The sequence below is a fragment of the Aplidium turbinatum genome, chromosome 18 (genome assembly GCF_918807975.1).
Source record: "Aplidium turbinatum chromosome 18, kaAplTurb1.1, whole genome shotgun sequence".
NCBI lineage: Eukaryota > Metazoa > Chordata > Ascidiacea > Aplousobranchia > Polyclinidae > Aplidium > Aplidium turbinatum.
In genome coordinates this window covers 19,283,227-19,355,315 of record NC_137489.1, presented here as the reverse complement: position 1 = coordinate 19,355,315, position 72,089 = coordinate 19,283,227, and the positions used below count along the sequence as shown (strand labels likewise).

The 72,089-nt window shown below is 39.1% G+C and overlaps 2 protein-coding genes across 2 annotated transcripts; one reads left to right on the top strand and one right to left on the bottom strand.

Annotated features, from left to right (window-relative positions):
- Positions 1 to 19,308: 19,308 nt before the first annotated feature.
- LOC145787121 (THO complex subunit 5-like) lies at positions 19,309 to 46,332 on the bottom strand. The gene is made up of 15 exons (XM_082598847.1): positions 46,047 to 46,332; positions 44,007 to 44,090; positions 42,090 to 42,187; positions 30,241 to 30,316; positions 29,881 to 29,951; positions 29,515 to 29,596; positions 29,274 to 29,439; positions 25,099 to 25,239; positions 24,899 to 25,024; positions 24,608 to 24,713; positions 24,031 to 24,226; positions 22,612 to 22,752; positions 20,697 to 20,960; positions 20,175 to 20,245; positions 19,309 to 19,630 (listed from the first exon to the last, which is right to left on the bottom strand). The coding sequence occupies exons 1-15, from the start codon at positions 46,227 to 46,229 to the stop codon at positions 19,510 to 19,512; spliced, it is 1,926 nt and encodes a 641-aa protein (XP_082454973.1). The 5' UTR covers positions 46,230 to 46,332; the 3' UTR covers positions 19,309 to 19,509.
- Positions 31,207 to 33,860, top strand: LOC145787122 (uncharacterized). The gene is made up of 3 exons (XM_082598848.1): positions 31,207 to 31,351; positions 32,315 to 32,445; positions 32,838 to 33,860. The coding sequence occupies exons 1-3, from the start codon at positions 31,237 to 31,239 to the stop codon at positions 33,036 to 33,038; spliced, it is 447 nt and encodes a 148-aa protein (XP_082454974.1). The 5' UTR covers positions 31,207 to 31,236; the 3' UTR covers positions 33,039 to 33,860.
- Positions 46,333 to 72,089: the final 25,757 nt, after the last annotated feature.

Genomic DNA, 72,089 nt, shown 5'->3' with positions numbered 1-72,089 from the left:
TAAAAGCTAAGCTGGAATGGTTCTCGCAGCAAAATTGATTGTTGATACTTTAAAAAGCGCAATCGCCAGAAATACAGATACATTAAGGCTTGCAGTTACGGGACGGTAGGCTACGTAAAGAAACCGATAATTTTGCCCAAAACTAGTATTTTTAAATACTTTTTTTCCTGAAGAATGTAGACCTTAATATTCTCTACATCAGGTATATATAGGAAACTGACCCTTCTGCGCATTTTGACACTAATCAATCATTTTATTTTTCGTCATTAACGCGTCAGGGACGAAAAAGATACTAACTGCAAAAATCGATACAGACCTACCAGCACGTTAATGAACGGGAAAAGGTGGCAAAACCGTGAAAGGTTTAAAACGTGCCTGAATGGATAATCATGTAGTAGGCTATATATTAGTAATTAGCACGGCCACAAAACCCCCCCCAAAAAAATAGCAAAAAATAAAACAAAAACAGAGAGAAACACACATGTAGTACGGTAATGAATGACAGCCTAATGAAAAGTGTTGTGAATTGAATTTGCCAGTTCCAATATTGATGAGGATGAGCAGTCATAATAATAATAATAGGATGGAGAAAGAAAACCGGACATAAAAGTGTCGTTAGCGCAAACAAAGTCTACTCCGCCAGTCTGCGGCGTATAGCCTACGCACATCTCTGCCAATATGCAAATATAATACGGTACTGGCATCACCAATGCACAGCTAATTAGGCTACCACAAAGTTTCAATACCAGGAGTACCGATACTGGAACTGGTAGCCTATATAGGCTACACATATTTAACAGTTAGCAAAGTTATCCGGAGTAACAGCCTTCAGTAGCCTATTATGTGCATACACAACAGCTGCACCACCAATAGGCTACTAATATAGGCTAACAGGCCTACTGCTACTGGTATCAAACAAGAAACAACAACAAGGTTCCTTCAACTGTCACTATATAGGTGACTGCTACTGTATGACACTTGAAATTTTTTCTTAAAAATGTTAATAATATACGATCATTGAAAGCAATAAATTCTTAGCAAATTGAGGTGAGATCAACCTGATCGATGAAGTTTTTGCGAATGTGTTCAACTGTTCATCCTATAGTTCAAGTGCTCTTTGGTTAATCTGCTTTTTAAGTAATTTTTTACCAGTCTGTGGCACGAAAAAGACCTTTTTGCAGTAGCATTAGGCTAAACATAGGGATTTTAAGGTAAAACTGTAGGTTATCAGTTTTGATAGATTTATGTAAATGTTTTATTTATTTTAACAGCTTGAGTTCGTTTTCGAGAGAATTAACATCAATATCCTCATCTACTCTGGTTTAAGTACCTTCTTTTAGAGACAAAGTTGCTGCATTCTCTACCCTTGCTGCAGCTAAAATTAGTTCTCTACATCACAAAAAATTGCAGGTTATCTTGGTCAAAACTAGGGACAGTAGAATATCTAGAATATCTACTTCTACCATCCCTAGTCAAAACTTTCGCTACCTTTTCAAAAATATTTGGCTTTCAAAAGTGGGTAGGACAAGGCCACCCAGAAAATAAAGTAGGTGGGCCCAGGCCTGCGTGGTTTCTCCATCCCTGACAGTGGGCATTGTAGTTTTCTTGCACAAAGCTGTAGGCTAGGCTATGAAATTTAGGCTAGCACATCAATGAGTAGCATAAATGATAGCAGGCATATAGCTTATTAATTTTTTTACCGCTATGAAATTTATGTTTAGAACACAACAAATCAATTTGAGATTTAATTTGAGAGGCAACAAGCAAAAAAAATCTTCTGGGCTCATCAGAACCGTATCAGTTTTTAATGCACGATAGGCTAACGCAGTAAACATTCTTCCACATGGTTGGTTGATTTTTGAATCTTGATACTCAGACTGACAAAGCCTTGATAGGTTATTCCTGGTGGTGTTGCATAGCCTACTTGTTGAGGTTTTTGACCCAAGACCGGTTTCCGAAATTGACAAAGTGAAGTTTTCCGATCGTTGAAGTGTTGTTGCCGGAAATTTATCCCATCACTTACGTAGCCTACCGCTGAACGGAGAGCAGTCTTTAGAAAGCGTTGCTCAAGCGCACACCCCTAGTCCAACCAGCACCGCTTGATTTTAAAGCTTTTTCGTTCACGAAGTCAAGTGCTAACCAACTGAGCTATCGGGGCGGACCAGAGATGTACGTAGGCTATACGCCGCTTAGACTTGCGGCGTAGACTTTTTGTTTGCGCTAACGCTTACGGCCACATTTTTTTTTGGATAGTTGTCGCTTGAGGCTACGCCGTAAAGTTTTCGCGGTTTTTTAGCGCATAGCGTCAACGCATACTTTTTAATGTATTTTTTTCGCTACAACATGCCAATACCTTCCAGCGCTGCAGTTGAAAGAATGTTTTTAATGAGCAAAGACATATTGAAACCAAAACGCAGAAAAATGTCAGATGAACACTTTCAGGTGCTTGTGTTTCTTCGTGGAAATTCAAAATAAAACTTGTTTGTTTCGAGTGGTTTATACCATGTGAATGTTTGGCATCTTGCAAACAAAATGAGTTTACGCTAGTGTATGCGCTGACGCTGATAACTTTTTTACAAGTTACGTTGACGCATACGGTGTATGGTTTTTCGAACGTTTGCATTTACGCTGACGGCGTCAATATTTTTTGTATGCGCGTACATCACTGGGGCGGACTGAACGGTGAAAGAACATTTATTGTACCTGCTGACAAAAGAGGATATTTCTTTGCATCTGTCACGATTTGTTTCTATCTCTTACCAGGAAAAAGACTTGGAAAGGTTCAATGACGTAGTTTAATGGGTCAAACCGAAAAGCAGTCAATTAAATGTCGAATGGTTCTACTAGTGAAATGATAATCTAACTTCTTGAAGCACTTTAACGAACGGCTTCTTAAATAACTCCAATTTCGAACACAATTTATATCAGCACCAATTCTCATCTACTTGTATTCGATTACTTCAACTCTCAATCAACAATAATTTCTGCACCAACTACCAATCCACAACTCATAACACAACTCTCATAATCAACTCGTCATAATACAACTCCCATAATCACATAATCAACTCAATAATATGATTACACAAATTACACCACTATTTATAGAAGGTTGTTTCGGTCTAGTAACTTCGAGAAGGTTACGTAATGTCACATTGTTCTGTCAAGTTGCATTAATGTAAACAAGCAGAAGCCCAAAGAAGTTTAAAGAATGTCACGTAGGAGTAGAAGATTCTTACATAATAAATATTTCGCAATCGGACATCTACTGGTAAACATCCCATATGACGTCATGTCAAACGACGCTCAGAAATTATGAAAAACAACAGAACATTCCAGATTTGCATGCTTACAGACGATTCTGGAAATGCGTTACATAATACAGATTTCTCATTCAAAGGTTACTTTAGGTCAATACCCGATAATAACACATCGCTCAAAATTCCATAATGAAAACAGCACATTCTGTCAAGACGCAGAGTAGCCCGACGCGATAGCTCAATTGGTTAGCGCGTCACTTCTGGAACGAAGAAGCTTCAAGATCAACAGCGGCGCTGGTTCGACTCTCGGGGTGTGCGCTTGAGCAACGCACGTTAAGGACTGCTCTCCATTCAGCGGCATCTAATGGATGGAATAATTCACCAGCAACAAGACTTCAACAATCGGAAACTTCACTCTGTCAATCTCGGTGACCGGGCCTGCGTCAGTGATTCAAAGCCTCTACAAGTATGCGAAACTGCCAGGATTAAGCTCTGCAAGAAGCTTTCCTAGTCCGAGGATAAAGATTCAATCAATCAATCAATCAAAACTTCAGAATTTCTCTCAATAACATTTCCGACTATAAGATCAACTAAAGAGTTTTGTAAATGTCACGGTTTCTTTCTATCTCTTACCAGGAAAAAGACTTGGAAAGGTTCAATGACGTAGTTTAATGGGTCAAACCGAAAAGCAGTCAATTAAATGTCGAATAATTCTACTAGCGAAATGATAATCTGACTTCTTGAAGAACTTTAACGAACGGCTTCTCAAATAACTCTAATTTCTGCATCAACTACCAATTCACAACTCATAGCACAACTCTCATAACCAACTCAATAATAATCATCATAATAAACATCATCTCAGAATAATCAGAATACAAACTACACCACTATTTATAGTTGGTTGTTCAGTCCAGTAACATCGAGAAGGTTACGTAACGTCACATTGTTCTGTCAAGTTGCAATAAATGTCAACAAGCAGAAGCTTATAGAAGTCTAAAGAATGTCACGTTCGCAAGAAGATTCTTACATAATAACGATTTCGCAATCGGACATTTACTGATAAACAACCTTATGACGTCATGACAAACGACGCTCAGAACTCATGAAAAACAACAGAACCTTCTAGATTTGCATGCTTACAGATGATTCTAGAAATACGTTACATAATACAAATTTCTCAATCAGAGGTTACTTCAGGTCATAACCGATAATAACACAACGCACCAGAATTCCATAATGAAAATAACACATTCGTTGAAGATACAAAGCAAGCCATCGCGAGGCATTTGCACCTTGATTGTGACATACGCCCCCCCTTAGAATATTGTTGCAAACAATATAACAACACAATCAATACAAAACACACCATAAAACAATTAATTACTCAATAATCAGTTCTCATAAGTCTATCGTTGCATGATCTACCAACGATAGCTTTTCTCAAAACAATAGTCACGTTTTCTACGAAAGTCTCCAACGTCCTCAACATCTTCAGTGCATCGGCGAGCGAGATGACCCATCTTCCTACATCGGAAACATCTCCTCTCCGGACAGTCCTTGGCGAGATGACCTTCTTTATGACAATTATAGCAAGCCTTTTCATCAAAAGGGCAGCTCCTGGCTATGTGTCCAATCTCTCCACATCGGTAGCAATGGTTGTCACGGCAACGTCTGTTTTCTGAATGTCCGCCGTTAGCAACGCACTCCCTGGCGAAGTGTCCGCGTCTACCGCATCTATAGCAAACTCCAAATGGTCGTCGCCTGCCTCTTCTCCTCGGTTCATCGCGCTCGTAATATCCGTTATCGTGAGATCGTTGCTGATTATCTGCAGAACAATCTCGAGCAAAGTGACCATTCTTGCCACAAGAATAACAAGTAACTTCAGAATCTCTCTCAAAAACATTTCCGATTATCAGATCAACTAAAGAGTTTTGTAAACATAACGCTTTCACAGTCCCACTACAATACGGTGTTTCGATATATATCTTCGCTAACGGTCCTTGGATTGAAGTGTTATTTATCGACATCACAGTTCCAGTTTTTCCGTTAACTGACTATCTTTAACCAAATCTCTCCTCACTATTATACCAGTAGAACCAGAATCACGTAAAACTTTTACCTTTTTGTTTCCAACTTTTCCATCCACTACTGGCAGGTAATCTTCAGCTATTATTTTTCCGCAAACATCTTCATCCGGTTTCTCCTCGTCAAGCTTGGGTTCAGGAATCATTAACGCACAACCGCATCGATAAACGTCCGTGTCTTTATCTTTTCCAGACTGATTAGGTAAGGAAAACGACTTATCCTTGCATTCCTTCGCTTCGTGTCCTTGCCTATTGCAACGATTGCACCACTTCCTCGATTCCTGATGATTTCTGTTAGTCTTCTTCCGGCAGTTAACAGACTTATGACCTAAGCCATTACAATTAAAACAACGTACTTCTCTTGGAACAGCACCTCCTTTAGAATTATTTGTTTGCTCCTCGTCATTATCGCATGACAGCGTTTCTTCAGTCGACAACTTCTCATCATGAGCAACTAAATACTGTTCCGCCACACTGGCTATTTCTTCTAGATTCATTGGACTTCTCTCCATTAGATAAACAGACAGATCTTTTGAACATGAATCTGTGAATTGTTCCTTAACTATAAGGTTTGCCAATCCGTCCAATGATTGGTCGGCCCCCGAAAGTTCAAACCATTTTAACAAAAGGTTTCTTAAACGTTCGATAAATTGACCTGGATTTTCGTGTCGTTCAGGCTTTGCCTCACGGAATCTTTGACGGTATCCATGCTCGGTAAAATTGTATCGTTTTAACAGAGCTAACTTCAATCTGTCGTAAATCATGGCTTCTTCTTGCGAAAGTCTTGAATATACATCAAGAGCTTGTCCCGATAATAACATGCTTAGCTGGGTAGCCCACGTCGACTTTTCCAATTTGGCTATTGTAGCATATCTTTCAAATCTTAACAAATAACTATCCAACTCATCTTTTTCTTCAACAAATGATGGCAAATCTGGACGTCTAACTTGCGCCACAATAATATCTCGAGCATTATCATTAGTAGAATTAGATCGCTCACCAATGTCCAGCTTTTGTCTTTCTAATTCAAGTTTTAACTTTTCCAATTCATATTGCGCTCTTCTTTCTTTAGCTTCTGCTTCGCGTTGCGCCCGATTCTCTTCGGCTTCTGCTTCACGCTGCGCCCGCTTCTCTTCTGCTTCAGCTTCACGCTGTGCTCGTTTTTCTTCAGCTTCAAGTTGTGCTCGCTTTTCTTCAGCTTCAAGTTCTGCTTTCCTTATTTCACGAGCAGCTCTTCTATCTTCTCTTTCGTCAGCTTCTCGCTGAGCTTTTTGGTCCATTATCTTGTGATACTCTTCCATCACAAACTGAGACTTTTCATTACCAGTCAGCCCCATTCGTTCAGCCATGCTCCCTAAGTCTTCAATCATCTCATGTTTGACAGTATCCGCCATCTTGACATTAATTTATTATTCTTTCAATAAATCTTCTGTATTCTTCGGTTTTTCGGTTAATTCCTTTTCGGTTATTCCCGGACGAGCCCCCAGAATGTCACGGTTTCTTTCTATCTCTTACCAGGAAAAAGACTTGGAAAGGTTCAATGACGTAGTTTAATGGGTCAAACCGAAAAGCAGTCAATTAAATGTCGAATAATTCTACTAGCGAAATGATAATCTGACTTCTTGAAGAACTTTAACGAACGGCTTCTCAAATAACTCTAATTTCTGCATCAACTACCAATTCACAACTCATAGCACAACTCTCATAACCAACTCAATAATAATCATCATAATAAACATCATCTCAGAATAATCAGAATACAAACTACACCACTATTTATAGTTGGTTGTTCAGTCCAGTAACATCGAGAAGGTTACGTAACGTCACATTGTTCTGTCAAGTTGCAATAAATGTCAACAAGCAGAAGCTTATAGAAGTCTAAAGAATGTCACGTTCGCAAGAAGATTCTTACATAATAACGATTTCGCAATCGGACATTTACTGATAAACAACCTTATGACGTCATGACAAACGACGCTCAGAACTCATGAAAAACAACAGAACCTTCTAGATTTGCATGCTTACAGATGATTCTAGAAATACGTTACATAATACAAATTTCTCAATCAGAGGTTACTTCAGGTCATAACCGATAATAACACAACGCACCAGAATTCCATAATGAAAATAACACATTCGTTGAAGATACAAAGCAAGCCATCGCGAGGCATTTGCACCTTGATTGTGACAGTAAACATAACGCTTTCACAGTCCCACTACAATATGGAGTTTCGATATATATCTTCGCTAACGGTCCTTGGATTGAAGTGTTATTTATCGACATCACAATTCCATTTTTTTCCGTTAACTGACTGTCTTTAACCAAATCTCTCTTCACCATTATACCCGTAGAACCAGAATCACGTAAAACTTTTACCTTTTTGTTTCCAACTTTTCCATCCACTACTGGCAGGTAATCTTCAGCTATTATTTCTTCGTAAGTATCTTTTTTTGTCTTCTTTCCCGTTCTCTTCTCCAACTGATCATCTTCATCCGATCTCTCATTCCCAAGCGTGGGTTCAAGAATCATTAACGCACAACCGCATCGATAAACGATAAACTTATCTTTTCCAGACTGATTGGATAGGGAAAATGACTTGTTCTTGCATTCCTTCGCTTCGTGTCCTTGCCTATTGCAACGATTGCACCACTTCCCCGGTTCCTGATGATTTCTGTTAGTCTTCCTCCGGCAGTTAACAGCCTTATGACCTAAGCCATTACAATTAAAACAACGTACTTCTCTTGGAACGCACCTCCTTTAAAATTATTTGTTTGCTCCTCATCATCATCGAATGACAACATCTCTTCAGTCGACAACTTTTCATCATGAGCAACTAAGTATTGTTCCGCCACACTGGCTATGTCTTCCAGAGTCTTTGGACTTCTCTCCATTAAATAAACAGACAGATCTTTAGAACATGAATCTGTGAATTGTTCCTTAACTATAAGGTTTGCCAATCCGTCCAATGATTGTTCGGCCCCCGAAAGTTCAAACCATTTTAACAAAAGGTTTCTTAAACGTTCAATAAATTGACCTGGGCTTTCGTGTCGTTCAGGCTTTGCCTCACGGAATCTTTGACGGTATCCATGCTCGGTAAAATTGTATCGCTTTAACAGAGCTAACTTCAATCTGTCGTAATTCATGGCTTCTTCTTGCGAAAGTCTTGAATATACATCAAGAGCTTGTCCCGATAATAACATGCTTAGCTGGGTAGCCCACGTCGACTTCTCCAATTTGGCTATTGTAGCATATCTTTCAAATCTTAACAAATAGCTATCCAACTCATCTTTTTCTTCAACAAATGATGGCAAATCTGGACGTCTAACTTGCGCCACAATAACATCTCGAGCATTATCATTAGTAGAATTAGATCGCTCACCAATGTCCAGCTTTTGTCTTTCTAAATCAAGTCTTATCTTTTCCAATTCATATTGCGCTCTTCTTTCTTCAGCTTCTGCTTCGTACTGCCGTTGTGCCCGTTTTTCTTCAGCTTCTGCTTCGCGTTGTGCTCGCTTCTCTTCAGCTTCTGCTTTGCGCTGCGCCCGCTTCTCTTCAGCTTCTGCTTCGCGCTGCGCCCGCTTCTCTTCAGCTTCAAGTTGTGCTCGCTTCTCCTCAGCTTCAAGTTGTGCTCGCTTCTCCTCAGCTTCAAGTTCTGCTTTCTTTATTTCACGAACAGCTCTTCTTTCTTCTCTTTCGTCAGCTTCTCGCTGAGCTTTTTGAGCCATTATCTTGTGATATTCTTCCATCACAAACTAAGACTTCTCATTGTCACTCAGCCCCATTCGTTCAGCCATGCTCCGTAAGTCTTCAATCATCTCATGTTTGACGGTATCCGCCATTTTGACAGCTTGTTGTTAATTTATTATTCTTTCAATAAATCCTTCGGTATTCTTTGGTTTTTTTTTTGGTTAATTCCCGGACGAGCCCCAAGAATGTCACGATTTCTTTCTATCTCTTACCAGGAAAAAGACTTGGAAAGGTTCAATGACGTAGTTTAATGGGTCAAACCGAAAAGCAGTCAATTAAATGTCGAATGGTTCTACTAGTGAAATGATAATCTAACTTGTTGAAGGACTTTAACGAACGGCTTCTTAAATAACTCCAATTTCGAACACAATTTATATCAGCACCAATTCTCATCTACTTGTATTCGATTACTTCAACTCTCAATCAACAATAATTTCTGCACCAATTACCAATCCACAACTCATAACACAACTCTCATAATCAACTCGTCATAATACAACTCCCATAATCACATAATCAACTCAATAATATGATTACACAAATTACACCACTATTTATAGAAGGTTGTTTCGGTCTAGTAACTTCGAGAAGGTTACGTAATGTCACATTGTTCTGTCAAGTTGCATTAATGTAAACAAGCAGAAGCCCAAAGAAGTTTAAAGAATGTCACGTAGGAGTAGAAGATTCTTACATAATAAATATTTCGCAATCGGACATCTACTGGTAAACATCCCATATGACGTCATGTCAAACGACGCTCAGAAATTATGAAAAACAACAGAACATTCCAGATTTGCATGCTTACAGACGATTCTGGAAATGCGTTACATAATACAGATTTCTCATTTAAAGGTTACTTCAGGTCAATACCCGATAATAACACATCGCTCAAAATTCCATAATGAAAACAGCACATTCTGTCAAGACGCAGAGTAGCCCGACGCGATGCCTTGCACATTGATTGTGACAGCATCCGAAGCCCAAATTCTCTCAGTAATAAAGGCAATCTTTAAACATGGACTTCTAAATAGTAGCACCTGGACTGGAAACTAACTGGACAACATGAGGCCAAACAGTTGGTACAACAGTTGGCCAACAGTGGGCCAACAGGGTTAGTTACTTGGCTGTTGGCCAACTGTTGTACCAACTGTTTGGCCTCATGTTGTCCAGTTAGTTTCCAGTCCAGATGCTACTATTTAGAAGTCCATGCTTTAAACCACAATCGCTTGACGTCTTATTTTGAGTTTTTTCTCATTTGGTTCAATTTTTAAATACCTCAACGTGTCAAAATTCTTGTACGCTATTCATTAAATCATTTTTTCCCTCGCTATATTGTTCGTGTTTTGTCGCTTCTACCTTTTTACAGAGCCTTGCTATGTTGTGGCAAGCAGCTTAATATTGTCTCTTGCTTTGATGGTCGGACATAAAACTGAACGACTTAATTAAGCTATTAGGTTTGGTGGCCGTGCCTAATTAATAATTAGGCCTATTATACACATCCATGCATAAATCAGTAACATGGGAAGACACTGCGAAAGATGACCTGACATTGACAATATGGGTGTTACGGACAATTTTTAAATCAAACGTCACATAAAACCGTTCAGGTCTACTGAATCTTGGCGTCTGACGTAATGGACTATTGCTAGAAATTAGCAAAGATTGCATCACTGGTCACACCTGTTGAAACATCACATCATCGTTAAATCTTGAATTACGAGATATGGTGTAAGCCAAAGCCAACAGGTGCGGAAATAGTTTCATAATGCTTATCATTATTACGTCACACAAGATGTTTACGTGCGTTTGGAAGATTGCAATCTATTCATTTTAAAATTGTTGCTTGAAAAGTTGGTCGCATATTTTACTGCTTTGCTTAGTGCTTGCCAGCTGGACGAAATTTCCGTCTTTGTCTCAGTAATTTGCATTGTAGTGACAAGTTTTTAGTGGCGTACGGTGTTGCGTCACAATTTCGACAGCCTTGAGGCTATTTTTACAGAAAAACAAGTCTTGAATAGACGTTTTCAGAAGAGTGTTTCTTTTCGGTCGTTGCATACAGACGAACGGATCCGAGAATCTCTTATGTTACAATTTTCCCACGAAGAGATTATATGGTTTACCGCTGTGTAATGAATGATTGCTTGCCTGTAGTTCACCTTGTTTACTCGCTTACATAATCATGTGTGCCCTAGGTAATTGTACGCTTTCTAGTTCTGTACTCTAGCCTTGCCACTGATTCATCTTGCAGTTGTACCAGCTCAGTGGCCGAGTGGTTTCGCCTTCGGCTCTGGTGCTGGTAGATCTGAGATCGATTCCAGGTCGGGTCAAACCGAAGACTAAACGGTACCGATTGTGTTCTATCCTGCATAGCGTAGTGAGAATGAGTCGGGTAATAATGTGATAACATCGTAAATCTGATATGAATTAAAAATGAGCCCTGTCGCTAAAAGACCTTAGCTGTTGTAGAGCGACAATAAATAAAACCATAACATTATTATTATTATTATTATCTTGCAGTTGTACTGGCAGAACGAGGAAATTAGAATTGTGCAGAACTATGTCTACCGTAGATATATTTAGTTAACCTTATATTTGTTTTGTTTGTTTAGCACGAATTTAAGTTGATTAAAGCCAAGTTATGTTTCTAGTTTGGTTTATATCGTAACAATTTAATCAACTTATTTATCTGGTGATGGAACGTTTGTTGAAACCGAAAGTGCTAGACCTTGACCCGAGTGACGCACTTGCTGCTAAGCACTACAGACATTGGCTGAAAACGTTTAACGCCTTTCTTGAAGCAGTTCAGCGTTCTGTGCCAAGCCGTGAACCCTCTGAAGGCGACCAAAGCTAGCTCTCAGAATTTCTCAACAGTAGATAAAATAGCAATACTGCACTGCTATTTGTCACTTGAAGTGTACGACCTTGTTGAGGACTGTTCTACCTTCGACGCAGCAAAGGAAGTACTCGATAAAGCCTACTTAAAAAAAAAAACGAAACTTTTGCCCGTCACCTTTTACTCACCAGGGAACAGAAGCATGATGAAACTATCACATCGTACGCAAGAGCACTCAAGGCACTTGCCCGAGATTGCCAGTGGCGAACTGTCAGCGCAGGAGATTTCAAAAGGGAATTAACTTGAGATGCATTTATTACTGGAATCTCTTCTTCAGCTATCAAGCAGAAACTACTAGAAGAAAAATCACTCACCCTTGAGAATGCTATAGCTAAGGCTGAATTACTCGAACAAGCGCACAATCAATCCGGATGTCTTTCAATTACTCTTCAATCTTCTGTCGCTGCATCGTCAAGAAATGCCAATATCCCACTAAGGAAATGCTACTTTTGCTCCGGAAAACTGCACCCGGGCGGAAGGATGGAATGTCCTGCTCGTGACGCTTCTTGCCGAGCATGTGGAAAAAAGGGTCATTTCGAAAGAGCCTGTTTAAAATCACAAAAAAGACAAAACAATCGTATCAAAGCACAATCTACATCTGCTTCAATACTGGGAGATCAGCACTTATCGTCTGGATCTGAAGATGGCATTGTCGCTTCAACAGTTTCTTCTTATTTATTGTCGGTTTTAGCCGGTGTGCCATCCTGTTTGTCGTCTTCTTCAGTTTCCGTGGTAATAGCCGGAAAACACATCACTGCTCTTCTAGACTCCGGGGCATCTCATAGCCACATTGACTGGAAGGTTGCGAAATGGCTTGGGCTGGATCCTCCATCAGGACCCACTTCTTCAGTTTCACTAGCTCGCGTAACGCAAAATTTTGAGTGTCTCGGAAAGACTGCTGCTAAAATGACTTTATTTAATCGCGAATATGATTTACAACTGGGAGTTGGACGCGAACTTTGTGCAGACATCATCTTCGGACAAGACTTCATGGCGCTGCATCGACGGGTGATTTTTGAATTCAATGGTAAAAAAGGGGATATCATAATAACATCTTCAAACTGTAGTGTTGCAGCGGCTAAAGTCACAGCACCTCGTCTATTCAAGAATCTGGATCCAGGAGTCCGACCAATCGTGACGAAGTCTAATCGTTTTAATCCAGAAGATCAGCATTTTATTCGCCAGGAAATCAACAAACTCCTTGCTGGTGGGGTTATAGAGCCTTCTACTTCACCTTGGATAGCTCAAGTTTTAATCGCAGATGACGGACGCCATAAAAAGCGGATGGTAGGCTAATAGATTACTCTCGCACCATTAACAAGTTTACACTTCTTGACGCCTTTCCCTTACCAAGAATTGATGACCAAGTGAATGCCATTGCTCACGGAAAGATATTCAGCACATTAGATCTAAAGTCAGCTTATTACCAAGTTCCCCTGTGCATGGAAGATCGAGAATACACTGCATTCGAAGCCGCAGGGAGACTGTTTCAATACTGTAGACTCCCTTTCGGAGTTACAAATGGAGTATCAGCATTTCAAAGAATTATAGACGATATTATCCGCAAGCATAAACTCCGAGGGACATATGCATATTTAGACAACATCACAGTTGCTGGAACAAGTAAAGAAGATCATGATCATAAGCTCAAAGCTCTCTTGGAATCTCTTGGGATCAAATCATAAGCTGATGAAGAAGGTTTAACGTTTAACGATTCAAAATCTCTTATTTGCAAATACGAAATCGACGTACTTGGCTACAGTGTTTCTCATGGAGTAATCAAACCATAGCATCTTTTCACATATAAACTAGGTGGGCAATTGCCCACCTAGTCCCTTTGCTTGCCCCCCTAGTCCTTTCTTTGCCCCCCTAGTTTGAAACTAGGTGGGCAATTTTTAAGACTTAATTTTTGTTTAAGTTAGATCTAATCTAAGTTAAAGAATGAACAGCTAAATGGAAAGCTTCAGCATACATTTAGAACTTATGAGCCTACCTTTGACTTTACGGTAGGCTTCTGATAATATCCTTTAAAATATCCAGACACTTTAAAAGCTTCCACAAAAGAATTTGCCATCGACGTAGATTCGTGGGAAGACTTAGCTGCAGTACGACTAACATGGCGCAGTCTTATTTATAAAGGCACAGAATCAGCTGAGAAACATCGTACGCAATTTGCTTTCAAAAAACGAGAACATCGCAAGGCCAGAGCCTCAAACAACCCTGGCCCTAGCCAACCATCCTTCCAATGTCCATCTTGCAGTAGAAGCTTCACCGCACAGATAGGCCTCATCAGCCATCTCCGCACTCATGTAGCCTACACCGACCAAAGCCCACTCTAAAACAAAGCTTGATCTCAGCCTCATTGGCCATCTTCGGAAACGAAGGGCAAACATCACTTATAATATTCTTAATGTTCCATTCAAGCAGATTAATTAGCAATTTGTGTTGTGAGTACCTCAAATTTTGTGTGAGATTCTAAATGTCTGATTTAAGTTTGTTTCCTGATTTTCATCAAAATAAAATACCAGCTCTTTAAAATCATCTAATTCTGCAAAGATTCAACTGATTATCAGGGCCGGATTTAGCTGATGGAGGGCCCGGGGCACTTTTAAATCGGGGGCCCCCCGTGCAAAAAAATTTTCGCGCCTCCGGCGCGAAAAACCACTTCTACGTCTAAAGTAGCATTAATCCAACACTGCACAGCATTTTGCAGAAACTTCAAAGGCTGAAAAAAATCCGAGCCTGCTCATTATAATATCTTAAGCAGTTGTGTTTTATAGATTATGTATCGTAGTTGTTTCTTTTTACTTTAGTACAAGAGACCTCTGCAACTAAATGTTGCTAGATTAAATTTTATTAGCCTACATTATTAGGCTATTTATAACACCTATTGTGGGCGGAGATGAATATAGGAATCAATTATGGGTCTCAAAAGTTTAGTCTAGGTATAATATGCATTTTTACCAACAATTTGCCTGAGAAATCTACATTTTTAAGCTCCTACATGTTTTAAGCTCGGGAAAAAATGCCCTTTTCCCATTATTTACGCGCGAAAAGTGCCCTTTTCAGCATAACTCTCGCGCTAAAAGTGCCCTTTTTGAAAATTTGCCCACCTAGTCCCAATTTGTGAAAAGATGCTATGAATCAAACCCGATCCCACAAGATTGCAACCATTACTGGATTTACCTGTTCCAAAGTGTAAAACTAAACTTCAAAGAGTCGTTGGGATGTTCGCTTACTACGCTCGTTGCATACCTCAATTCTCACAAAAGGTACGTCCACTAAACCTCGCAATTACTGGAAACACCTTCCCCTTATCTCAACTGGCGTTACAAGCTTTTGAATCATTAAGACAAGGACTTATGAATACTTGTCTATCGTTTATTCGTGATGACTTGCCCTTTCAGGTTGATTGCGATGCATCTGAACATACAGCTGCAACTTTAAACCAAGGGGGGAGACCGGTAGCCTTTTTCTCAAGAACACTTTCAAAATGCGAAAGAGCGTACCCTGTTGTAGAAAAAGAGGCTTTAGCTATAATCGAAGCAGTTAAACGTTGGTGTCACTATCTTCATGGTAAAAAGTTTAAATTTAATATTTAATATTGATACGTAAGTTATAAAGGTGAAAAAGCACTGCTGTGCTTGCAACACCATTATTATTATTATTATTATTATTATTATAATTACTGATCAACGAGCTCTTTCATTTATGCTTGACCCAACTAGCAAAGGTAAAGTCAACAATGCTAAAATTCAACTTTGGAGAGCAGAATTGGGTTGCTTTGACTACAGTGTAGAGCATCGGCCAGGAGTCGACAACGTTGCTCCTGACACTCTATCTCGCTCCAAAGTGATCGCTAGCTACTCTCAACAACCCAATCTAAAAGACATTCATCGCCAACTTGGGCACCCGGGAGTTACTCGTCTTTGGCAATTCACTCGTTCAAAAAACTTGCCGTTTTCTCTAGATGATGTAAAAAATGTTTGCAAAAGCTGTCGTTCGTGTTGTGAAGTGAAGCCTCGCTATCACAGCTTGGATAAAAACCAACATTTAATACGTGCCACCAGTCCCTGGGAAAGAATAAGTATCGATTTCAAGGGTCCAGTAAAAGGTGTCAAACCATACATTTTAATGGTTATTGACGAGTACTCTCGTTATCCATTTGCTTTCGCATGCAAAGACCAATCCTCATCAACAGTGTTAAAGTGTTTATCAGAACTTTTTGTACAGTACTATTTGGCGTTCCTGGATACGTACATAGTGATAGAGGTTCGGCCTTTACGTCCAATGATGTAAAAACCTACCTTACAAGTAAAGGTGTGGCTACCAGTAGGAGCACACCATATCATCCCACTGGTAATTCACAAGTAGAAAGAACGAATCAAACTATTTGGCAAACCGTACAGTTAATGTTACATGATCGTCAACTTCCACAGAAGAGGTGGGAAGAAGTCCTACCTGACGCTCTACATGCAGCGCGATCATTATTATGCACCAGCACAAATGCTACTCCGCACGAACGTTTTCTTAGGTTTGAACGACGTTCAATGCTCGGGAAGAGTTTACCTGGTTGGTTGCTCCAACCAGGATCTGTCCTGCTTCGTCGGTTTGTCAGGAACAAGGACGAGCCATTAGTAGATGAAGTTGAATTGCTCGATGCGAACCCTAGCTTTGCACATGTTCGATATCCAAATGGCCGAGAATCAACTGTATCGACTACAGACCTTGCTCCTTGTCCGCAAAAAGAAAAACCAGCAGAAGACAACAACGTTACCGCCTCACCCGAACTACTGGATTTAAATTCACAACCTGCACCTGAATCACCAAAGTCCAGACTTGAATCTCCAAAGTCTACACCTGAAAATCCGGTTGTTGAACACTCGCACAAGCCGGCCGTGATCGATGTTGAGGTTCCTGCCCTTCGCAGATCCTCTCGGGTACGAAAAGAACCTGACCGATATGGTGCTTATGCAGGGGCGTATCCTCAATAGAAGCAAGGGAAGCATTGCTTCCCCTGCCAAAATTGAAAAAAGAGAAGATGATATTTTTAAGTAAAACGATTTCGTAATTTCTTTACCTGAATACGAATTAGAACAGTTTCTAACTCACGTCCCCGTATGATTTCAGCTCAGTTTTAATTTTAAAAAAGTTGGATGCTTACGGATGCAAAGATTGTATCGCTTCCCTTGCTCTCGTTTTTGCTATAAGGAGAAACAAGCGAGAGAGAAAGGAAAAAAAGCAGCGCAAAGTTTGCGAGATTTATGTTTCTTTTAACAAATCGATGGAAGCAATATTTAAATTGCTTCCAGAGTTGCCAGATTGGACGAATTCCTCGAATTAGGCTTTTTTTTAAATTAACTCTTCAAAATGCATAATCAATATTTCTCAAATATCGTAACCTTACCAGATAAAACCATATTCACCATTGTTCAATACATGTTCTATGCTTGTTTATACTCGTAATGTGGCCGCTTAAAATTCATCCGCTACAGTCTTTTTATATTTGCTATTTTTTGGGCTACTTTCAGAATTATTTTTGCTACAGTTTATTAAAATCCGCTACAAGTCATAAAATATATGTAGCCTACATTTCATAATTTTTAATAGAATCAGGTAAATAGACCTATATCCATTTGGCCTTTTTGTCTAGTATTTTCCTTGTTTTGGCCTTTTTTGTATTATTTTGGCTTTAAGACCTTTTCATAGTCTGGCAATTCTGATCTGTTGGATATTGTGTCAGTGGGCTAGGACGCTAGGCAATGAGAAAATCTAAGGCGCTGTTATGGTTATAATATCGGCCTAGTAAGCAAAAGTTTGAGCCAAATGTTGGCTTTACACTGTTATCTTGGCTGGGTAGACTTTGGCATAAGACATGATATGTGAGGTCTAGGCTAGAATTGACTTGACTGAAATGAATTCTGGCTTAAGCTACTTCAGCAGTAGGTAGCTGTAGCTGAGTTTTTGGTGTTCTCCAATTTTAGCAGCATATTTTGCCCGTTTGTGTGTAAGAGCTACCTTTAATAAGTTAATAGCTGTTTATCTGCTAATAAATTTCATACAAATATTACCCTAAAAGTGTTTCTAGAAAGCATTATAATCCATTATTTGAGTGTAATTTTGCAAAAAATTTCCGGGGGGGCATGCCCCCGGACCCCCCTAGAATACACGTTCCTTCGGCACGCTCTAACCCCCCACGAGTTATATTGCTTCCCTTGCTCAACCAACCAGGATACGCCACTGTGCTTATGTGAAACATTAATGTATCTATTTTCTTGAGACAACAAGTATCGAAATTCTAAACATGTTCATAAATCAGCGGGGAGGAATGTAATGATTGCTTGCCTGTAGTTCACCTTGTTTAGGCTACTCGCTTACATAATCATGTGCGCCCTAGGTAATTGTACGCTTTCTAGTTCTGTACTCTAGCCTTGCCACTGATTCATCTTGCAGTTGTACTGGCAGAACGAGGAGAATAGAATTGTGCAGAACTATGTCTACCGTAGATATATTTAGTTAACCTTATATTTGTTTTGTTTGTCTAGCACGAATTTAAGTTGATTAAAGCCAAGTTATGTTTCTAGTTTGGTTTATATCGTAACAACCAATGCGTTGAAAAAATTGAAAGAATTAAAGGGTTGGGAAAATTGAAGATAAGTAAGTAAATAAAGACAAATGAAGGAGTCACTGCAGATAATTTGTCAACCCTAATGTTTCAGAATGAAGACCAGGCTTCTTTGAAGTAAGTAGACTAAAATGGAGAGATACATAAATTTTAGATCTTCTTTGCATGCACGTCATAAACCAGTAGGGCCTACAGTTTTGCTACCCTTATTGTTTCTGTATTTTATTTTCACAGCATCGTTTCTTTTGGCTTTTGACAAAGAAAAATAAAATTGTTTCAGACAACAGTAAATTTCTTGTTGTTGCATTTGCGTTGCTCAACTGCTTGTCTTCGCAAAGCGACCAGTATGAGTATACGTTACTGTTTTCAAGTTTTCTATTTTGGACTTTACTTCGTCTTCAAAAAAAATGCGAACTTTAGAACAGAAAAAAAGACCTGGTTCTTCGAATTTGTAGCATTGATGCTGTTCGTTTATCGCATAAGAATGTTTGAAACCAAATCAAGGCAAGTAGTCCAATATGTTAACCCTACTAAAACCGAGGTGGGGTTTATCGATTCAACAGGACGGTTACAAAGCTCTAAAGACGTTTACATCTCTAGACCAACTAGGCCTATTCGGAAAGGTTTCACTGAACCTAACATTCACATAACGAAAAACATTATCGCACAAAGCACCATTTGGTTTCATGTCTTCCTTGTATTAAAAATATCTGACGAAACATTCAGTTAGCCATGCCGCGTGGACCATCCTTCCGCCGGATAGCTTGTTATGCTTATCCGTAACAACGTATGAAGTTGCTCGGCAATAAAGTGGGAAAGTAAACCCATTCCTGTGGAAAAGATCGAATACTGTAGATTGAAAAGCAAATCTATTCCACTTGCAAGGGAAAGGTCAGTTAAGATGCGGGCACGAATGGCTTCAAACGTGCTGGGCCTCTGCGATTGTGGTTAGCAGATGATATGACGTCACAATCAACATCTTCCGTCTTCATGTAAATGTCAAGGGCTAACATCAACCTGAAAATAAATATGAGCGATTTTGTTATCAAACACAATGATGACGCTTTTAAGCATAAAGTACAATATACAATCGAACCATGAACCTTCATCTAATTCAGTGGTTTCCAACTGGGGTACCATTTACAATACTCTGGGGTGCCGCGAAATATATTTTCCTACCGAAGGGTGCCGTAACCCTAAAAGGGTTGGGAACTACTGATCTAATGAGTATTAGAGCGTATAGCGCAGTCGTGTATGATTGCGCGTTAAACTATGAACAAAATTGAGGCCCAAGCTTTTGGTTTTCAACGTTATCCAGCAGATACCAGTTTCCAATGTTTTCTCGCACAAAATGCGCAAATGAAACCTCAAACATTGATCGAAGATCTGTGGCCACCCATTGCACGAAACCCGTGAAAGGCTTCGTGCGCTTACCGACATACCTTTGCTGCCGGAGTAACAATTAATTGGACAACACAATGTGAATGCCGGTATCTCACCGATGACGTACAAGATGAAAAATGATGATAAAAAGAATACAATTATGACAATATTTTCTTACCTCAGGAGCTGCGTAGTTATGATGTCATTGTTTCTATGATTGACGTTCGTGTTGATGTCACACTCTATTTCCTGCAAGTACAAACAATAGGAATTGACCATGTAGGTCAGTGCTTCTCACACTATTTCGGACTACGGCACACCAAAGAATTTCGGAATCTTTCACAGTTATCTTTGTTTTAATCAATTGTGCCAGTAAAATATTTGCTTTTACTGGTGCGAAAAATCATCCAAGTGCCCATAGAAAAACGTGCTTGTGTAATTGCCCATACGTACATTGGACGTACGAGCACTCCAGTTTTACAACCTATATACCAGTCAATAGGTGACTAAAGGTTACAACGAGAAAAGAATGAGTGCAGGCAGAAAGGCATTTGGCCGACAAAACTGGCATCGCGCAACAAGTAAATAGTTGTTGCGTGAGTCATAAATGATTATTACATTGAGCGTGGCCGTTGCAATGCTCACATGACCACACAAAGTGGCGGCAACTCGTGACCGGGCTTTATGACGTGCCACTCACCCGGATGTTCATATCGTTTGTAGCGTCTTTGTCTCCCCTCCATTGAAGCAACAAACTGACAAGAGGGGTCGTACTTGGATAGTCGCTGCTAATGACAATGCTCGATTGCAACGTCACATCAGCACCTCGCGTCACCGTCGCCAAGAAGAAGAAATGATCCCCACCGCTCTCCAACAACCCCAAATCAACTATGGGCTTGGTGAAGGAAAGCGATTTGTACTCGCCATACGTCAACTGTTTCCATGACGACAGTTTTGACTGAGTCTGTGAAATAAACAATAGGAGCTATAGAACTAATAACAATAAGCAATTAATTAAATAATCAAGAGGGGGAGATGAAGACAGCCATGGCCTTTCCTACAAGTAACTTCGAACATAACTAACAAGCACAAGTGAAACCAATGTCTTCACCACGTCACACACACTAATCAAGAGTACAAGAACATTTTTATATCATTTAAAAATAAAAACGATCTGGACCAAGGTGACATCTAGTTGGTAAAGACAAGGGTTGCAAGTTGTTCAACACAATCTCTAAGGCCTACAACGGGAAATGTGGGCAGGACCGCTTCTTAAAGGGTGACATTTTAAAGCCCCTCAGCTCGCTTCGTCGATCACTTCTGGTGATGATCAAGACTGCTGCAAATTACTGTAGTTTCATGATCATTTGGACCACATGCTTGCTGGGGAACCGGCAGAACAATTTGCAGGGGATGTGAGACAATACAGTACCGGCCTTGTTCTTGTTGTCAAAATAGTTCTCAATGTCCAGCATAATAAGAGTGATCTGGTCCACAATAGGTCGACTGGTAGATGGCGCTTGAGGACTTTGAGACGTAGTAGAGATATCGGACAAGGGAAAAGGTAAGAAAAGTCATGGTCTAGCTCAGGGGTTCCCAAACTGGGGGTACATGTACCCCCAGGGGTACATTTCGACTTTTCAAGGGGTACATTAGATTAAGTATAAGGATATTCTTTCCATAACTTCTAATCTGCCTTAAAATATTTTTTATCACCTGATGATGTTAATAATTTGAAGACCTGAGATTAAGAACTCCTTAGTAAGTAACATTTTCACCCCAGTAGAAGCTTTAACTGCAACTACAGTAACTACCAAGTTCGCATGACTTATTTTGTCCAATCACAGCACACAAGACAAAACAGCTGATTGATTGCCATGAGAACCGTAATTACAAAGGCTAGTAGCCTAGAAATCAAATACAGTCGACCATTCGTCCCCGCTCATTAAACAACATTCAAGCACCAGTTGTCTTGCCAATCGGTTACGGCACAAATCAATGATCTGTGATGAAACAGTTGAATTAAGAACTAAGTCACTGTGATGAAACAGTTGAATTAAGAACTAAGTCAGCAGACTAGAATGCATGAGTTTCAGGTGTAGCCTAAGCCTACCTTAGGATAAGACTGAAAAGATTTAACATCAGATTGAAATAAGTTTGCAATGTTTTTCAAAACATCAATTTTCTTTTTTTCAAAAACTTTAATGTAGTCAGTTCTTTAATTCAGGTCTTCATTTGTTTTTAGGTTCAGTGTGCAATATAAAATCGCTTTACGATTAGCTAATCGCGCTGCTGAGTTCAAAAACTTATTGTTTTACTTGAAATCTTTGTCTATTTTCGAACTTTCTAAAAAGCTAAGCAATGAGTGTCAAAAAAAGAAATATTCAGAAAATTTTGGGGGTACACGACCGAATCTATAAATTGACCAAAGGCCTACTGATGAACAGAAAGTTTGGAAACCCCTGGTCTAGCTGCTACGATGATGTGGAATGTATTACAGGACATAACCAGTTAACCACACTCTTGTCTTAACCTGCAAGCCTACAAAACAATTTCAGTGGGTCTCCACTAAAATATAAGACAAGAATGTTTTGAACAACCTAGTTATAACTTACCTTGTTGAGCATGCAAGATGGGAGCGTCTTCTTGCTGAATGACGCAGCTTGATTGGAGAGAGCGATCCTGGTCTTCATCCTGTTCCTCATCCCTGTGATGGCGGATTGCATGTGGCTGTATCCGGACTTCACCTCCGGACCCTGAGTACACGGTGATGGTGAGAAGATAAATACATTCCAAACTAGGTGCTTGGGTAACTTACTGCTTGTACAATGTACATCTTATACTTTATGTAAACCTTCCAGAGCTTTGCGTTTTCAACATTAAATAGTGACACGCAATTCTTTATACGAAACATAATATTGTTTTCATATTTGTGAAAAGGAAGCGGAATTTTAGCCTCGCCTGAGAGCATTCCGTTTCAAAAACCATTAATGCAATAAATTAAAAGGATTGTGTTTACTTCGGTCATGTAAGCCTACTACACGCATGGTTTTACTATCTTCTTCTTTCGTGTGAGACAGGATTGTTCAGGGCAGGTAATGGAAAGCCAGGTGAGTGTAGCCGTCCAGCCCAGCTAAAATACTATACATTCCATTTGGCGTCTTGTAAATGGGACATTCAAGAATGACGTGGTCAGCAGTTTATTCCTCCGCGCCGCACTCGCAGGCCGATGAGGGGCCAAACCGCACTTGTGCATCTTGGAATGGAAGCGGGCGACTCTTGTTGGATTCTATTGAGCTTGGCCAAATCGGCCGAGGCAGGTCAATACCAGGGAGGAGCGCCACCGGGTGAGGTATAAAACCATGGAGTTTGGTGTCGGTGGCACACCATGCTGTATTCCAAGCGTCTTCAATGCAATGTGCTGCACTGGTGGTATGGTCACTGAATGGTTGTATAATTCATGGGTAGCTGGTACAAAAGTGTGTCTTGACTTTAATCGCTGGGAAGATTACTGAGGCGGGACATTTGCTTAGCAAATGGTTAGGATCTTCTGCCCAGCAAGCCAAGTGTATAAAGGTTCCCTTTCAGCGAAACTCAGCAGGTTGGATGCCTGCAAGGATTGGTAAGTACTCTGTTGAAGTTGGGTGCAGGCATCAAGTCACAGTACGTCAGTTATTGGCCGGTCGATGAGGTGGGTGTGGGCACTGCGGCAGCACCACAGTATTCCGCGGTGAAGTGAACCAAAACCAGGGTTACAGTACGCAAAATATCAGCACCTGCACCCCACGTTGTGCCTGCCAAGCGTTTCAGCAAGGCCACGCGAGATGTCAGTTTTTGCCTAGTGACTGCAGATGGTGACGGTATGTGAGGGACCTGTCGAGTGTTACTTCAAGGTATGTACATAAGGTAAGATTTCGTAATCAATTGAGTCAAAAAGTTGGTGGGATTGATTACAGGGGGAGGGGGGTAACCGTCACCTTCTTGACAACACGTCCAATACGACAACAAGCAGTCCACTGATTACATATTCTTACCTTGCTCGTGTCGGATAGAAACTCCAACCCACAAAGCTTCTGGGCCCACAAGTAAGGTCTCCCGGATGTACGGAATACCTCCGATAGTTTCGAAGAAGATTTATTCAAAATGACAGAAGCACTGGGGGATGGGGATTTCCCTCCGTCATCATCGGGGTTTAAGCATTGTATGATGTTGTCATCACCAAGGAAGGGGCTGCGTATGACGTCAGTGATTAGTAAAGCAACGACAATTCGCTCCCTTCACCACACGAGGACGATAAAAGGAGACCAACCCGACACGCAGAGGATGATTATCATGATTTCGGTTTCAGGAAAACACAAATCGCTGTTTCAAATTCAGTTTGGGATTTAAAAATACGTTTTTGTGTAATGTTTATCTCTGTAATTGAAATACGAAACATAGGACGCAAAGCAGAGTTAACGCCGTCAGCTGTTTCCACTACAATGGTTGATGCGCTGGCTGCAGACGATCTCATTCCAAATTACGTGTTTGAGTTGGTTGCTTCACAGCTTATGCTTGATCTCAAGTTTTTAATCGTGAATCTTCCATGCACTACCCGAGGATGAAGCTGACCTGTCGAGCAGTTGCTTGTCGGCATCCGCCAGAGGAATGAATCGGCTTCGAACTGTGACGATGTTGAGAGTGGTCAAGTGGTGAAAGACAAGCTCGAGGGAGGGACCTGCGTAAAGGAACAGAATGGTGAGTACGGGATAGTTTCGTGTGGCACGCACTAAGATCCACCAGGTCATGAAGCTAACCCTAACCCAACAGAAGAAGCTTGAACTGGCTTTGCCGCCAGTCAAAAATTAAACCCATGATGCTGTGACGCAATCAAGAAAAAGAGCTCCCATATACTGATATTACCTGCTGTTGCTATGCCAACAGTGATGACGACATGCAGAGGATGCACTGCCAAGGTACCAGAAGATAACCGAGGACCTTCCACCTCCATCTTCGTTGAACTTCTACGTTTGTGTCCTCGTGATGAATCTGCACAGAAATTGATATTAAAGCTGCCACATTATGACATGTCGGACATAACTACTTTGCCTTCAGAAGTCAACCTCGTTCTTCATCCTTCTCCTCATTGTCCGAGTCACTATCATCCCCTCTATCTAGCGCCCTCATGTGGTTGGAAGCAACTATCTTGGTCATGATCCGAGCGGAAGCCTCATCTCCTCCAATGGACACCTGCACGAGATCATCTGCAACAACATCCATGTAGTTGAGGATGAAGTCATCACAGCCTCTTCCTGATGCGGATAAAGTAGATGGTGAAACGCAAAGCCGAAAATAGCTACGATATAAAATCTGCCGTGATAGGTAAAAAGGATGTCAAAGTTTTCATTCATCTCAAGCCAAAAAACCATAGCACATCACCGTTTGTGATCGCAAGAATAACAACTTGTCGCGGAATGTTATATCTTGCGCTAATTGCCGCCCAATTTGGTTGACAACGTAGATGATGCCTAAAACCAGGGTTGAGAAAAACCCGGGTTTTTTAAAAAAAGGCCCAACCCGCCCAGGTTTTTTTAAAAAAACCCGGGTGTTCCAGACAATTGTTCACCTAATCAAACGTCATATAAAACCGTTCAGGTCTACTGAATCTTACGTCATGGAATTTTTCTTAAAAATGAGCCAAAATTGCACCATCGTTCGTAAGACTTGTGTCAAACCTGTTTAAACATGAAATATTGCATCATCACCTTTGAACACCTGTTTGAATTGCGTGACAATGTCTTTCACTATTACGTCACAGTACTGCGTACGTGAGTTTGAGATATTGATATCTATTCTGGTCATTCGTGAAATGGTTGCTTGAGAGTTAGTAGCACATTTAACTGTTTGCTTAGTGCTTGCTAGCTGGACAAAAATTCCGTCTTTAGCTAAGTAGTTTGTATTGTAGTGACAGTTTTTAGAGGCGTACGGTGTTGCGTCCCATTTTCGATAGCCGCGGGCTAATTTTACAGGAATACACTTTTGAAAAGACGTTTCAAAAGAGTGTTTGTTTTTCGGTCATTACATACAGACGAACGGATTCGGGAATCTTACGTTACAATTTTCCCACGAAGAGATTATGGTTTACCGCTGTGACCACCGGGTTTTTTTGGGTTTTATTGGTTTTTTTGTAAAAAAGATGCAATAAAGGTAGATTCATGCTTATTTCACCTCAAATACTACTTTTTAGCAATGAAGTGCCTCTCATTCACAGTACATGCTTGCATAACTCAATAAAATAATGCACTAGGACTGTTGTTGCTTGAATGTTGCATCATCCATTAATTTCAAGATCAAGTTGGATGTTGTATCATCCACTGATTTCTATACCAAGTTGATGCTACCTTACTAGAAATCACATTATTGCATCATTTGCTTTAGATTTGAAGGCAAGGAGCATTTATGCCATCATGTTTAAATATTTTTTATTATTTGTATAAATTATATAGTAATGGATGAGCAATTGAGCGCTTGCGTGGCGTTAGAACAACCATGCGTTAGAATCTAGAATCTGTAATTAGTAAATAGCCTACTTTTTAAAAATACGGTAGCCTCCTAAATTGCATTTCACATCATATAGATGGACAAGAAGAGCTACTGACTGGATACCGCTTGGCAATAAACGCAAAAGAGGGAAACAGAAAACAAGATGGCGAGACGAACTCTACCAATTCGACAAACACTGGACACAAACGTGCAAAGACAGACAAAATTATAAAGATATGGGGAAGGCCTTCATCCTGCAGTGGAACAACAATGGCTGACAATGATGATGATGATACAGACTACAGTAGAGTAGTACTTTCACCAGTTTAACTATAAAGCCTTCTTGCATAAATGAGTTTTAGTGTAGTACTGTATACACAAAGTGGCATTACTTGATTTTTGTGTACTGTACGTGTACAGTGTACAATATCCATTGCGTTTTCAGTTTATTCTTGGAAATTTACTTCACAATCACATCCTTAAGCCCTAATTTAAAATTTGTTTTAAGTGCCTTGTAGTGTTTTTGTTCATTTTTTTAATTTTCTAATAAAAACTGGACAAATATGATGCTCTGGGTTTTTTATGTTTTTTTTTGGTTTTTTTAAGTGGGTTTTTTAAAAAAAAAGACCTGGGTTTTTTTGGGTTGGGTAAAATACCAACAACCCTGCCTAAAACACAATACAGTCCAGTAGTAGTAGTAGTCCAGTTTTAATCCGGTGATGTCCCCGTTACCGAGGGTGGCCGGATTCACCTCCAAATGCCGCAATCGTCTTCACACCCTGCCTCCACATCGATCTGTCTAGCGCGTCCTCTCTTGTCAAGCCCACCTTGCTGCTTTCTTCCTCAACTTGCTTTTTCCATGTTTTCTTTGGTCTTCCTTGTTTTCTACGACCCTCCACTTGCAACTCCAGCGCTCTTCTCAAAACATCATCTTCATCCCTTCTCAAAACATGCCCATACCACCTCACTCCATTCGCTTTTGCCAACTTATCAACACTCTCATTCAACCCAAGCAAGCTCATAAGTTCTTCGGTATTCCTTTTGTCCATCAGCTTTACACCACACATTGCTCTCACCATCGCTCTCTCAGTTCTTCTTAAAATCGCCAATTCGTTTTCCTGTAAGCACCATGTCTCACTTCCGTACAGCATTGCAGATCTCACACAACTAGTATAAATTCTTCCTCTCATTTTCAACGGAAATCTTCTACCACACAACAACTCTCGACACTCTCTGAATTTCACCCAACCAAACCTTCCTCTTGCAGTCACTGCCGCTTCACAACCACCACTGGCATTCAATCTATCTCCTAGATAGCAAAAGGCATTTACTGATTCAACTTCGTCATTCAGCTTTTCAACAGGACCAATCATTCCTTCCTCAATCTTCTTGCATCTTTCACATTCAAAACCATCTCCAGATCTGCATGTCACTCTCTTCATCTTTGCACATCTTCCATGCACCCATTTCTTGCATTTCGTACATGTAACAGAATTTGCCATCACTCTTCTTCCGCAGACGCCACATGGGTCAATTTTGCTCATTGTGATTTCCCCTTCCGTTCCGCAAATTACGACCTTTGTCTTTTTGATGTTCACACGCATACCTTTACATTCAAACGACTCCTTCCACTTCTCAAATTTCCCTCTCAGATCTTCCATTGTGTCACTCAACAAAACCAAATCATCGGCGTACAGTATCTTCATTAATGAATCTTCTTTTACACATTCGATAATCACATCAATCACAATGGCAAAGATTAGAGGAGAGAGGACAGAACCCTGGTGTACACCGACCTTCACTGAAAACTCGTCTGAGAGGGCAGATCCAACGCGAACTCTCGTCCTTGCACCGTCGTAAAGACCCATTACGGCTTGCACGAGAGCTTCTGGCATTACTTTTTTTCTCATTGCCCATTCCATCACTCTTCTTGGAACTCTGTCAAACGCCTTTTCCATGTCCACGAAACACATGTACAAGTTCTTACCCTTGTCCCGATATTCTTCTTGCCACCTTCTCAAAATAAAAATAGCATCTGTGTTCCCTTCCCAGGCATAAATCCACACTGCATCTCGTCCAGCTTCACCACAGATCTTATTCTATTCTCCAACACCCTTTCCACTACCTTCATTGCATGCTCCAACAGTTTTATTCCCCTATAAGACCCACAATCCATTACATCACCCTTTCCCTTGAAGATGGGTATCACCACACTCATCTTCCATTCATTTGGCATTCCTTTTCCATCTAACACACGTTGACTGATTACCTGCATTGCTTTCAATCCTGTCTCTCCACTTGCGAGTATCATTTCCACAGTGACTTCAGATAGTCCAGGAGCCTTCCCCGATTTCATTTTCTTTACTGCTTGCGTCACCTCCTCTCGAGTAACTCTCTTTAATGGACCTGCTACCACGTCGGCTTCCACATTTTGATCCCAATCGTTTTCCTCGTTCATTATTATCTCCATATGTTCTTTCCAAATTCTTCCACGATCTTTCTCACTGAAACCAAGTTTTCCATCCCTTCCTTTAATACATCGTCCACCATCTACATCTTTCCCATCCCGCTTCATAACCTTCATAAACTTATATACTCCAGCAGTCAGCAAATTTATCTATGTCTTCAATGGCTCAACATCAATGGCTCTGTAGAGCAACTGCATCAGACAAGCCAACGTAGGCAAGTAGACAGAAACCGCACCTGGTCGAAGATATTTGTACATGAAATCGTTTAACTGATGAATACTGCTTACCGCACGCTTCCTGGTAGGCTCGGCCTTGTAGGAAAAGCACAAAGAGAGGACGTGGAAGCAGCTTTGCCAGGTCGTGTTGGGTTTTAAAACGATCCAAAGATACGTTTAAGCATTCCTGTAGGGGGAGGGAGGCCTTCAACAAGTTCTGAAATTCTGGAGCCAATTCCTGCAACATACAATAATTGTAAAGCCAGTTACTTTCACAATATGCAAACAGAGACATCTTCATTTCGGCACAAACCTGGAGATGTTGCTTCTTGACACCAATGTCGTCACTGATCTTTTCCTTCAACTTCCTCAACTTTTCCAACCTCTCTGCCAAACTGTAGTAGCCGGAGGTTAGCATTAACATACATAAGTCAAAGATAAATATTATAAGGACCTTCTGATGATCCTTCTTTTAGGGTTAAACAGGCTGTAAATTTTTTAGAAAGTAATAACTAATAACTATATTTGATGTAACTGAAAGATACATTCCTTGATTCAATGCCAGAGCTAATGTCATCACTACCAGTGATGTAGAAAGAAAAACAGGAAATGGTCTTTTGTTTCACATAAATCCCGACTGGTGAACACACATAGACTGCATCCGACGCAATATACTCACTGTTTCCTCTGCAACAGCTCGTAGTCCAGTCTTGCCAAGGTTTGCAGGTGAACATCTGCCTTTGTTGCCACCTAAACGTACAAACCACATTGTTGCTATGAATAGTGACGTGAAGTTTGAAATCAGGTGCAGGTACGCTGGATTGATGACGTCACAAAACATAACGTCACGATCAACTTAAAGTAGCTGAAAATATCTAATCAGACAAACTCCATTGCCCATTACTTCTGGAAGTTAAACTAAACTAATAGTTTGAAAAAAAAAGTAATCCCATAAAATTTGCATGTGATCCTGATGTCTCTAACAAAGGATTAATATCACGACAAGATTGTAACAAATTTGAAAGACTTTGCAACATACAGCATCTGTTATCTCCGGAGGGGCTTCCTGGTAGAAACTGTCGACCGAAACCAGGGGAACTTCATCGTGTCGTGACCTGAGGAAGTGACATCTTGTTTCAACGCTAAACCATTGATTGGTATCCTATTGGATGGCACCCTACTTGGCCCACACAGGTACCGAACGTCGGCCTACTAGGTGAGTTGTTAAGCTTAAATGCAATCCGGCGAATTTATTGTGACTGTTGATTAATGTGAAGAGACTGAGATGAACGAGATTCTCATTAAAAACAATGTCACATTTTTAATGAGCCACATCATTTGAAGTTGCACATTTTAACTAGAAATACGTTACGTTCAGGGTATTTTCTCAAAAACATTTGAGCGATTACGAATCATTCGGAGTTCGACGACTTCAAGCAATGCACACCAACAGTTAACACTGCGTTGGTAGTGCAAACAAGCAGCCAGTGGCGGTCGGGCATGACAAGCTGTTGTTTGCCTGATGACGTATGTACTTGGGCTATCCAACCGTAGCACGCAGAGGACGTGCAAAACGCAGACAACTTCTCCTATTACAGCAAAGAGCAAAGCAACTACTGTGGAAATGTTGTTTGTACCAGCAAACTGATTGTCAGGTGTATTTTGGCCACACGCTATATACAAACGACAATGGCAGCTGCTGCTACTTGTACCTTTCATAGCATTCATTCAAAACGAGAATTTAATGGCAAAATTGAAGTGACAACTAATCAATGATTGACTAGTTTGTTGAAGAGGAAAAGCACATTCCAACCAAAAGCATCAGTTGTCACCAAGGCAGGACAAGTTGAAGCTGACGAGGTAAACGCGACGTTGACAAACAAGACTGCAACGGCCTCCAAGAAATCACAGCAAACAGCTAAAACGTTGAGACGCAACATAGCATAGCCTAAAGCAAAATAACAGTTTCTTGTCACAGGAGATACGTTTAGCTATATATTACAAGCTAGGAGACGTTTCAAGTGTAACTGACAGTATGCCGCTCTTTCAACGGAAAGAGAACAAGAAAGTCGACGAGAAATCATTAGCGGTTCGAACAGGAAATGCAAAAGGATACCAAAAGACTGAAGAATACAAGAAAGGCGGCACAGGTAACACATCCGTTGCTTTCATGGGATGGTGTTCCTCGAACTTCAGCATAAACACTTCAAAAACAGTTTTATAATTCTAGTGTAACGCTCTGAAATCACTGTTTAATGCACAAATAACGGTCTGCGATAATTTAATAATTCAGCCGATTTAGAAGCGGCCATTTTCGAAGACGACTGGTTCGGTACGGACGTTTTTGAAAATCGCGCGACGGCTTCTGTTTATTTTGAAACATTTTAAGGGTATATAAATTAGGTCGGCGGTTTCTATTTTTAAGTTCCCACATTCATGGAAATGTAACGGCTTGGGCTTATATTACAATTGTTTCACAGTGAGGCAAATGTGAATTAGCTGATATTGTGTGAGTGTATCTAGCAACGGTTAAGAAATTAAAGAGCATTGCAGTTGCAGTGGTGGATCATGCTGGTAACGTTAAGGGGATTGGGGAAGGGGGTGATTTTATATTCTGGACAAAAAAGAGATAACGGTGAATAAAATTAATTTATTACACCGAGATGGTGACTGTATTGTTGTGTCTGTGCCTTGTGTTGTTTTTGCCTTAAATACGTTGCAAACCAATAACTTATGAAGGTGCGAAATGCGACACTTTACGCCTACTTATAATTGTTGTTTAAATAGGTTGTAACTTGCAAATGAATCGTTAGAATGCAGATCACTCTCCTGAGTAATCTCTATATTTCTTTAAGTAGACAGATACCGCCACGGGATTTTAGACAACTTCCATGTCCAAATGGAGACAATTGTATATTAATCATGAAACGCTGTTGCACATCGCGTCCACACCGAATTGAGCCATTCCGACAAATGAATTTAATTTATGTTTTAATAAGTCTTGGGCAGCCGTGGTACCGATTTAATTGTAGAAGAAAGTAGAAGGCTCAAGGCTGAAAGAAACTGAGATAGCTAATGCTGCTGAGTGTGACTTACCTGTGTCATTCAATCAGACGTACAGAAAGTGAAGACGATGTTCGACGACGGGAAGGGAACAAGCGGGAAAACGAAAACAAAAGCGACATCGAAGGAGACCGATCTGACGCGCAAGAAGGACTTATCTGCAGTGAGCGCGCTGACGGAGGTCAGGATTTACAATTAACGCAATAACCTAACCGTAGTGGCAACTTGATTTAAATTTGGTGCAATAACTCGTTTGGAAAAAGCGTAGTCGTGCAATCGAAGGTAGCAAATAAAAAAAATTGAGCTATAAACTGAACCTTTACGCTTCTATGTAACCTCAAGCTGTTTCTATGCATCATCTGCAGGTCAAGCTGTGACCACTGACCATGCTAACGAAGTCCATTTATGCCTGAATCTGATTGGAATCAAAATCGGCCAGTGCAAGACTGTAAACTCATGCTGTCTAGTTGATTAAAAAAAATCTTTAAGAATAGCTACTGTAGACTAGAGCATTAAACAATCTCATTCGTTGTTTTAACTACCGTAAATTTTAACATTTCCGACATTCGGCAGACGACAACCGACGGCGATAAAACATCAACGGTGACGAAAGTAAACTCAAATTACACGTTCAGCGCTACTTTCACCGGAACACCGGAGGAAATTGAAAAAGAAAAGAAGAAAATGAAAAAGCAAATGGAACAAAGGAAAAAAGAAATCCAAAAAGAACAAAAAAAACTTTTGAAACAAGGTCAAGCAAAGCACAAGAAATAGTTTGACGATCGTCATGTCGAATTACAATTTCCCAACATTTAGTGATCACCACATGTCTTACAAATACAGTATACGTACCGGTAGCAATAATGGGAAGTGTATGCTACTGACAATACAACCCATTGCACCCTCTGACGTGCAGGAGTCGGGCAAATTTTCCACACCTAAGGTAGCAGTCGGTTACGCTCCGCGGCGAACCTCGTGTAATACAACGTTTAATGTTTTCCATAAGAATTTTTGCTCCATTGCAACTGATTGTACTGTATACTTGTATTGCTGATGGTGATAAGACAAAAATGGTTGTTTAGTATGTGTTTCATTTGTGTATTTATACACGATTCATATAATTTAATAAAAATAGTAATATCTATTAAACTTTAAAGTATAAATGCTTTGACAATTTTCTACTAATCCTAACAGGGGACACGATTCGAAAGAGTCATAATTATTAATTACACCCATTGGTTACCCACGATTAGAATAGTCCAAACAAGAAAAGAATAGACTATTCATTGATTTGCACAAATTTTGAATTCAAAATGAAAGCTCATTCACTTATCAAACCATTGAAGCCTGTAGTGTAAGCTTGCGTATTAACAATGATATTTTTAATGTTTATAACTGTTGATGTCATATTACCATTAAAGGCCTACTAAATGAAAATTTCAAACGGGAATTAAGCATTAAAATGCGTAAACTGAACATTCAAGAATACATTTCAAGAAAAATTAACGAAAAAAAATTTTTTTTCAATGGCGCTGGCAAGGTCCAAAGTCCAATGTTTCATTTTTTTTCAAAATAACCAAAAGTGCAAACACTGCTCGAGAATACGTCACAAAAGACAGCAATAACAAAAGCCACGTTACCACATCTCATGTTTTGAGCAAACTGTCTGATGTTTTGATGTTGAAATCTGATGTTTTGATGTACATACCTACAGTCAAATCGCCCGCAGTAACAATTATTGCGAGATCAGCTGTGTGCTAGTCTCTAGCGACGCAGACTGTACAGTCGCACGCTTCGCTGCTCAAGCCCAATCTACTTTTGAAAGCTCTGACAAAAGCACGCGCGCAATGGTGGTCAGACCGCAATGGGGCAAAACTTTATTGAAAATCGTTTTATGGTAGCATGTTAAACAGAAAGAACGTGGAAAATCGCCAAGTCAGGTTTTTCCTTTAGTATCCCTTTAAATCAATGTCATGGAAAAATATTTACCAAAATGCAATTAATTTTTCTTGCCCTTGCCTTCATCAAAGCTTCTGTAATCATTCTAAGCTTGTTTCAAAGTTATTATAATACTACTACTACTGTATGTACAATTGTACATTGTACACTATTCTAAACGAATTCAAATTTAAATTATAGGGTAAACCCATTGGCGTAATTTTTTTAAAAAAATTGACAAACTTAGGGGTGCTATAAGTTATTTTATGAAAATTGTCAATATAGGCTAATCAATTGAAAACCTGACCGATGGAAAATGTTAAAACAAATGACTCAATCTAATAGTAAATTCAACCATGTTTAGCCTACGTCATGAAACGTCGAATCAACATAAAAGAAGATAATCTTGTCGTATGTGTAATCGAATAGACTGCAGCGGTATGTCAAACGATCAGATAGAAATGAAAACAAGTATTAGGCTACATGCGAGGCGAAAGTGATCTTACATTGAATATTGAAATATATTCGACTTTAATTGCTTTAATTTGTTCACGTCTGCCTTATAATGCGGCTTGCTATAAATTAATCACATCCAAATTTGTTTCTGCGGGTCGTTGTCTTGGAAACAAACTCCGTGACAAGTTCTTCCATGTTTAATTTCTCCGCCAATTCGTGATGACTACCTATAACGGCCAAATTGTTCAGTCGTTGTTGCGTTTGAGTGCTGCGAAGGTAGGTCTTCAAGCGTCGTAATAACGAAAAGGAACGTTCGGCTTCACAGGAAGAAGTCGGCATAACAATGTAAGTTACCAAAGCTCAGGGTTGATCTCTAAGTGGTCTAAACTAATTTTGACCACTAAGCGGTTTTAACCGGTGAAAACTAGGTTTAAACCGGTCAAAACCCAGAAAAACATTTTTATTATATGTAGTGAATGGTCGGCTACCTGGGCTATGGGCTATTTAGGAAATATATATAAAAGCAGTTGTGAGTTGTGACCATTTTGATATGCAGGCCTCGAAATAGCTGGCGGCCATGGCCGCCTGAACTTTTATTAATGGCTGCCAATACCGACCTGTCAGGCAGCCACAGATGGCTGCCTGTAAAGTTCGTACGAAAGATTATATTTCTCTTGAATTTTTCTCTTGTTTCAGCGCCGCCAAAAACAAGACATCAAACAGCGCTAAGACTACTACGTTAAATTACATGTCGTGCTACGTCTTCTGTGCTACGCAACGGGAGGGCAAATGTTGCGCAAATTTTATGGCAAATGTTTTTCATACAAACAAAATTTGTTGGAATAAATTCTTGTACGTCAGTTGGCTGTGCAAATGGTTCATCGTTCTACCAAGCATTTTTTGGTTCATCAGAAACTTATCTTTAGAATTTGAATTTTCTCATTAATTAAAATAACCAACTGATTGAAATATTAAAAATAAACTGAGAAATTGAATATTTTTTGTTCCAAATCCAGCATTTAGGTTATTGTTGATCAAAACAAAATATAGTTGAACATCATTACTATTACCATTCATTAACATGGAGGGTAATATTTTTAATTCAATTGAAAAGCAACTTGATTCATACACTAAAGGGGTTTTGACCAGTAATAAATGGTCAAAACTGCCCGGTTTAAACCAGGTTTTAACCGGGCGGTTTAAACCGCCCCAATTTAAACCGATCAACCCTGCCAAAGCTGCATATATATTTGGCATTATATCGACCATTGACGGCTGTGCAATGAATTTCTGACGTAGCGTATTCACTGTCACAACATCACCGTCACATTTGCAACAAGCGAACCACTGTTTGCGTTCACGCAGCAAATTCTTGCGTTCTCAGTCCCCATCATAAAATTTGCTTACTATCGTAACATCGGCTTCTTTCATTGTGGGATTCTCTAGCAGCTCTCGTAGCAAGTCTGCCATTCGGTATGATGAAGAGGGGAAACGGCTAACGATTGCATCTGACGCCATTTGCAGAATGTTTTTTTAGACGTTTGAGTAGAAAACAGCAATTTTCTTCAAGCCAGACAAATTGTTTTCTCTCGAACGGCACTTCTTGACGCAGTGCGCGTGTTTGTGCTTAATTGTTACGCAATAGTACAATCATGTCTGCCTTTGATATGTGTGGCGCTGCGTGCCACACACAAATGTAAAACACTGAAAATATTGCGCTTTGGTGAAACGACTTTCAAGAAAGAAAAAAAAACGTTATTTAGCAATGCAAATTTCCATTTGAATCGGTGTATTTTGTATGCAAACCAGGGCCCAGGGGTGCTCTCTCATTTATGTTGTTACCTCAAATTTTTATTTTGGGGTGCTTAAGCACCCTTCGCACCCCTGAAATGACGCCTATGGGTAAACCGTAAAGATTTTAAATTTGTACATAAAGTTTTTTTTTGCAATAAATGAAAAGTTTGCATACCTTGTAAAACCCATTATTATTATAAATATGAAAATGCTTCCGCACCAGACAGTTGCTTTCCACCATTTCACCTCATTACTCCAGTTACAAAAGATGTTCAAGATATTTTCCTCCACTTTTTAGAAACTTGTCAATGTATCGTAAAACAGTTGTACATAGCAAATTATTTCATTTTTGCTGGACTAACTTTCTAAAAGTCTAAAGCAAAACATTACTACATTATGAAAGTTTTTTAGCTACCGAATTATTTTGACCAAAAATCCATTTAAACGCCTCTATACACCACACACTGTCTTCCACACACCTTCAGCTTAAAAATACATTCAAAACATTACTATCACTTTAACCAAATTCGCAAGCATGTTGCAAGACAGCCGGAATCTCTCGTTGCTCTTTTCTAAACCTAATGTAGATTTTACTGTAGAATTGACTGAGTCTGAGTAAGACTATTAATCAACGATTCAACGGTGTAATTTTTGCTGTTATGCGCATGATCCTGTGCAGACGTTAAAAAAATTAACCACTTTCAACATAATAAATCATAAAGCCATAATCCAGGGTCCACGTCTTTTAGGCGCTGACAGTTAGGCGCTGGTCTAATAGGCGCGCACACTGTGGCGTCTGGATATTTAGGTGCGGAGCACTGTGGCGCCCGTTCATTTAGGTGCTATTCCTACTAAAGTCTGTAGATTGTATCAGCTTGGCAGGTAGGGGCGTAGGGCAATGCTTTTCACACAAAATATTATATTGAACAGTAAAATATATTGTTTTGTTAATGCGTGTGCGTTGTTGGTCATGGCTTCAGTGAGTGAAGTTGCCTAAACTGGCAATGCTTTCTCACACAAAATGTTATATTACACAGAAAAATATATGGGTGAAGCACTGAAGCTGCTTGAACCGGAAATGCTTTTCACACAAAATGTTATATTGAACAGAAAAATATGTTATGGCTTCCGTGAGTGAAGCTGCTTAAACCGGCAATGATTTTCACATAAAATGTTATATAGAACAGAAAAATATGTTGTTTTTTTTAATGCGCGTGTTCAGCATTTATTTGTTGTTAGTCCAGGTTTGCGCCGGCGAAAGCTTTATCAATAAATTATTCAAGTTTCCGAAAATGTATGAGATTGAGTTCACTTTTAGTTAGGTCAAATAATAACTAAACATCAGTAAAAAATGTACCGTAGGCTGTACTCAAGCGGGTGGTAGGCTTGAGTGAAGAGTAACTTAGTTTTCCGTTAAAACCCGGACTAGGTTTAATAACGAGCGAAGTCTCACCATTATGCTTGCAACTTGTAGCCAAGGTGTAGCCTATATGCCCTGTAGAAATGTAGTAGAGCGTCTTACGCGTTCTCGTCACATGGCCAATCCATCCCGAACAGAAGTAATTTATATTTAATCTAAATTACCAGACATTTTTCACACAAATCTGTTGTATTTACGCGGTAAAAACATGTCATGTGATCGACGTAGACGCACAATCTTGACATCAAATGAAAGCATACCTCTTCAGCTATCCGAAGATGCAAAGCTTTGCAATAAAATTTAAAACATTCTATGTACAACTAGCAACTTTCCAAAAGGTATTTTTTCTAATTTTTTAAAAAATTAAAAATTGGCAGAAAAGTGTACTTCATTATAATTTTTACTACCCAATAGGGTGGCTCTTATTTGGCAAAAAATGAAAAAAATTTGAATTTTGTGTGGGACACCCTTTGAAAAGGTGAGGTTGTCAGAAAAAATAACTCCTGCAAAAAAATTTTTGACTTTGAAATTGATTTAGAGGTGGCCCTCCCCCCCTAAAGTTTTGCGCCCTCCTCCCAAATACCAAATCTGCATATCTCAAAAACTGTTTGAGCTAAAGATACGGTTTTTGTGTCAAAAGATGCAGAAAGCATGATTTCCTATCTGCTTTCTGAACAGTGATTGCGTCTATCTTGATTAGAAAAGCAGTTATTTAGAAAAAACCTGTTTTCGGCATTCTAGCACAAAACAGTGCTAAACAAGTATTGTGGCCCAAGCTATTCAATAAACAAAGTTCATAAACTAACCTGTAAAACTGGTAAAGTAATAAACCAAATAAGTATTCCTAAACTTTTATGCATTCATGAATAGCTAAAATGCCCGTTTTTTGTCATATTCCTTGAAGAAACTCCTGAGTGTGGAATCTGCTTTCAAGCTTCAGGTGCTATGCATTGCACTTGTTGGAAGGCGAAGGCGATTTATGCAAAAGCTTGGTCTGCATTTATGGTATCTGTCTGAAGAAATGGTTGAACTAGCCTTGTTTGACTCTCGATTGTCTGTGGAAAGTAACAAGGTAATGGTGGCAACCATGTTAAATGAAACAGCAGAACGTCCACCAAGGAGACGAAGCATCAATGTAGATGCGTTTCTTAGCAATAAGGGTCTAGAACAGTATTGCACCTCTAATTCAAAATGGCTTCAGCTGTTGGGTGAAGATGAAGCAATAATTAGACTTTCAAAGGATCCTGCTCATTGGACTGAAGATGGTGCATTTATTCAAGCTTTACACATGGCGAAGGGACTTTCAGTAGTCAATGACAGAGCAGAGAGAGGAGTTGCTCTCAGTCTAATCCCGGATTTTAACAAACTCTCAACTGAAGATGAGTACCAACTTCAGTTTCTTTTGCAAGTTGTTACTGAACACAGGAAACTGTTGAATCCAAATTCCAACAAGAACAATATTGTCGATTCTTCTTTGTTTAAACCTTCTTTGTTACTCCAGGGGTCAAGGGGCTCTATCTTTTACCACCCTTGGGCAGTGCCGATGTGGTTTAGATGCTTGAGCAGGTGTCGAGTAGCAATTGCATTGATTCGTCATCCAGTTCAAGCAGACCACGCACACCATTTGGCGCAGTTACAGATGGTGTGGTCTGTGGTTTGTTCCTCTATGCCACACTCACAGATTGCGGATGGAGCCATCCCCAATTTGTGCATGTTTGAGCGGAATAGTCTGACTCCAGTAGCCAAGCACGCAGGCGGTTGTGCCACACCCAGGCCTTCCTTGGCAAATTATGCATTCTGGTTGGATGGGGGCTGGTGTCGGAGATAAAACTTTAGAGCCTTGAGGAGTTATTCTTCCTCTCTGAGCTCTATTTGTTGTCCTCCCAGGTAGCCGCGCTGATGGATTGGTTTTCAGCGGTTTTCATCAGGAGTTGTGCGTCACATACAAATGGGTGTCTCGATTTCAGTTGGCGAGGATGCTCGATTGCTCGCTCACAGACTTGTAGAGACTTGAGTGGAGCAAGTGGTTGGGGTTCGTAATGCCGAGAAAGAGACAGGATGGCTTCTTCGCGACAAAACTCAGCTGGTTGGTTGCGTGCAAGGACAGGGAAATTGTCCGATTGTGTACAATGTGTAGGTCGCAGACATCCTGTCACGATACGCAAGGCAATATGTAAAATATTGTCGATAATATCGCTTCTTGCAGTACTGACCAGAATTACATTTTGAAATGAATATCGTTACCAGTGTTCCCTCTAAGGTGCAAAAATTAAGAAAAAAAAACGAAATTTTGTAGACGGTTTCGTGGTCACAAAAAAGGTTGTAAAATCAAGATTTGGTCAAATGCGTTTTTTCTAAATAACTGCTTTTCTACTCAAGATAGATGCATTCAATGTTCAGAAAGCAGATAGAAAACCATGTTTTCTGCATCTTTTAACACAAAAACCGTATCTCTAGCTCAAGTGGTTTTCGAGATACGCAGATTTGGTATTTCGAGAGAGGGCACAGAACTTTAGGGGGGGAGGGCCACCTCTAAATCAACTTCAAATTTAAAAAAAATTTGCAAGAGTTATTTTTTCTGACAACCTCACCATTTGAAAGGGTGTCCCATGCAAAATTCAAAAACTCAATTTTAAGAGCCACCCTACTACCCAAGCATGATACAATAATATGAAAATATATGTAGTTTAATCGAATGCCAAAACAATTCTGCACATGAGAAAAAATTTACTTCGTTTCTGCGCGCAATGCTTTAGGAGGTACAGCAGAATGATTATGGAAAAATTTGGAAAATTTTAAGCAAAAAGTTTACGTAATTTAGCCTACAGTGTTTTTGATCGAGAAATTCCAAAGTAAGGGGTTGCCTAGCCAGTTTTGACTGCCAATTCCAATGAGTAAAAGAAAAAAAATCCACTATGTCCCCATCTTTAAGAAGTCTTCATCTGATAACTGCACCGCCAAAATATTTTTTTTTAATTAGCCAAAAAAGGACAGGCAAAGACTATGGATCTGCCATCATTTACATTATTTTTTTGCTTGAAATAGGCTACCTTTTAACCTTGGACGTAGGGATACTTCCTTGGTCATCATGGTTAAAATCTCAAGACGTGTGTATACGTTCGTGGTCGCGAAAGAGTTAACTAAAATTGAACTCAATAATGTTCGGAAGCTTCAATAATTTATTGATAAAGCTTTCACCAAAGCAAACCTGGACTAACAACAAATAAAACGAAGTGAAATAAAGCATGCTAAACCCGCTAAAGTTACTATGTTTTATTTCTCTATGGTTCAACAAATAAAACAATAATAAATCAATAAAACAACAATATATTTTTCTGTTCAATGTAACATTTTGTGTGAAAAGCATTGCCGGTTTTAGCAGCTTCACTCACTGAAGCCATGATATAATTTTCTGGCAAGCTGCCAAGCCAATACAATCTACAGACTTTACTAGGAATAGCACCTAAATGACCGGGCGCCACAGTGCTCCGCACCTAAATATCCAGACGCCACAGTGTGCGCGCCTATTAGACCAGCGCCTAACTGTCAGCGCCTAAAAGACTTGCTCCCATAATCCATAAAACTAGCCCAAAAGACCGCAACTGATGAATTGTTCCTGCAACTCCAAAGCAAAACTAGCCAAATTCCACGAGAAAACTGGGAACTGGCATCTCTGCTAGAGATTTATGACAAATCAAGTGAATAAAAAATTGGCAACACAAATTCAAACTAGTGTTTATAACATGGTTCGAATGACTTTAAACTGAATGACTTGCTCCATATGCCATATACTGTAATGTCGCAAAGTCGTAACGACTTTTTACCCGAATGACGTGGTGGCATAAAAAAATCGCCTATCAAAGACTTTGTCCTGAAGTCCAAGGATAAGGATTCCCTCTGGCATCCTGCACGTTATCCCACACCAACCGACCATATGAACAACGTAGGAAAAAAGTAACATACTGTTGTGACAAGTAAAACGGAAATAAATGTAGTTTCCTCTAAAGATTTCATAAAAAAAACATCGAATTGTTTTATACTAGCGCTGTAAGCGATATTTCTGAAATTGCAATCGCAACAAAACAAGAAATAAGCAAGACTCATGTCATTCAGGTAAGAAATCTTGGGTAATTTTAGAGTGGTGACACACAAGTCGCATCATTGGCGATAAAACTTTTGAATCGTGTCATTGAAGTTGGAGATAGAAAAGAAATTACCTGAATTCTAAGCATTTAGTTATTTCTTTGTTGAGGTGGTTGATCTCATATCGAAGGTTCTCAAGTTGTAAATTATTTCCATCCAATTTTTGCTTTGCCTTAAAAACAAAGCACATCATGTCATTTGCATATCCAGCTCATGCAATATTTTTAAGAGCATACAGAAACCTGCCAACCTATCTTTAATGATTGCGTCATCAGCTAAATAGAAATCTTATATTCACCCAATCACACCAAAGATGTAAATCAACAAAAAACATTAATCCATGCATTGGCCTTGCGCAACGCAAAAGCACTTTACACCATTTTCAGTAACATTGCTCCATTGTGCATTAAAAACTAATGGTACCGGTAAGAGTTTACCCTGGTGATGAAGATGTTATTGTGAATATTTGTGATAAATACCACATTTTAAATACTAATTAATGTTGAAATGAATTTTAAGTTTCAATTGCATGTCGTCGCTACTTAAACACAAACTGCAGTTTATTAGGAGATAAACTGAACATCAAAGATCTACGCCAAAGTGTGAAACCGAGCTGGAGGCTTCCCATTCTACCAAGCCTGCCGGGTACCCATGTTACCCATGATATCATCGCCATAGGGCTTTGTTTGGTCCAAGTCCAAATTGAGACAAAGGCCATTCGGGTGTATGGTTGTTCAGGGTGGTCGTGGCTGATGCGAGAGTTACGCACACACTCTCGGCCAGCTCCATGTCCACCGCGGTCCATCAAGGTCGAAATGTGCAGCTTCAGGGAATGGGCTGCCAGGTGCTCTGCTCATCGAAGTCCACATTACATAATGCATGCTGGTCATGCACTGCTCTTCCACCAAGATAAGATTGCTAGGAACCTTTACGTGTGCCATTAGCCCAAGGAGTTGTTAGAAATGAGCATAGCTTTCAGCCTGGGTTCAGCTCCACACCACATTGAGGCATCTCCATAAAGATGGGGGCTGAATAGAATCTCTCCCTAAACACTCTGATTTCATAGAGCAGTGGTTCTCAACCTTTTCAGCATGTGGGCCAAATTCAAAACCTAAATTTTGTAAAGGGCCACAACAAAACAAATGCAGTTTAATGTGAAGCTTGATGTTGGCTTTGACTTTCAATAAGTTTCCAAGAACGAGCGGTAATGTTCAAAGATGCAGTAGGCCTACTCAAAAGCTGGTTAAAATGATAGTTCGTCAATCGGCTGTGGTATTTGGATTTAATACCAACTATTTTTCTGAAAAGGGCTTCACACAGGTAGGCTAAGTTATGTTGAACCAAATACAGAGGCAATTTTCAGTGAAATGGCTATCAAGTTAGAATGGAGGCAGTGGCTGCGTCTATTGTCATAGCTGTTGCAAATATTTTTATCAGGGGACAGGAAAGAATTGATACCGTTAATGTTAATGCGACTTTTAGATTCATTAATTATGTCACTAATAAGCCTTGTGTCTCTTTCCAATCATCCATGGACTGCTAGGTGCTCTGGCTTAATCATAGCAAGGCGTAAACAATGAATATTTCTCTGGTAACACTTTAGTTATGTGACAACTAAGTCTATGTTTTCTTGCCATATAGGTGGTTTTTTTAACACTAATAATATTTTTGTTGCATCGATGAGGGAAGCATGCGGCCCAATGGGCTGCGGTTGAGATTAGGCTACGGTACCCGATAATTTTTTTTTTTTTAAATCACCGAATAGGGAACTCTCCGAAAAAGGCTCTCATCGAATAGGGAACTCACCAAATCGGACTCACCGAAACGGGCCATTCCACGAAAGGCTAGAAGGTGCAGTCGGAGTAATGTTTTATTCTACTCTCAACTATTCAGTCATTTTATTTACAATCCCAATGATTGGAATTTGAAACAACACATACCTACGACTACGATCTGCATGTCAATAAAAGGATGAAGTTTATTTTCATTACCTCTTGTGTACAGTCCTTCACCTCCTTACATCCAATTTGAGCTGACCGATTGAGTTGCTTTAATGTCAGGAAGTGCAATGAGCCCTGACAAAGGTTAATATATTTACACTTTGATGCAAATTACGATGAGGAATAAAATTGTTACTTTCATAGTCAAATAAAATCCTACGGGTGATCAAGTTTGCAATATGAGGCAATTGTATAACCTGGTCGAAAAATGTATAAGAACAGAAAGTGAAAAAAAAACTTTATTATTTTTTCGAATTTTTGATTGCAATTTAATTTTGATGACAAAGTAGCACATCACAAATTAAGCTTCTATAGTTTTATTACATGTAACAATATGATGGAATTGTTAGTTTTAAAACTGTATGAAACTACTATTTCGGCAAAACAAAAACAGCTGAATACAAAATATTGCTTTTAGAGCTTCTTAATGAGAGGACACAGACGGGTAATAGCGCGCTACTTTTGTAGAGCTGCTTTTTTTGGTACCAGTATTGTAACGATAGCGGTGCTCCATTTTTGTTGAAGTAGTGGCTGCAATAGCGAAGTTACTTTTTTTCCAATCTTTCAGTTGCACTCTCGCTACTTTCCAATTTAAAGTTTAAAAAAATTGCTTGATTTTGGAGATTCTTATGGCAACAATGCATGAAAAAATTAAGGCAGAAACCATTCAACAATACTGAGAAACATCAAGCCACGTTGATACCAACAAGAGCGACACCAACACCAATTACAACTCTGAGGATGAATTTTTGGTGTGTTTGTGCTATCGTCTGAAATGTCGGTATGGAAAGAAACGTTAATTGTGGAGGCTTTTTTCAGACAGAGGCAAGTCCTTGAGCTTTCCCAGTGTCGATTTAAAACATCTGTTTATTAAACACAACACTTCCTTCCTTCCTTCCAGTGCTACGATGGAGACTTTAGTCTGTTGGAAAAAACGTGCTGAAGCCAAAGCGGGCAGGAGTCTGCAACTCGCATTTTGAAATGGTCATGCTTATAAAAGATGCGTAACAATAAATTTTACCTACAAAATATTTTTTTTTTAACATTAATGTTGAAATAGCAGTGGAAACAAAACTACTGAACTTTTATCAATTGGTAGCAGTGGCATAGATTGATTAGATTGTACCACTTGATATGCTACAATCTATTGCAACAAAGAACCTGAAAAACTACAATCTTTTCATGAATGAGACTAAAACTGAATTCACCCACATATTTCTTGCAGACACAAATGAAACTGATGCTGATAGCCTACAGATTCGAGGAAACGAAAAATGGCGTACACACAAACTTTTGGGATCATTGTTGTGCAGCACTGCCGATGTCAAATCCCGCTGCAATTTAGGCAATGTCGCTTTCAGATCACACTGGAAACTATGGAGCAAGAGATCGAGAATCCCATTACAGTTGCGACTAAGATTGTACAACGCGTACTGCATCCCAATTATGATCTACAACTGTAATAGCTGGTCTGTTACCAAAGGAAGTCTTGAAAGATTGGATGCCTGTCATCGAAGACATTTACGTGTCATAACTGGTCATACTTGGCCAAACAGTCTTATCTCGAACAAAAATCTCTACAAAATATGCAACAGTGAACCATTGTCTTGCAAGATCTCCACCATGAGATGGAACATGTTTGGACACATTCTGAGACTTCACCAGGACTCACCTCCCCAGAAAGCCCTTGAATTTGCAATAATTGGCAGTAAAAAGTACCAAGGCCGAACCGGACGTCACCGTACCAATTTATTACAACTGCTGAGATCTGACATCAGAAAAGCTGGCCTGGGATCCCTGCTCAGCACACCACATCTCCATCGATTGCAAAACATCGCAAAGGACAAAACAGAATGGAGATCCTATCAACCTTGTTGAAAGACTGATCGAAGCCAGCGGATGCCAAACGATTTGGCTACACTGGCGGCGGAGACAGTTACAATAATAATAGCAGTGGCATGCAGTCCGGTACTTTAACCCGAGTACCGAATGCCGCAATTTTTTCTAAGTTACTTGTAATGAAATACACACCTGTATTCGCAGTTCTGTAATTTCTGCTTTAATGTCTTCATCTTTGTTTGAATTTAATTTTAAATTCACAACTTCAGCCATTATTTGACGAATGTTTTCACATACTTCCGAATAAAACTGAACATTGGCCCTTCTTTCTTTGTGATTAGCTCCATTGCAAGAGTCAAGCGATGTCACATCCATATCACAATATACTTAATCAACAAAGAAATAAACACACCAAAACTTTCTATTAGAAGTTCCACCAAGCAACCTTTCGATATTTAACCTAGTAATCTGATGTACAGTAACCTTAGTAATAACATGTTGAAATTGTTGATGTAATTTTTTGTTTGGTACTGTCAATTTACAAGAAACCAACTTTGAACCATATTATATACCTCACACACACCAATGTGTGACATAAGATCACACACACAAGGCTATAAATCTAGTATTATAACTGAAGTGTTTTATAAACTTGTATTATATAGTTTTATATAAGTCTGTATATTTAAGTCTGTATAAGTGTATATCATAATATAACCTATCACTTAGAGATTTATCACTAGTTTGTTATAATTGTCTATGTGTTTTCTGGGCAGCTTTTTTTTCCATTCTGCAGTTAAGCAATGTTGTTAAAACTTGGCAGTGGCTATTCGACCGGCTCCGGTCTTTGAATCTGAAACACTATTTGACCAGTCATGACGTATTCGACGTATTCTTTTTTCTTTTTCTCTTTCAAAGCAAAAGACGAGAGAAGAAAAAAGTGCCTATATAAGTTCTAAATTCAACAATTTGATTCAACTGAGTCCGTGGCGCGTGCGATTTTTCTCGGGCTGGTGTTCACGAGTGAACGAGTGCAATACCATCCTGAAGCGCTTTTTTTTAAACTAAATTTTGACCCAAAGTGAGCTCAATCGTTAGGCTGCTGCATTTTTGTGGTCAATTTTTAATTCAAGTAGCTTTTTTACGTTTTTTCAATTATAAGTAATAAAGTTAAGAGTATTTTTAATTTGCTGGAATTTGAGAATTTCTCAGGGTGAGTTTCCGTTCGTCATAAGAGGATGTGACCGTGTTTGCCGAATGATGCATTACATTTTTGCTCTCAACAAGTTAGTTTGGTGGCTGTAAAAAGTTACTTGTCGAGAGCAAAAACCAAACTAACTTGTTGAGAGCAAAAATGTAATGCGTTGTTCGGCAAACACGGTCACATCCTCTTACGACGAATGGAAACTTACCCTGAGAAATTCTCAAATTCCAGCAAATTAAAAATACTCTAACTTTATTACTTATATTTGAAAAGACGTAAAAAAGCTACTCGAATTAAAAATTGACCACAAAAATGCAGCAGCCTAACGATTGAGCTCACTTTGGGTCAAAATTAAGTTAAAAAAAAGCGCTTCGGGATGGTATCGAACTCGTTCACTCGTGAACACCAGCCCGAGAAAAATCGCACGCGCCACGGACTCAGTTGTTGAATTTAGAACTTATATAGGCACTTTTTCTTCTTCTCTTGTCTTTTGCTTTAAAAGAGAAAAAGACAAAAGAATACGTCATGACTAGAGATGTACCGATACCAATATTTTGGCCGATACTTTAGTGTTACAAAAAGAAGCAATTTTGGTATTTGCAAGTAATTATATCAAATGCTAAGTTTTACCTTATTTGCATAAAACTATTAAAAAAACTAAAACTTTGAATTGGCATATTATGCCAATTCAAAGTTTTTTTAATAGTTTTATGCAAATAAGGTAAAACTTAAAGCACAAGATCAAAAGTAAAACCACAAGATCTTGTGCTAAAACACAAGCCTTGGAACCACCGTGACTGACACAGTGACAAATTAGTTTAAAACCAAAAAATCCCCTAAATTCAAAATAAGTTGTGTTCAAGTTTGGCGCTTACAATAAATAAATTCCAAAATACGCCACAAAACCAACCAAATTTGGAAATTTATAGAGCAGCAAGGGGAACTTTAAATGGGCAACATTAGGTGCCAAAGGGGGCATTATTACGCCATTATGAGTGACAATGGACGGATTTGGAAGTCCTTGGCACTTGAAGATTCAAGAATCCAATCCCAACTCAATGTTGTGTCATAATAGTAGGTTTTAGTAATGAAAGGCCACCGTGATTGAGAACTGGGGTATAAGGGAAGAAACATTACATCATAATTGGGGTTTCTGAAAAATTAATAAAGGGTTTGCGCAAACTCTCCAAATAAGCAATCATAACACAGGCCAACAAAAAAGATAAAAAATTTTGTGTCTGCAATGTAAGATGTGATTTGGGGTATATTGAGGCTGCTGATTTCAAAAATCACATCAGATTTTACCCATCACATCAGGTTTTTGAGATTTTTGCATGATACTTTTTCTCATAATATTGGCTTTTTGGCCGAATTTTCTCTTCCTGTTACCGTTTTATAAAGACCTTATGAGCCAATAGTGTTTGAAAATTTGTCATATTCATGGAAATGATTTTATTTTGTAACATTTGGAGATGTATGATGACACCATGACCATTGGAGTGACCGACCTACCTTCCGAAGGTACACTAGTCAGAAGCCCCCCTAGATAGATGGTCCACTGGTCAAAAGAGTCACCTAGACCATCTGGCTAGTGGACCATCTGTCTATGGTAGACCATCCAACTTATGTACCTTTTGAGAACTGTCCATAAACCACCCCTTACAGGCAGGGTTACATTCCTTTTCGCCAGAATGCTTAGTACTGTTCCAGACGGTTGTTCGCCTGGTCAAACGTCATGTAGAAACCGTTCGCGTATTTGTAAAACCTACTGTTGGACGGCACCATAAGGCGAAATTGACCAATCAGAAAGCAGCAAGCGATTCACACTTCTCCCAGGAGGAGAAAATTTCTCCTTAGGAGAATGAAGTTTCTCTGACCAATCAGAAGGCAGTAGTAATACGTTGCGAAAAGCAGTGGTTGAAATTGAATGCAATTGCAAGGCATTTCAGTTTGAAAATTGCAAGTACTGAAATATGTCGTTTGGCTATGGAAATTGTGTAGTTTTGAGCGACAATAAGGATTCGAGGAATCGAGGGTGGTACGAGTAGAGGCAAAAACGGAAGAGAAGTGGAAATGTTGATTGCAGGAGTACAGTAAAAGTTCAAATACTGCATGGAATGTTAGGACAACGTATCCTAATGTTAGAAGATTTGCCTTTAGATAAGACTACATATGTCAGCACAACCAGGCGTTCAACAAAGGAATGCAAAAAGTCAACACAAAGTAAGTTGTTGCAATTAGCCTATTTAGTTCTGTAGGCTATAATCACTTGTATATCCTTGGCTATTTTTTTAGTGTTGAGTTTTGTTGCAGTAGTTTTTAGAGTTTTCACAATTAAAGGTCAAAAAACCTTCACTGAATTTGAATAGCTCGCAATATTAGCCTAGAATAAAAAGTATGTAAAAATTCAGTTGTTGAAGATAATTGGTAGCGAATTTAGCCTACCTTGCTTTCATTTCATTTTTTCATGTGTAATATGCTCTATTTTTGTTTGTTTTAATAGGTGCCCTGCAAAGATGAGTGTTGAGATCAAACGCATCACAGCTGATACCAAAAAGAAAGATCCAATGGTGTCCTCTTTTCCTTGTTTTGTTACTTTCAAGGAAAAACACAACCACACTTTGGAGTCATATAGCCCCCAATGCATAAACCAGGTCGGCAGCTTTGAAAAGATATGCCTGAATACAGAAGTCTTAGAAGCAATTATGGCTGCACTGAAGGATGTGGTCGGCGAGGATCTCCGAGATCCAATCTCAAACAGGTCAGTTTAGATGGTTATAAAATATTATCCAAACTTTGCAGTTTTAGAACCCAAATGATGAGCTTTGTTAGAACTTATATATGTGCGTTACACACAGGGCCGAATTTACCAATAGGCTAAGCAGGCTGAAGCCTAGGGCCTCAACGTCCAGGGGCCTCGAAATTCCGTTTCAAAGTTTGTAATTCTTTTAAAAACTTGACAATATATCAAGTTTTTCAGAGTAGAAAATTCTGTACACAACTGGTTTCAACCACGTTGTAAACAGCCATTGTTACGTCGTTTGCATCTGCAAACTGTCATTTGCAAAAAATGGAAAAAAGTGGAATTTGTGTTTATGTTGCATTTTTGGTCCATAGTGCTAGGTCGTTTTTTCAGGGTTAGCAAAACCCTTCAGAAATCTGAATTGTTATTAAGTACTTCTGCCGAATTGTAGGCTACAGTTCACTTGTAGACTTTCTATGTGAAATTAGAGATGAGTTTGACGAGTTTGATCTGCAAGCAAAAGCAACCTTGCCGAATATTAACTACAGAGCTGTTACTATTAGACAAAGAAATGCACCTGATGCTTTAATTGAACTCTCTTCAAAGGAAAGGTTTAAAATAAATTCCTTTATCCCTATGCTCGATGCACTAGAAGCCAATTTAAGAAGAAGAGCTAATTTGCAGAAATGTTCCTCTTTCTTGCTAATCTGAAAGCAACTAAGGTAGAAATTGTACGAGGCGTAGAACTTTTAAAGGAAGCGTATCCGGAAGATGTTGACCCGAAACTTACTTCTCTCTTCTCTCGTGTTGTCGCTATATGTCAGGGCATCCGTTGGTTAGCCACTGCCTGGTGTCGTCATCGATGGAAATTAGGCCTTCCATACCATGGGGGGGTCATGACTGATGAACTTCTATATTTTCATTTGTCCGTGAGACAAACACAAAACCAAGGGCTTGCCGGTACAGAAGAGCAATCTATTTCCTTGTCTCATGTGTCTTCGGTAAGACACAAGCATGCCTGAAGGTTGACACGAAGATTGGCTTCTTTGTCTTCCCGTTCACTTAATCTAAACCTTCAACCACCAGGTATAAGCCTGAATACGACAAAAAAAACAAAACATGGAGACCTTTATGAAATTATGTGCAAGGAAACAATTAACACTGTCTTTCCTAATGTTGAAGCAATATTAAAACTGTTTCTAAGCTTAATGGTCACTAACTGCTCAGGAGAGAGATCTTTCTCAAGGCTCAAAAACATCAAAAATAAACTGAGATTGACCATGTCTCAAGAAAGGTTGTCCGCACTGAGCATTGAGAGTGACAAACTTAAACAGATAAATTTTGATAAACTTTTGCATGATTTTGCTTTGACAAAAGCTAGAAAAAAAATTAGGTACCCTAGTCTTACTCTATTTGATGGCTGTAACTATTTCTTATGTCCTCGTATATAAAGTTTACAATTATTGTAACGGTTGTTTGATCAAAGAAATTAAAGTTAAAAGCAAAACTGCCTTAACTAAATTTTTATTCTATTAATTAAAAATTTGCACCCATGAATGTGGAAAATGAAAAGAACGAAGAGTTTAATGCACTTATATTTTTAACATTAAACAATGACATGTGATTTGTTTAGAGAGAAATTCTGAGCTCAAAAATAGGGAGAGGCCTCACAAATGGAATAGCCTAGGGCCTCTCATGGTCTAAATCCGGCCCTGGTTACACATAGCCCATGTTACGGTAATGTAAAAAATCCAGAGACCAGAGTTAGCCTACCACTGTACAAGTGTACAACTGTACATGCACCCTTGCCTGGGTCTCAAATCCCAAGGTTTCCATTCTTACCCTATGTTCTAAAGTTCTAGCCTAGGGCTTTTCTACATTGTGATTTAACGATAATGTTGCAATGAAAAAAAATGATGATTTGGCACTTCTCGGTAAATCACATTTTCTTTTACAGGTTGTACAGATATGTTGCTTATCGCAGCTTCAACTTCTGGATATATGGATAATTTGGTCGAAAGAGACGTGAAGTAATTCCTGCCTGTGCAGTAGGCTGTACCAAATTTTGGTGATTTTATCAGATTTCTTAGGAACCTTGCCAAAAGTTGTGGTTATACCACCGTATCAAAATGTAACAAAAAATTTTTTGTTTTGTTATGGTCTTACGCCTCCTAAATCTCGTTTCCATGACAACGCGGCTAAAATCGGATAAAACGTCATAACTCTTTAACCACTAAAGTTAGATCAAAAATTTTTTTTCCAAGAGATGCAGAATACCCAAGTTCCTATATGTTGTCAATACATTATATATGTCTAACTGCTCAAGTTTTTGTGTACAATCCAAAAAATGATTTTTTATATACTTTAGCTGACATTACAACAATAACACATGTATCGGCGTTGAATTTTACTGGTGTATTTTGTAATTTTCTATTTAGATGTATGTCATAAAAGCTTATTGTTGTATATTTGAATTTCAGGTGAGCTTAGTCATTGAGCATTGCATTAAATTCAAGCATTTTCCCATCCTATTGTACGGTAATATAAACCAAGCATCAGGAACTTCAATTGATTGCTAAATATTATGCTGTATTTTGAAGCCAGCAACAGATCTTGCAGCATCTCTTTGACGATTACAGGTCATGATTGAAAGAGTAACCTGACCACTTGATGTTTCATGTGTTGTCACCGTATCAGCAAACACAATTTCAGTTAAAGCTCTATAACTGATTTGGTGTTTGTCAGCTACTTTACATACTTTCGGATTGATTAGATTTACTATTTTTGAGTATTTTTTGTGTGTGCAAGGAGGTTCAAAGTTTTCGTCATCTTGGCATATTTCAATTTCACTTTCTTCACTGTCAGTTTCTAATCTAGTAGTGGTTTTGATTGAATGTTCTTTTCTTTTTGCCAAAATATTTTCATTATTTGCTTTTCTCTTTAATTTTTGAGTTGTCTTCACATCTTTGGATCCAATGCTTTGTGGGGTCTTTCAATGCTTGCAACCATTGGAAATCTTTAATTAAAACAGGATTGGTTGAAGTGCTGGCTTTCCATTCAAATTCTGCAGATACAGCCCAAAAGATTTGGTTGCAATCTTGCAAAAATTTATTTCTAGCTTCTGCTTGGAAGAAAGTTTTGGTTCTTTTGCAAATCCTGATATCTTTTATGTAAAGTCAAAATCATTTTGAGTAATCCATTTTCAGATTTTAGTTCTATACCTGTTCTTTTCCACCAATCTTGAACTTCAAAAACAGTTTAGACTGCCTCCTGGTTTCATCTTGAAGTTTAGCATGCTGTCCTTCAAAATTCATGAAGCCATCTTGAACTGAAGGAGGGCTTGCACCACAAACTACTATTTTATCTGAATCATTCTTCAAGGATACATATTCATCCAGTAACCATAGTTTGTTTCTTAACCTAATACCGGTACTAGGTTGGTTGTCATAGAATTGGTTGGTTTTGAATCTTTATCCTTGGACTGACAAAACCTTGATTGGTTATGCCTGGTAGTTTCGCATACTTGTAGAGGCTTTTGACCCAGGGCCGATTACCGAGATTGGCAGAGTGAAGTTTTCCAATTGTTGAAATGTTGTTGCCAGGGAATTATTCCATTCACTAGGTGAATTGAATAATTATTCAATATTAAGATTAGAACTACCCATTTTATAATATCAGATACAGTAATTACCACATCTGAAACCAGGACATTTTGTTAATTATGCTGAATATAACAAATTATTATTAAACAAATTGAATTAAAATATTGTTGTTAACAATCTTTTAATTTAACGCAATGCTCAATGACTAAACTCACCTGAAATTCAAATATACAACAATAAGCTATTATGACATACGTCTAAATGGAAAATTACAAAGTAGCCTATACCAGTAAAATTCCATGCCGATACATGTGTTATTGTTGTAATGTTAGCTAAAGTATATAAAAAATCATTTTTTGGATTTTACACAAATACTTGAGCAGTTAGACATATATAATGTATTGACAACATATAGGAACTTGGGTATTCTGCATCTTTTGAAAAGAAAATTTTTGATCTAACTTTAGTGGTTAAGGAGTTATGACGTTTTATCCGATTTTAGCCGCGTCGTCATGGAAACGAGATTTAGGAGGCGTAAGACCATAACAAAACAAAAAAATTTTTGTTACATTTTGATACGGTGGTATAACCACAACTTTTGGCAAGGTTCCTAAGAAATCTGATAAAGTCACCAAAATTTGGTACAGCCTACTGTGCAGTCCTTGCAATCCGCAACAGATTTCCTGAAGAATATGGCCAGTACAAAGGATACAAAGAAGCCATTGATGACCACTTGCCTAATGATTTGTAATGAAAATGAAAGTTATCTTGCTGTTTATTGTATTATTAATAAAAATTCTTTTGTAAATACAGTTTCCACCTCTCCAGTGTTTTGCTTGAGACAGTATTTATATTCAAACTTCATGTTTCAATTTACACTAGTCGTGTTTGACAAGAAAGTAATAGTTGAAAGATTGAAATGCCCTTTCATTCGTGATGAATTCACTATGAAACATTGCATGATTTACATACATTTTTCACCAATGCACTTATTACAGTACAAATTATGACAAGTTTTCTATCTCCAATAGTATGAAATTTTTTGGTACATGTACCACACAATGTTCTCAGTATTGTTGTGAAGACTCCACCATAGCACTGTCAGCACACATAATTAAGTCTATCAAATGCCTCAGTCTGTTGTATTGTAAAAGTCCTATGCCGGGACTACAGAGAAGGGGACTTTCGACTCAAAAAAGACATGGGCCTTAAAAGGGTTAGGCTACTACCGCTCAAACAAAAATCGACAAAAAATTAACAGTAGCCTAACCAGTAACCACAAACAAATCCTTTTATCAAATTTTTCCAACTTAATGTGTCTCCAGGCCTTGACTACTTATTAGTCTATTTTTTACAATTGTCTATTGTTTCAGCCGGAACAAACGCTAAGTTGTTTAATAATTATGTCAAGACGCAGCATAGCTAGGCCTATAAAACGTGGCGGAAGACCAAATCCGTATTTCAGATGTGTGCTGTACTTTTAGATGACCTTCAGAAAGCAGCTCCTCGGAGGCTATACTTTCAAGCCTTAAATGGATTTGAAATTCACACGTAGGCTGCAAGCTACATTGGATAAATTGACAACCATTGCAGCATTAGGCCTCCGCCCATTCTGGAGACTTGTAAGGAAAACTACTTTTACGTTTCAGCAGCAAACAACACTTCAAACTTACTGCAAAAATCAGGACTAACATCGCGCCAACAAAAAATAAATTGAATTGGTTTTAAAACAAAGTGTTGATGGCAGCCAAATAATAGGCCTAATTTTAAGTGTTTCACACTTCATCCACGGTTGCCAGGTATTCTTCAAATTCTCAGGTATATTGCGATAAGATTTAGCTTAATACTTGCAAGTTCAAATTAGGCCAACAATTCCAAAATTATGATCCATCAATAACTAAACAGTAGCATTGTTCCAAACAAAAACCATGCCAATCGAAGCAAAACTTTGTTGTTTTGGATTTGTTTGAAAGTATATTCTTCAGAAAGAGTTCTGTTTCGTTTCATTCGGCCTATAGAGCTGTTTACGAGTTTCGAAAAACTCGTAAACAATAACTATAATTGACTTATGTTGGCAACTTTACTTCAAGCTCAAACATCACTCTTTCTCGGAGAAATTTTCTCCTCCTGGGAGAAGTGTGAATCGCTTGCTGCTTTCTGATTGGTCAATTTTGCTTATGGTGCCGTCTAACAGTAGGTTTTACAAATACGCAAACCGTTCAAGTCTACTGAATATTACGTCATGGAAATTCCTAAAACATGAGCCAAAATTGCACCATCGATCGCAAGACTTGTGTCAAACCTGTTGAAACCGGTTTAAACCTGTTTTAGTTTGAGACCTGTTTGGACATGAAATATTGCGTCACGAACTGCTCTCGTGCCTTTGAGTTATCACAAATTTTTCTGATTCATTCTCGAAGTTGTTTGTTGGAAGTCGGTCGCACATTTAACTGGTTTATTTGGTGCTTGCTAGCTGGACAAATTCTCCGTCTTTTATCCAAGTAATCTGTATCGTAGTGACAGTTTTTTAGAGGTGTAAGGCGTTGCACCAGTCATTTCGATAGCCGCGGGCTAATTTTACAAAAATACACTTATTGAAAAGAAGTTCAAGTGTGTGTTTCTTCGGTCATTATATACAGACGAACGGATTCGGGAACTTTATGTTAAAATTTTCCCACGAAGAGATTATATGGTTTACCGCTGTGACCATAAAAAATAAAAGACGAGTTCTTGTCAGTTGGTAGGTCAAGAAGAAATTAAAGCAAAAAAAAAAAAAAAATAAATAAAAAAAACGATTTTGTTAGCTGGTAGGCCAAGAAGCACTTGAAGGCATAAAAATAAACGACGTGTTTGTTGTCAGCTAGTGCAGAAGAACTACTTAGAAGTACAAGAAATAATAAAAGAAGATTTGTTGGTTGGTAGTCTACACTCTTACAGAAGCAAAGAAAAGTAAAGACAATTCTTCTCAGTTTGGTACAGAAGAAAAAATAACTTTGACATTCATTGGCAAGAAAGAAGATTAAAAGACAATCCATCTGTGCTTGTAGATTCAAGTGGAAGAATCCAAGCAAGTTTTGTGGACTTTAGGACTTCATACCCGTACAGCTACGGTATCGTGCATTTAAATTCTTTTTTGTATTTTTACGGTCTTGGCAGTTAAGTTTTTTATAACTACTGTAGCCTAATAAATTTGTGTGTTTGTGTAACTTAATTTTTTTTAATTGTTAAATTTAGCCCCAACATTTAATATGTCTACACTCGGTGGCGACAAGGACTCGACCGCCGTAGACTCGACTGAGTTTAAGCCTGATGATGTTCTTTGCGGTCGGGCAGGCCATTCTGGGGAGGGACCCATTAACGATGAGGCTAAGTCAGTTCGAGAGGCCCGGCATCTTAGACGGGATATTTTGACTCAAATTGGGAAACTTTCTGTAGCCCTAGGTTCTTTGAGTGATAAGCAGGAACTGTTAATTTTTAGATCTAAGTTATCTACTTTAGAAGAGGAATTACGGCATTTCCATGCTCTTTTGACTAAAATCTTTAACTCTGCGATCTTGGCAGAACTTCGTGATAGGGTAGACCCCGAATTTAACTCGTTAAAAAATAACTTTGAACAAAAAGAAAGTGAGTTCTCAGATATGTTGGATGCTGACATACATCCTGAGGATAGCGCCTCAAATGTAAGCACTAAGATGTCTAGGACTTCGTCTCGGATAGTGGCACAAATTAACCTGCAGCTAAGACGAGAGGAGCTCCAGATACAAGCTGAGGCCGAAGCGAGAGCTGCTGAGGCTGCCGCAAGAGCTGAGGCCGAAGCGAGAGCTGCTGAGGCTGCCGCGAGAGCTGAGGCCATTCGAGCTGAGGCTGCCGCGAGAGCTGAGGCCGAAGCGAGAGCAGCTGAGGCCGCCGCGAGAGCCGAAGCGAGAGCTGCTGAGTTCGCACTCAAAGACGCTCAGTTGAGGGCTGAACAACGTAAAGAGGTAGTTTTAGCTGAATATCGATCAGAGGTGGGCTCTCGGCGTAGCTCTAAGAAGGGCTCTTCTAGGCATTCCAGAAATGAACATCAATCGCAGTTTAATTTACATAACCTTTTCCAAACACCCGTTCAACCTGTGAGTGGACCAGGGCAATCCACACGTTTTCCAGCTGTTTCAGGAGGTCTCGGGGCCGCGGCTAAGGGTCTTCCGAATGCTGTAGAGCCAAGGTCTGCGAATTACAACCGAACTTCTCCCCCAGAGCGTACAGGTCACGGGGCCGCCATTAGTAGTAATGCTTTGCCCCCTTCACAGTTCTCTGCGCCGCTAGGTTTTGATCGCCCAGCTACACGTAATTTGGGTGGTTGTGAGAGGCGTATCGCGTCTGATCGGGCTGTGCATGTGACTGAGCCCACTCAGCCCCTTAAGGGATATAGCTTGTCTTCTCCCGCTAAATCGAGTTCTCAACAGTAGGATTGCTTTTTTGAATACCAAAATAGTAGGACGTTTTTCGATAAGGCGGCCTTGATTGGTTACGATGGTAATAATATGCCATTTATCTTCTTTAAAAATCGTGTTACGGCCTTAATGGCAGCTTCGCCCTTTAAGGGGACTCGTTTAACTTTGTTACAAGCAGCTTGTGTTAGGACAGCTGCGCAAACGATTGCTAATTTGGTTTCTGATGTAGCGATCCATTATTTCAACATATAAGTTTTCCTGCCTTTTACTAAAGTTTCTGTAATTTTCCATGCAACTGCTCCCAAAGAAAATAGAAAAAAGGGCGCACACAATAAAATGGTTTGTTCGTCCTTTGACGAGAGCTCTATCACATCAAACCAGCTCAATTAGACAAAGAGCTCTATAAAATCGGACGAGCTCTATCACATCAAACCAGCTCAATTAGACAAAGAGCTCTATAAAATCGGACGAGCGCTATCACATCAAACCAGCTCAGTTAGACCAGTTCAGCTCTCAGGAAAACATTAAATTGATTGTTTAATTAAAATGTAATAACTCGTGATAATGTTTCACTATCCTGTAATTTCATTATTCTGTACTGTTTAAATTCAAATTGTGTTATAGACCTACAACATTATACGAACACCTTCTGATAACTTAAAATTATAATTCGAATAACAATAATTGTGTGGAAACTATTTCATGGAGTCAGATAGCCAAATTAGATAATGGAGTCAGATAGATAAATTAGATAGATAGAAATTTTATCAGGTACTTAGACAGCCTTCATCTTAATTCAACTTATAAACAAACCATTCTCATACTTAAACTCATACTTAAATAACCTAAATAAAAGATAACCACATTTTTATAAGTTACCTAAAATAAATATTACCACATTGATGACCCCGCACGTAAGTAGGTTTTTTAAAAAATAAAAAGTAAGTTTGCCAAGATCACCAAACTATGAAGAATCTGGTAAGTGCATTATTAGACAAAATTTTTATTTCTACTGTATGTCAAAAATAAAAACAACACGAGCTCATAATTATCTTTTAAAAACATGTCACCTTTTATCATTTCACGCGTTAGTTTGCCAACAATTTTTCTGCAGTTCATTGCAGACTACTTTTTAAAGCACCCTGCCGGCAATTTATTGCTTGTTAAGCGTAACTGATTTTTGTTGTTCGCTCAATAAAGCGAATCGTTCAACGGCAGACTACTCATTCAGCAGCCGATGTCGACAACTTAATTTTATGCCGAAGCGCCATTTGCCAAAGTTAATGTTTTTTAAACGTTGCTTAGATAAGCTGATTGCCAACAAGTTGCCTTTACAGGGAAATATAATTATGTAATTTTTTGTAGATTTATTGCAGTGTCAAATGTTACTTAAATCCTTAGCTCATTTTAATATATTTTTTTTATTTTTGCCTTAACCTAAACATGCAACTAGCATGGGAGATTGCCAGGTTCGAGCCTCAATCTCACTTTTTATACAGACGTACACGTGCAGGCACAGCTCTGCAAAGCGTTATGGTGTCGCTTCCAAGCAACCATCCGTGAGTTTGTGCGTCTTTTTACTCCGACAAGGAGATCTCCAAATAGGAGAAATCATTGTGAAGACTTTGCTTTACAACTTTGCCACCCTCATGTTCTCAGCTGAAGCATCAGTTTGTATAACTCTGTGGCGCAAAGACAGGGGAAATTATGCGAAGCCACCCAAAGAGGTTGTACTTTTCGTGTGCCCCATTTTTTTTTAATATTACTAGGAGCTAACATGATTTAAGAAACGTTGTTTCTGTTTTTTGTTTGCATTGCACTACTGTCTATGCACAGTTCTTTTTTTACCCTGATAATGGAACTTTTTCTGTAAGCTTGCTTGGCATTTAGCAATTTCTTTTGTCTCTTGAGAAGGCAGAATCGCTGTCACGTGTGCTGGTGCTGAGATCGACAAAACAGCACTATCCATCACACTTAACTTTTACTCAGCAAAACCATCCATTGATGACATCACTCGCATCGACTCAACTGACACTATATAATTTCTTCCATTTGTAATTTTGTATCGCAATATGGCTGATCAACGTTGGATAACCGTTTTGTAGCATATCGCTGAAAATCTTCAAAACAACTCATACGGTTGACGTGGCAAATCTTAGTGTTCACGTTGGGTGAACAGTTTTCGATGTTTTATTGTGTTACTGTATAACGTTTTTTCTTAACAGTGCTATTATCCCCACAAATGATGTCACACGCTGTGAACAACAGTGATGGACCTTCGAACCTTGGAAATGTTGCTAAACAACAACACAATCAATCAGTGACGTCATCCGCCGAACAGTCGACGAGCAGCTCATGTGATTAAAAGCTGCAAAACCTTGCGTTTACGTTGTATTTTAATATTGTAATTACGTAACTTTTTACTGTAGTGTTTGTGTATTTTTAACAGCGCCAAGCTGTTGTGCTGAGACGAAAGGTCTTTATGATTGTCCACTCCAGCATTCGTCCATTTGTTTATTTTGAAGTCTGCAGACTTGCAGCAATTTAGGTTATTTTTGTTTGTTCTAAATACATGTGACTGTTTAATCAACCATGCAGTTCCTTGCAGGAAAGTTGCAGCTTCTTCCACTATAGCCATTTCAAGTACTTTGGAATGAGGTGCACCTCAGCCACTTTGGCAGCTCTTCGATGTCTGGCTATATAAGATGGCCTACCTGCGTTTCAACAGTTTTTGCCTCCACTGCAGGTTATATTACTTCGTTGCAGGAAAAATGCAAATATTGCATTAATACGAAATCGTTGTCTTTTTCTCCACTGCCTGCATCCTTTCCAATGCAGAACCAGACAACCAGTGGTTGTCAATTTCAACCTTTCTCTCTATATAGGTTGTCTGCTAAGCATTTTTGTTTATTGTGTATGGTTGAATACGACTGCGAGTGGCATGCAAATGCGCGCATCTAACGGTTGGCATGGCATGTTACTAACCTATTTAACCTATGTTGGGCAAGCATGCATATGCCCACGAAACATTAGTTTACATACTGTATGAAACAACCGCATGGTTTTGAATCATGTAGCCTACTGCACCTTTTTTATTTCTGTGTTTTGTTTGCAGTTGCTGAACGACTGTTCAAACTTATGCACATTTACGATTTTGTGAATGGTATTTAGACCTGTCGATGCCTATGTTCTTTTGTTTTAATTAGTTTTGTTCGCCTTTCAAATCGTATCTTTACATGTTGTACAGGTCGACTTATAAACCAAGTCGCTCAATATTTTAAAGTTGAACTTGTAATCAATTTGCTTTGCCTTTTTCAGAAATCTTACACCACATTCATTCATGAACACCAGAAGGACGTGATTATGCGTACTGCCGCCTGAAACGAAAAAATGCTCCAGAGCCACCTGCACTCGACTCTCTAGCGCCTCTTAAGGAATACAAAAAGCCAAATGCCAACAATTAAATGCTACGACGACCTCAATGATCTCCAACTGCGATGATCTCTAGTAAACAAAAAGGAGACAAGGCTGCTGCTGCATTTGCATCAACTCAATCGGCATGGTCTGCTTTTCAACAGAAAGAGCCAGACAAACAATGAATGCCTGCTACGGTTTTCAACGGCGCTTACAAAACAATTAATGTTTCTACGAGGTGGACTCTTCAACACAGCACAAACTCAGACATTCCTTTGCGGAAGGCGGTGGAACCACGCAGAATCACTTCGCGACACGATATCACAAACACAACACCACATTATTATCATAAACACTAAACATACCTATTTCACACTATGTCTGTTACAATTGTGTTAACGTTTTAACTCCTTAAATTTGAGCTAAACTTGGTACCCATGGTTCCAATTTAGCCCAAATTTGGGGAGGCCTCTGTAGCGATCCATTATTTCAACATATAAGTTTTCCTGCCTTTTACTAAAGTTTCTGTAATTTTCCATGCAACTGCTCCCAAAGAAAATAGAAAAAAGGGCGCACACAATAAAATGGTTTGTTCGTCCTTTGACGAGAGCTCTATCACATCAAACCAGCTCAATTAGACAAAGAGCTCTATAAAATCGGACGAGCTCTATCACATCAAACCAGCTCAATTAGACAAAGAGCTCTATAAAATCGGACGAGCGCTATCACATCAAACCAGCTCAGTTAGACCAGTTCAGCTCTCAGGAAAACATTAAATTGATTGTTTAATTAAAATGTAATAACTCGTGATAATGTTTCACTATCCTGTCATTTCATTATTCTGTACTGTTTAAATTCAAATTGTGTTATAGACCTACAACATTATACGAACACCTTCTGAAAACTTAAAATTATAATTCGAATAACAATAATTGTGTGGAAACTATTTCATGGAGTCAGATAGCCAAATTAGATAATGGAGTCAGATAGATAAATTAGATAGATAGAAATTTCATCAGGTACTTAGACAGCCTTCATCTTAATTCAACTTATAAACAAACCATTCTCATACTTAAACTCATACTTAAATAACCTAAATAAAAGATAACCACATTTTTATAAGTTACCTAAAATAAATATTACCACACTGACACCCCTGGCTTGTCAGAGGAAGACAGGATAGAAATGTCGTTAGCTCGCTTGTCCCAGCGTTTTGGGGTTCGTGGAGGTCTTTTTGCAGAACCGGAAATTAGAAAGTATCGCTATGGTAGCAAATTGACTTCGACCTCTTCCAGTGATCTGAAAGAGTTTAAAGATGAATTATCGCAGTGTTTGCTTTACGCGCAAGCTTATGGTCAGCGTGACAAATTGGAAGGACGTTTTGTTTTGGATTTGACTAAGCGACTCCCGTTTGACGCTAAGCAGCGTTATCTTGACTTTTTAGGTGATCAGTATGGTGGCACTGATGAGCCTACTTTTCAGAGTTTGTTTGAATTTGTAGTACGGGAGGAAACGCGTAAGTCGACTGATTTTAGCATTATGCTAATGGGCGATTCTGGTGAGTCGCAGCAATTTAAAAAGTTTGGCAAAGGAAAATTGCCTTCATGTCCGGTTAGGCAGACGTCCGTAAAACCCCATGATGATGTGATGTCAGGGAGTTCGCAGTACTCGACTGTTGTTGGCGCACCGCGCGGTGGTGAAGCCAGACGTAAAAACCTACCGGCATGCATTTGTTGTTCGTCACGTGGTCAAGTTGAATATCATTTTTTGTCTAATTGTAAAGAATTTTTGCGCTTGACACCTAAAGATCGGAGAGATGTCATTGTGAAAGCTGGCAAATGCTTGAATTGTTTGCGCCAGCATATGGTTAGGGATTGCGTTCATGCAAATAACTGTCGTAAGTGTGGGCCTAACAACGATAGGAAACACTATTTTCTTCTGCATGATTTTTATGTGACGTCACATGATTCTCTGGATTCTGTTGGGAAAGATGATGCTCGTGCCAGAGTTCCTGTGCGTAATGTTAAGATTGGAAATGTTAAAGCAGCCTTTAACCGCGTTACTGCTGCTCGTGTTTTGAATCCAATGACTGGCAAATCGAAGTTGGTGTATTGTCAGCATGATCCTGGTTCGCAGTTGACGTTTGTTTCGAGTGACTTGGTGTGTGAACTTGATCTTAAACCGTACGATAAAGCGTCGTTTAAAATGGATACCCTGGCTGGTCAGAAAGCTACTTGTGCTGACCTTGTCAAACTCAACATCCAGTCGTTAGAGACAGATGAACTGTTTTGTGATATAACTTCGGTGGTTAACCCAGCTTGGGCTGATGATGTTAAAACTTTACCGCATAAACAAGATTTAAATGGTTTCCGTCATTTTCATGACGTGAATATGTTTCATTTGAATGATTGTAGTACTGTAGATGTACTGATTGGCAACGACAACGCTTATTTGATGTGTGCAAAAAAAGAGCGTGTTGGTGAAAATCGTAGTGAACCACATGCTTTGCTCACTCCTCTCGGTTGGTTGGCTTGTGGTGGTAAGTCACCCTTAGATGAAAGCGTTGCTAAAGTGTGCAGAGTGCAGACGTCTTCAGAGTCGGATGTCATCTCTGGCTTTCAGCGTAAAATTGAGTCTCGTGATATGGAAATAGCAGACCTGAATAAAGTCATTCAGGATTTGACGTTGCAAAATGAAACCTGTGAATTGTCTCGCAATGATAAGTTGGCTAGAGAACTTGTTGAACCGAATATTGAGTTGAAAGATGGTCGATTTGAGATACCTGTTCCGTTGAAGGAAGATATTGATCTACCTAACAATTTTGTGTTGGCGTCAGATAGAGTTGCTGCTTTAAGAAAGAAAGCTTTAAAACAACCTGAACTTCGTGATTTCCTTACTGACACCATGAAAGATCTTAAATCAAATGGCTATATTGAGCGTACTGGTGAAGCAGGAAATGTCAAGGGATTTGAATGGTATTTACCATACTTTGTTACGTCACAATTAAAAAAGCGCATTGTTTACGATGGCAAGTCTGAATTTCGGGGAACTTGTGTTAATGATGTAATGTTTTCGGGTCCTGACTTGTTAAACCCTCTGGTAGATGTCTTGGCTACATTTCGGCTTGGTAGATTTGGTCTCATGGCTGATGTGACTAAATGCTTCTTTCAAATAAAGTTACCTGAGTCGCAAAGGGATTTGTTTCGTATATTGTGGTTTGAAGATGATGACCTTGAAAATGGTAGGATGGTACCATTTCGTTTTTGTGTACACCCTTGGGGAATAAAGAGTAGCCCGTATATCGCTTGCTTGGCTATAAAGAAAATGATCGAGCAGAATCCCAGCAGTGCTGGTGAATTGACTCTCTGCAATATTGCAAATAATATGTACATGGATGATTTTATATTTTCGGCTGATAGCTTAGAGGAAGCTCAGCAAATCACTCATGAATCAATTGCTTTGTTTGATAGCCGTGGGTTTAAACTTGGTAAGTGGAGTGCTAACAAGGAGGCTATGATTGTCTTGTCAAATTTGGATAATGAGATGCTTTCACCTTTGATTCGTGACATTGACTTTCAGACTGAAAATATGACTTTGCCATCAGCGAAGACATTGGGTTGTGTGTGGCAAACCGAGTCTGACGAGATGCGTATCGCATGTTCCTTAAAGCCCTTAGCTAAACACACGCGCCGAAGTATGCTCAGTCAGCTTGGACAAAATTTTGATCCGCTAGGCTTTGGAGCGCCATTTTTTCTAAAAGCACGCCTTATACTTCAGCAATTAGCGATAGACAAGTTTGATTGGGACACCGAGGTCCCTGATAGCTTTGTTAAAGAATGGGAGTCGTGGCTTCGCTCTTTGGACCTGCTTAAGGATTTTTCGTTACCGAGATGGTATTTTGCAAACTCTGGTGTGTGCAGTCCGGATGATATTGTTTCATATCAATTGCATGGGTTTAGTGATGCTTCGAATCAAGCTTTCTCTTCTGTTGTTTACTTACGTAGACTGGTTAACGGAGTTCCGAGTGTGTCTTTCGTTCTGGGTAAATCTACCATTGTTGTAAAAAATCAGTTTTCTTGGCCGATAGCTAGGAAAGAGCTTGTTGCCGCTTTGAAGCAAGACTCGTGAAGCAGGCCTACGAGGCATTGAAGATGCCCGACTGCCTTAAGTATTTTTGGTGTGATTCTCGTACTGTGTTGCAGTGGGTTAAAAACCCTGATTTACGTTTGAATAAGTTTATTACGCGTCGAGTTGAGCATATTTTATTGTTGTCTGGAGCCCAGGATTGGCGTTTTTGCCCTACCGATATGAACCCAGCTGATGTTGGCACACGGCCAAATCTTATTACAAAGAAAGAATTTCGAGAGTTGTGGTTGAATGGTTCTAGTCTTCTCTATCAGTGTGAAGAAATTCCATCTGTAGAAAACGCCACTCCAGTACCTGTCCATAGCCTATACCTTCGTGACGAAGAGGAGTCGCTTGACGTTGGACAGGGTGGTCTTCACAGATTGATCGAGGCCGCACCTTCTTTGTATGTTATGAAAAAGAGAATCGCTTATTTGGTTGCTTTTGTTGAATTTTTGTGCTGTAAAACGAGAAAGCGTAGCTTTGTGAAGCCAAAACTGGATGCATCTTATCTTAACAGTGCTTCAGAATTGGCTGTGAAGTTTGTTCAGAAGAGCGTGTATGGCGATGTGGTACATTTAATGACCAAACGATCACCGGATGCCCTTGAGGAAGTGATAAAGCGAGGTAGTGTTGGCGCTTCGCAACGTGAGAAGGAACGCTTGAAAGAATTACGTTCACTTAAAAAGTACAGACCTTGTGTAGATGACGCTGGTGTAATCCGCATTGAAGGGCGCTTAAGTAATTCTCCCGAGATCTCTCTTGAAGCAAAGCATCCGATTGTTTTGCCTTCGAAGCACCCCTTCACTAGGCTTGTTGTACTGTCGCATCATAATGGAAATGCGCACTGTGGAGTACAGCACACTTTGTTGTCTACGCGACAGAAGTTTTGGATCGCTAATGGTAATGCCTCCGTGAAGAGGTATCTTAATGACTGTGGTGTATGCGCGATTGAGAAAGCTCGACCTATAAGGCAGCTCATGTCTGATTTACCTTTGTCTCGCACAACTGCGCATAGGAAACCCTTTTTTGATTGCGGCTTAGACTATCTTGGACCTTTAACTTTCGTTGAAGGTAGAAGTCACAAAAAAGCTTGGGGACTCTTGTTCACATGTATCGCATCTCGCGCTATTCATGTTGAGCTGGTTACGTCATTGTCGCTGAGTGATTTTTTACTTGCCTTTACAAGGTTTACAGATTTACGTGGGCAGGTTAATGCTATCTATTCCGACAATGGAAGTACCTTTCAGGCAGCATCTAAGAAGTTACCCGAGTTGATAGGATCAGCTGAATTTCACAACGCCCTGAGACAGAGAGAGATAAACTGGGAATTTATACCTCCGTATGCTCCGGCGCAAGGTGGCGCCTGGGAGGCAATGGTTAAATAATTTAAAATTGCATTTTTTCACATTTTGGACTCTTCAAGTCGTAAGCCCAATTTTATTGAACTGCTTACGTACACAGGCAGTGCCGTTCGGATCTTGAACGAACGCCCTTTGGTACCTTTGAGTGACGACCCTAGGGATTTTACTGTCATCACCCCTGCCTCACTTTTGACCCCATACTTAGACCCATACTGTGCTGTTGGGCAACCACATGATCGTGACCAATTAAGAAGGGATTATCGGTTCAATTTGTCACTTTCTCATCAGTTTTGGAGTAAATGGATTGATTTTTACTTGCCAGGTCTTCAGGGCCGGAAAAAATGGCTAAAAATGGCCGAGAATTTGGAGCCTGGTCAACTTGTAGTGGTAGGTTCTCTCCAGGACATTGGTAAACGTGGGAAGTATCAACTTGGGAGGGTGCATGAGGTAGTTCCACAAATTAGGAAAGGGAAGCCTGTGGTTCGTAGAGCTAAAGTTGCCGTCTGCAACTATGATGAGAGTACGGGGAAAGTGAAAGTAGACTATGTGTTGAGGGATATTTCGTGCCTCGCCCCCGTAAAGAACACCTAAGTGTTAGGGTTTGAGCCTGGTTTTGTCTGCGGTGGCCGACACTTGTCTGAGCCCAGAACAGTCGGTTATTATCGCAACCATTGTAGATAGCGTCATTTTTTGCGTGTACCTACTACCTATGGTACCAATTTCATGTATCGTCGTGTTTATTCTTATTGCTGTTCATTCTTTGCATGCCCTTTGTATTTGCGTATTAACTTAAACGTGAGTGATTCAAACAATTTGTGTATCATGTGTTTTTATTCATTGGCTCACAATTGTCGTCAATTCTTTTTTAGTTATGCCATGTCAGACTGTCATAACTAGGGGCCGCTATGTTCCAGACGGTTGTTCGCCTGGTCAAACGTCATGTAGAAACCGTTCAAGTCTACTGAATATTACGTCATGGAAATTCCTAAAACATGAGCCAAAATTGCACCATCGATCGCAAGACTTGTGTCAAACCTGTTGAAACCGGTTTAAACCTGTTTTAGTTTGAGACCTGTTTGGACATGAAATATTGCGTCACGAACTGCTCTCGTGCCTTTGAGTTATCACAAATTTTTCTGATTCATTCTCGAAGTTGTTTGTTGGAAGTCGGTCGCACATTTAACTGGTTTATTTGGTGCTTGCTAGCTGGACAAATTCTCCGTCTTTTATCCAAGTAATCTGTATCGTAGTGACAGTTTTTTAGAGGTGTAAGGCGTTGCACCAGTCATTTCGATAGCCGCGGGCTAATTTTACAGAAATACACTTATTGAAAAGAAGTTCAAGTGTGTGTTTCTTCGGTCATTATATACAGACGAACGGATTCGGGAACTTTATGTTAAAATTTTCCCACGAAGAGATTATGGTTTACCGCTGTGACCAAGTACCATTCTACTTTTTGATATATAACATCGGTTTTATCTTTTTCGCTGAACGTGGAGATTTAAGCGCATGTGAAACTTGTCTATGACTCATTCTTATTTGAATTTTCATGTATTCAGATTTTTCATATTAGCAAGGTGTTAATTCTGTTTGTGGTGTGAATAAGTAGCAGAATGACATCTTCAAAAAAGAGTGAAAATGACCCTGATGTTCTTCGTTACATATGTGGCAGTTATGGAAGGGAAGGTAATTTGATACACTTTTAACATTTTTGCCTGTTAACTGAAAATTACGTGTCACAAACTATTGATTTTTAGCTGAAATGAAAGTCTGATCCCTTACACACTTTTTAAAAACATTTTCACTTTTCTATTTTTGTAACTTTTTTTTAATTTAAATTTTAAAAACGTTACTCAAATGTATCAATTTACCTTCCATGGAAGGTAAATTGATACACCCGGAAGGTAATTTGAGACAGTAAAACTAATACAGAAATCCCCTTTGACAGCAAAGCAATAAATGAAAATTTAAAATGTGGTTGGCGTGCTTGGGTGCAAGGACGACTATTGAGGCCTATGTATGCGGCGAAGCTTCTGCAGCGGGATGGACATGGGAAGGATCATTGGCTGGAGTTCTTATTCAAGGGGGGTGCTTTGCACTTTTCTCATTTTTTGAAAGCAGATAGCGTGTAGGCCTACGAAAGCCCATATAATAGTTGTTTCCCAAAGTAGCAGGTCTTGTTAATGAAGAATAACTTATTTAAATCAACTAGATCAATAACAACATTTATTATAGTCACAAAAAGAATTTACTATACTGTATCAATTTACCTTCTCCACATGTATCAATTTACCTTTTTCAAAAAAAGTTATAAAATTCTGATTTTTGTATGCTTGGATGCACATTGCAGAAAAAACGTGACATGCCCTTGAAGCCTTATCAATGAACTGTCAAATGAGTTAGGTTTTATCTTTCAGGAACTTTTCTTTAATTTTCCAGACGAAAATAACCATGAGTTAAAATTTTTACAAAAATACTCAAAAAACACACTTTTACAATTTTATGCCATAAAAGCACGAGTTAGCTGCATGGTGCAATTTTTGTAGGCATTATTTTCACAGATCTTCCACCTAATGACAATATTTTTGACTAATATTTTTTGTACATTTCTGTAGGGGGGGTGTATCAAATTACCTTCCGTATCAAATTACCTTCCCTTCCCCTATAGGCTACTGTTCCTAACCAAAGGCAAACCATAATAAGTTTTGTGAAACAAGCATATCTTACATAGCTACTTTAAAATTCGCCTGGGTGATCAGGACAAATCATGGGCTCCACACATGCTGCATGTAAAGCTTGTGTGGAAAACCTAAGACGATAGATCAATGGAAATCCTAAATCCACTCACAACATTCACAAAAATCATGCAAGCGAAAGTTTGTCCAGAGTAACGTTTCCCTAATGTGCATGTAAATTTCCTTTCTTCTGTAGAATTGAACCTATTTTTAAGTGTCTATTCTATTCGATTTCTTCAATTTTATTTTTCTTTGCTGGCGCAAACATAAGAGCGAATGACATTACAAACACACAACTGTAGCACCAACAAAAGGAAAAGATAGCAAAACCAAAAGGTTTAAAATATGTATTGGGGATTTGCAAAGCCACCAAACCTACTTAACACGAAAAAAATAACAATGTAGCCTACTCTTGTAAAAAAAATGACGCTGAACGTTTAGTGTTAGCAGATAAACTTTGAAGAACTGGGTTCAAGTTACCATCACACTTCAATAAAATTAAAAATTAAATAAAACAGGTCTTGAAATACTTCAATGTTTTCATTAATATTATGTTTGTATCTCTTGTGTAGACTTTAGACTTTATCGTGATGAATTTAGACTTTATCACATACCTTGTTGACAAAAAAAGAGTTCAAATTCCATGAAACGACATTGTCTACCAATATAGATCAGGAGTGGATTTTACCCATTTTTACCAAAACAGCATTCAGATATCATAAAATCCTGATGTGATACAAAAATCTGATGTGATTTTTGAATTCAGCACCCAAAATATACCCTAGAATGACATTTACTATGCTGACACAAAAAGTGTGTTGGCTTGTGTAATTGATAATAAGATGTAAAATGTAAACCAAGTCATTTGTGTAGTCGTACAAAAACTATTCGACATCGACAAGTAATGTGCAACCTAAGGGCGGTAGGCACTTTAACATACTGATATCCCATTGAACCACGAGCCATCAACCAATCAGAAGCTTCGCTGTTCATGACATCATCAAGGTTGCGTTTCTCGGAAGAAAGGAAAAATGCAACTTCCCACCACTGCTATTGCTCTTGTTTGTTGTGTAATTACCAAAAAAAGTTTAAAGTAATAATGAACTCTCTGGCTGAATGCTGAAATGGCCGCAATTGGACGGACAACCTAACATCTGATGGTTCGGGTTCGTTCAATTGGATATCAGTATGTCAAAGGTCCTACCCCTAAGGGTGCTTGTCGTTTGGTTGAGAAGCTTTTGCCAGGCCAAGACTACCAAGGTAGCAAGAATGTATAATTTTGCATCGTTTTTACGTTGCTAAACGTTTAAAAAACCCATGTAACTTGGTTGTTTTTAGTAAGCTGATTCTATCAGTTTGTGATTTAATTTCCACCTTTCGTTGTAATAAACTCATCAAGCTTAAACAATGTCATAGTAAGTAGGCTGCGAAACAAACTCCCACAGCCACAGTTATCACCACTTGCTGCTGACAAGTCAAAGAACATCTATGTCTTTTGATGTTGCCTATTTGCATTGCATTTTTGTGTTTTTTTTATAGTGATACTTGCTCTTCGCTATTTCTGTTACGTTTAGATGATGTCACGTTATTATGCCGATTTCAGATATAATAATTTAATTCATGACGTTGTATGGATGAAAAACTTTTACAAGTTTTATGCTCTGCTGAGAGTAAAAAAGAAACACAAATGATAAATATTGGAGAAGTTGAGTCTCCTTACACAACTTAAGAATCGAACAACCCAAAACTGCTGAAACAAAATGTTTTGTTTAAGTGAAAGAATCACTCTAAGCAACCAATGTTAAAACGTGCGCGCAAGAAGTCATGGGAGTGTGACGTATCAAAAATTTGAACAGGTTGTTATTTTTCTACATCAATGTAACGTTAGTTACTACTTTAAAAAAATTATATCTTTGCTTCTGTAGAAAATCCCTAGCAAACGCCTTTTTTTACGTGTTTAGTATCGGCCACAGTATCGGCCAAATTTTGCCGATACCGATACTAAAAAATGGCCGATATCACCGATACCGATATTTCGGTACATCTCTAGTCATGACTGGTCAAATAGTGTTTCACATTCAAAGACCGGAGCCGATCAAATAGCCACTGTCTTAAAACTTAGGAAGTGGCTATTTTTCCACACTTAATGCCATGGTTACAATCAGGTGTTGCCAGAGTTAGGATTAAAGTTAGGAAGGGTTGAGGTAAGGATTAGAGTTAGGAATAAGATTAGGGTTTTGATCTTTCCCCAGGACTAAAAAAAAATTCCAAAATACAAGTTATTATTTTCAACAGCTTTAAACTTTTCTCAAATTAGGGCAGAATTCCTTTTCTGGCAACACTATTGAGGTTATTATTACACTATATAGTGTAAATATAGCCACAGCCTAAAACTTAATCTAGATATAACGCTAAAAAGATTTTTCTACCCAGATTTGAGACCAACTTCTGGTAAAAAACACTCTTTTTCGTGTGTGTACAAGTGTGGAATGACATTTCACACGACACAAGGTTTACTGTTCCATCGCGTAAAAACAAGTCAAAGACCCACTCTTACCTATGGATATATCCTACATGCACACCTTAAAGTGCATAATGGAAAGATTACTTTTCTC

Excerpts from the sequence above, each read along its gene's own strand:
- LOC145787122 (XM_082598848.1), top strand. The coding sequence starts at position 31,237 with ATGCCGCTCTTTCAACGGAAAGAGAACAAGAAAGTCGACGAGAAATCA. Across the intron at positions 31,352-32,314 it reads ATACAAGAAAGGCGGCACAG|ACGTACAGAAAGTGAAGACG; the intron begins GTAACACATCCG and ends TCATTCAATCAG. Across the intron at positions 32,446-32,837 it reads CAGTGAGCGCGCTGACGGAG|ACGACAACCGACGGCGATAA; the intron begins GTCAGGATTTAC and ends GACATTCGGCAG.
- LOC145787121 (XM_082598847.1), bottom strand. The coding sequence starts at position 46,229 with ATGGATGTGACATCGCTTGACTCTTGCAATGGAGCTAATCACAAAGAA. Across the intron at positions 30,317-42,089 it reads ACTAAATGCTTAGAATTCAG|GTCACGACACGATGAAGTTC; the intron begins GTAATTTCTTTT and ends TCACTTCCTCAG. Across the intron at positions 29,597-29,880 it reads GAGCTGTTGCAGAGGAAACA|TTTGGCAGAGAGGTTGGAAA; the intron begins GTGAGTATATTG and ends CGGCTACTACAG.